At 46.8% G+C, this 51,384-nt stretch overlaps 3 protein-coding genes and 1 pseudogene across 3 annotated transcripts; all 4 read left to right on the top strand.

Annotated features, from left to right (window-relative positions):
- The first annotated feature begins 12,311 nt into the window (after positions 1-12,311).
- Positions 12,312-13,348, top strand: LOC144295471 (olfactory receptor 2AT4-like). Its single transcript, XM_077867869.1, has one exon. The coding sequence runs from the start codon at positions 12,470-12,472 to the stop codon at positions 13,118-13,120; it is 651 nt and encodes a 216-aa protein (XP_077723995.1). The 5' UTR covers positions 12,312-12,469; the 3' UTR covers positions 13,121-13,348.
- A 6,509-nt stretch (positions 13,349-19,857) lies between these two features.
- Positions 19,858-22,124, top strand: LOC144294906 (olfactory receptor 2AT4-like; annotated as a pseudogene).
- A 12,521-nt stretch (positions 22,125-34,645) lies between these two features.
- Positions 34,646-35,817, top strand: LOC144294904 (olfactory receptor 2AT4). The gene has a single exon (XM_077867050.1). The coding sequence runs from the start codon at positions 34,703-34,705 to the stop codon at positions 35,651-35,653; it is 951 nt and encodes a 316-aa protein (XP_077723176.1). The 5' UTR covers positions 34,646-34,702; the 3' UTR covers positions 35,654-35,817.
- Positions 35,818-39,821: 4,004 nt separating this feature from the next.
- Positions 39,822-40,824, top strand: LOC144294905 (olfactory receptor 2AT4-like). The gene has a single exon (XM_077867051.1). It carries the CDS (start codon positions 39,872-39,874, stop codon positions 40,808-40,810), a length of 939 nt encoding a protein of 312 aa, XP_077723177.1. The 5' UTR covers positions 39,822-39,871; the 3' UTR covers positions 40,811-40,824.
- The last annotated feature ends 10,560 nt before the right edge of the window (positions 40,825-51,384 follow it).

The following is a 51,384-nucleotide window of genomic DNA, read 5'->3' as shown; positions in this document are numbered from 1 at the left end:
CTTTAATCCGCCCAGGGTGAGGCTGTGTCCTCACCCACGAGGACCCCGACACTCAGAGAATCCATGTGACTTGCCCAAGCTACAAGTCAAATATACAGCAGGGACTGGGATCTGAGCCAAGGACAGCAAAGATGGACGCGTGGTACCTAGAAGGTCAGAGCAGGAAGAAACTGGAGCACATTTCATGCAATCCTTCCCTTTTTCCGACCAGGAGACCGAGGCCTGGAGAGACCACAGGGAAGCCACTGTCTCTCCTGTGGCTTCACTTTCTCTCTCTGGCAGATGAGAAACAGACCCCATCCTGCCAAGGGTTCAGGACCTTATCCCTCTTTGTTGGCACAGCTGTTAGGTCAAAACAGAAAATCTCCCAACCGTGTGCGGAGAAGCACAGGTCTACAGGCAGGTGGGTGCGCAGCCTGGCTACTCAGCCTGGCTCCCCTTGGTTTGTTCCAGCCCAGCCAGCTTTGCACAGCCTATGCCATGCTCTCTCTACAACTTACACTCCCCTGGAGGTTCCTCCCTGGGAAGCCCTTTTGCTCCTGGATCCCACTGCATCCATTTCCCACCAGGTTCTCCCTCCAGGCTGGAGAGAATATGTTCTATGCTAGAAAATCTGCATCCCTCCCTGAAAGTGGCAGCATGAGCATGGGCATCAATCAGACAGTTCAATCCTGACCCAGGAAGGAGATCTCTGAGACTCAGTTTTCTCATCTGTATAATCGAGATAACAGGACAGGAGCCCTCCAGGCAAAGCGGCCATAAACCCAACCGTCTTGCCCTATATTCAATTTGGTATGTGCATAGCTTCCCTCTCCCAGGAGATTGTAACCTCTCCCAAGGCTAAGCTGGGTGACCTGAGGCTAGTCACTTGCCCTCTCTGATCTTCAGTGCCCTTGTCTGTGAAATACCTTCCTAGGGCTGTCATAAGGCTCAGATGAGCTAATGGATGGCTTAGCGCTAAGTTCTAAGAGCTAAGCAGACACAAGCCATCATTAATATGGTGACGATGGTAATGGGGTGACTCTTGTAATTCTGGAAGCAGAGGATGAGGAGGAAGTAAATCATGGCAGGTATGTGCCAGGTAGTCTGATCTGACTGACAACCCCATGGGAATAAATCACTGAGAAGGCCCCCTGAGATGGGAGGGAGCTCCAGGGCAAACTTGGGGCTCTGCAGGCTGGCTAGGTGGCCCCTGCTAGCAGCTGCTGTTGTAGGGGCGCTGCAGGGCTTTGCCCTTTTACAGGGTCCAGACTGGGTACTGGCTGGCCCATGGCTCCCAGGCCTGGCTCTGCCACCAACACACTGGCTTTGGTTAGATCCCATTTCCTGCCTGGTCCTCAGTTTCCTTATTATAAAACGGTGGTTAGGGGATAAAAGGAAGGCTCTCATTCTGCTCCCCTCCCCAGTCTTTGGGGAAGAACTACATGACCTCATAATGGATGTACCAGTGCTTTTGTAAAGTGTCAAGCGTGGGACATGAAGGATTATGGTTATTAATAATTTGGTTCCTGGGAGAGAGGATGTGGGGAGGGGTGCAGCAAAGGCAGGGAGAGGAGAGGGAGGAAGAGTCACCATCACCCCCCCTCCCGCCCCCCCCTGCAGGGAGATTGAAGTCAGGGCCCCAACTCCCAGAAGACTTTGCAACACTGCCCCCTGGAGGCCAGAGAGGAGGTCTGTGCCTGGGCTTCTCCAGCCGCCACTCAGGGAAAGGGGGCGGAAGGCCCACTGTCAGAGGAGGCTGGAGTGGACAGGCCAGAAGGAGCCCGGTGAGAGCACGCATGGCCTGGGCCGTCTCTTCCTCCCCTCCACACCGGCTTGTTCGCTTTGCAAGTCTTTCTTCCCCCCTGCCGGCCCCATGCTGGCCCAGACCACCAGCGGCCCTGCCTGGGCCTCCCCCCACCTCCAGCCCATCTTCCTTCCAGCCTGAGTGAACTTTCCAACTCTTAAATTTGACCCTGCCCTCTCTACTTAAAACTCTCCCCAGCGCCCATCTTTCCCGGCCTGATAGCAAATGCCTCTGTCTGTCTTATGCCAGATTGGCATCTCCACTTGCAAATGAGACAAAATAGTGGATGGGCAAGGGCAAAGCTTTGGGGCAGGACTGCTGGGTGTGACTCCTGGCTTCTCCACTTGGTAACTGAGCTTTCCTTATTTGTAAGGTTTTCGTTTTTGCATTGACGTAAAAATACATAGCATAAAATGTACCCTTTTAACCATTATTAAATGTACAATCCAGAAGCATTAAGTACATTCACATTTTCACGCAGCCCTATTAGCCCCAATAACCCGCTATTTGTCTTCCCAAACTCAAACTCTGTATCCATGTGTTACTTAATTCTTTACTCCTCTGTCTTCTCATCTGTGGGGTGGGGCTAATAAGCGGATGTCTTAGCACAGTGCCTGGTAGATGGGTAATAGGGACTCAGTCAAATACTATTTATTTTATTCTGTTGAGGAAACTGCTCGGGAGCGTACGTGTGCAGCACGGCATGGGTTATCTACAGAAACCCGAGGGCCTGTTACTCCCTGGGCTTCACTGCTGTACCTGAGCAGAGTTTATGACAGCTGCTGGGGAAGCATGCCGCATGCTTCATCTAGGAAGATGAGTCACTTCCTCCCTGATGGGCTTGCGAGCCTGCAGATGGGGAAGGCAGGAAGCAGAGCACACAGGCAGCTGATCTCAGCCGGGCTGGCCCTCCGCAGATGCTCCAGTGAGAATTGCTGGGGCAAAGAGAATTCTGTCTGGCGTTAGGGCCTGGTCTGGCCCAGAGCAGGATGCACAACTGGCCTCTGTTCTAACTCTCTCAGGAGCAGCTGGAACGGGCTAACTGGTTCCATCAGTGCTGTCTATTTGGAGCATTGTCAGTTTGCATTTCGTTTGATTCTCTCCTTCTCACGCTCCATCCGAACACACCTACCTCCCCACCCCCCCGCCCCCTGCCCTGCACACACTCCTCCTAGCTTGGCCCGCTCCAACTGTTCTGGCACTCATGCCTATAGCACTCTCACTATCAAAGTGGCGCTGTCCTTATTTAAAGACCTGCCCTGGTTGTCCTCTGGGTGAAACCCAGATGCATCTTCCCAGGGAAGGGAGAGACCAGGCCTGAGATGTCCCAAATGGAGCAGACCAGGTTTCTGGCAAGGGCAGGGGTGGATCTTTCCAGCATATCCAAGCTGGGCCCAGAATCAGAGCCCAGACCCATAGAATCCCTCCCTAAGGGTCCTTAGGTTGCGGACTCCTGTTTCTTGAGCTGAAAACACTAACCATCTTCCAGAAATAGCCACAAGAGAAGGCAGTTCAGTGTAAGCAAACCAATCCAGTCTTTGGAGTCACTTAGGCTTGAACTCGGCCAACAACCAGCTATGTGGCATTGGGCAGCCGCTTCATTCTTCTTCTTCTTCTTCTTTTTTTTTTTTTTTTTAAGATTTATTTATTTATTTGAGAGAGAGCAGAGGGGCAGGGCAGAGGGAGAGGGAGAGAGAGTCCAAAGCAGACTCTATTCAAGCACAGAGCCTGATGCAGGGCTTGATCTCATGACCTTTGAGATCATGACCTAAGCTGAAATCAAAAGTCAGTGGCTTAACTGACCACCACGTAGGTGCTTCATTCACCTCATTCTTCTAAGCCTCAGTTTTGTCAACAATAAATATGACTAGCATTCATGAATCACATGCCACACACTGTTCTAAGTGCTTGTGCCGACTCAGTTAATATTCCCAACTACCCACTAGAACAACCAGTTTACAGATGCAGAAGCTGGGGCACAGAGATGTGAGGAGACCCACCTAAGGTTACACAGCTGCTAAGAGGCAGCATCAGGATTTAACCTAGACAGTCTGGCTCTAGAACTTGTGTCTGGAATTATGGCACTTAATTGCCCCCAAGGGTTAGTTTGAGGACTTGGTCATCTGTCCACCAGTCCCTAAACCATGGGCTTGAATAGAGTTGAGTACGGAGCTGAGCACTTGGACAGGGGTCCAGGCCTGTTCTACTGATGGCCCTCTGAATGACCTTGGGCATGTCACTTTCTTCCTCAAAATCCACAACAGAAAGGGCTTAAGCCCCAGCAGGTGATTTCTAGATTTCACTCTAGCCCAGGCTCCCTCCTGACACCCACCTGTTCCTCGGGGTCCCCCAGGCACCTCTGGCTCAGCAAGAGCTCATTGTTGGCCTAGACACCTGCCCCTCTTAGGCCCCTCCTAGACCCCCGCAGAGTCCCAGTCTCGCTGTGTCAGGTTCATCCCTGACTCCCTCCCCACAGCCCATGGCAACTCTCAGTTCTTCGAATTCCTGTGTCCTCCTCCCTGCCCCCCTTCTCTCAGAATCCGCCCCTCATTCCTCCAGGGTCTCACAGACCCCTTAGTCTCCTGTGACTCCAGTGTCCCTGTTCTAATTCATCTCTGTTCTCCCAGAATCGTCTTTCCAAACCCCGATGTCATGGCACCCAGTCCTGCTCCTAGAGCAAAGTTTATTTTTTCAGCCTAAAATTGATGTTGGTCATCACATACCTATGACCCCACCTTACCAGCCTCTCCACCTGCCCTGCTCCCCTGCTCAGAGCACACCACTCACACTCACGTCTTAATAGCTGTACACGCAAAATGTTCCCCAGTCAAATGTCCTTCCTTCCTTTGTCATAGGATTAGCACGCATCCTGCCCCCCTCTAAAGTGTTTCCTGGGGATCCCTGGGTGGCTCAGTGGTTTAGCGCCTGCCTTCAGCCCAGGGTGTGATCCTGGAGTCCCGGGATCAAGTCTTGCATCAAGTTCCCTGCATGGAGCCTGCTTCTCCCTCTGCCTACGTCTCTGCTTCTCTCTGTGTGTGTCTGTCATGAATAAATAAATAAAATCTTTTAAAAAATAATAAAGTGTTTCCTAACTCTTCTAGGAAGAAAATGGACTCTTCCAGGAAGAAAATGGACAAAGTCAGGATCATATCCTAGTTCTCTACATGACCTTGGTCAGGGGGCATTAACAGGCTGGCCATTCCCTCAGAGAATTTTCCATCAGCCAGTTCCTCTGCCTCCAGCCTTCCAGGGTGAAAAACCTCAGAGGAGAAGACCTCCAGGGGGTGGCCTCTCTGTGGCTATAGTGGTGGCAGCAATAGAAAACTTCTTCATAGCCCTTCACATTTTGCAAAGTACGCTGACCTAGAGTATCTCACTAAACCTTCACTCCAGCCACCGTCGCTGGTGCTATTACCTCCATTCACTCAGGGGAGACAGAGGCAGAGAGAAGTGAAGTTGTTTGCCCAAGTGGAGCTGGTAAATGGAGGAGTTAGGATTTGAACCCCTACTGCATTTGGCCCCCAAAGCTGAGGCATCACTGCCTCCTGGTGGTGGGAAGGATGGTGACAGTGATGAGAATGCTGGAGGCCCCAACCCTGGGCCCTGATTCTGGACTCTCCTTCTGGAGCTCCATGGCTCCATGGCCCACAGCTGGGGAGGCAGCCTAGGCTCTCCCTGAATGTATTTATAACTTCCTTTTCCTCCTTGGCACTTTCCTTTTCCAGCTTCTCGAGTCTGCCGGAGCATCGCGCCCATGAGGGTGAAGAGCAGTAGGGGCGAGACGGAGACAGAGCGTCACTGTCACCACTTTTCAGGGCAGAGGGGCGCGGGCTGCTGGCCTCTATGGGGCAGGAACTTCCGAGGGGCCCGGCTGTTTTCTCTTCTGAGCTCCAAAAAGCTCCTGAGATGCGTGGGCTCCTCCCGGAGACATATCTGGACCTCCCCACTTTCTTAGGAGGGAAAGGTCTGGACTGTGAGTGTTAAAGGCCTCCCCATGGCCCCAGGGGAGAGGGACAGGGCTTAGGCAATCTGGGTGGGAAATGACTATGACACCAGCTGGCACCCTTCACCTCCTCTCGACCCTCTCTGCACAGACACAGAGCTTGTGTCAAGAGACACATGCTCAATGAACAAAGCTCCATTATACAGAAGAGGGAATTCTGTCTCGGGAAGCTAAATGTCAGGCTTGAATCCAATCGGTCTGGCGCCCAGATCTGAGCCTGCAACGCTGTACAGACCCCAGGTCTCCCTGCACGGAGAACAAATTCCCCACAACCCCTGTGTCTTCCCAGAACTTGCCCACCACGCTTGTCAGAAACGAGACTTGCCCCCCACCCCACCACCTGCACCACGAAATCTGCAAACCTGCTTTTATGCTTTTATGTCCCTCCTTTGCCACGGCCGCGCCCCCTCCCCCCCCCCTCCCCCCCCCCCCCCCCCCCCCCCCCCCCCCCCCCCGCTCCTCCACCTGACTCACCACGAGTCTAGACTCTGGGCTCGGAAGCTCCTCTTCTCCCCTGTGGACCATTCTTTCCTCTCCCACTCCTTCCCCCTGTACCTCTCTACTGGCTCATTTCCACCAACAAATGCTGGGAAATCTAGAATATCTCCAGTTTAAAAATACAACAAAAGCCTCTCTGACCCCTCGTTGCCCTCCAACCACATACTTCACGGCCAAGCATCTTGAAAATGCTGTCTACCTCTCTCTCCACTTACTCAGCCCCCGACATCCCACACCCACTGTTCCTCTGGACCTGTTCCCCACAGCATCACTAGTGGGCTCTTCCTTGCTGGGCCCCTGGACACTCCCTGCTTCTCAAACTTTGGTATCTTCAGCTGCTTGCGGGCTGCTGGCCTCGGGTGCCCTTTGGGGTTCCTCTGTGATATCATTGTGGCTGCACTTCTCCGGGCATTTATTTTCTCAGCGCCTTTTGCAGACCATTCTTGTTCTGTCCCCGTCTTGTGCTGGTTTCCTCCAAGGTTCTATCCTACTCACTCTACACCCTCTCCCTAGCTCCATAAAACAGAGGCTTTCCCACCCCCACCCCCATCCCAAACCTTTGCAACTCTGTTCTCTCTCCTGGGCTCCAGACTTAAACCCTCAAATATCTACTAGCCATCCCTACTTGGAGATCCCACTGGTTCCTCGAATGCAACATGTCCAAAACTGAACTCATAGTCTTCCTCTGAAAATGCCTTTCCACCTGCACTGCCCACCACACACCATCACCATGGCGTCTTCATTTTGGTCAACATCACCGCCATCTGCCTTTGTCACCCAAGCCAGAATGCTTGACTCTTCCACATGCAGTCATCAAAATTTGGCCACTCTGCCCCTTGAAGATTTCTCTGATCCTGGGTGGTATAAAGGTGTGTGTGGGTCTTAGAGATGGAGAGAATTCTAACAGTGACTTCCTGTTGGCCCAGAGGAGGGACCAAGCCGGCTTAGTTACATAACCTTTCTGAGCTTCGTCATCTATAAAGCAAGGGTAATGAAAACCACTTCTCAGATGAACTGAGATGAAGCATGTGACCACCTGGGCACATCATGGGCTCAGGAAAGGCAGCAGCTTCTGTCATCTGGAATACTGTTATTTCTCCCTATACCTCTTCTTGTCCAGATGCCCAGCTGGCCTCCCTGCCTCTAGCCTCTCCCACTAGAATCTGCTTTTCACGTGGCAGTGGGGGTGATCTTTTTAGAACAGGCAGCTATTAATCCCCTGCCTGAAGGCTGGCCCAGGCTCTCCAATGTCTCGTGCCGAATTCTTATCCTTGAAGTCAAGCCCCTTCTCTCTCTGGTCCCTGCCAATCTCTGTAGCTTCCCCTTTTGAGACTCCCCGTCTCTCCCTCTATACTATATCCCCAACACTCCTCTATCTGCCCCTTGAACACATCTCCTGCTTTTTCAGCCCTTCCTTTGTCCCTGCCTTATTGGCCTGGAGGGTTCTCCTCATCTGCATATAATTCACAACCAACCCAAAAGGTGTTTCCATGTTGCAAGCCTGCTTTGTTCCCTCCTCTGAGCCCTTCAACTCTATAGTAATACACATCACCCTAGATATAATTGCTGGCCAGTGTTGTCATTGGCTATCCCCACTAGACCATGCAGATTCACTGTGATTAGGCAGCCGGCACACGGCCAGCTTCATTAAATATGGAATTAATAGTGACCCCCAGTTCTCCTAATTTTAAAAATAAGCAGCATAAGCAGCCAGGCCTGGTTAATCCAGAGGAGAGCAAGAGTCCTGGGGACTAGAGAAGATGAAATCACAGAGGGCTTCCTGGAGGAGGTTGGCCTGAGTTATAAGGTGTCTAATAAAGAGCAAGAGCAAGCAAGAGACGGCAGGTGAGTGTGAGAGGGTGAAGATCTAGGAGCCTGAGTGGCTCCCTGTTCTGTCACACTTGTTCTTCTAGCTTCAAAACACTCAAAGCCATGCCCCTAGCCCCTGGGCAATAGCACAGGACTGACTTCACATTTACAGAGAAAATTTTCACAAACTTTTCCTTCTGTGTGTGGTTGCCTGGCTCAGAGGCTAGCTTGAGAGTGCACAAATATGAGACCTCAGGTCTGCCCTTGCCCCTGGCTTGCTGTGTGATGGGCAATTCCTTCCATGTTTGAGCCCGTTTCCTCATCGGTCACATGGGGCTCCTGGTTGTTGCTCAATAGCTGGAAAAACATCCACAGACCACAGAGTCCTGGGCCCCAGTGAGGACTGTTACTCTTGTTCCATCTCAGCAAAGCCCAGTGGTAGTTGTTAATCAGCCACTTGGGAGTCCCCAGAAAAACATTAGGGCCCCCAGTAGAATGGGATCTTGACGTGGAGAGCCCCAGATGAGTAGTGATGGGCAGAGCCTGGAGGCTTAATGGGACCAGCTCAGCACCAGCCTGGTTCTCCCTATTGAGGCAGTGCTGGCCTGGGGAGAGGAGAGGAGGGTGCAGCTGAAGTGGTCTGGGTTGCAGGTGAACTGGGCCACCCTGCAGAGCACTTGGGGACGAAGGCAAGAGCCCAAGGAAGGGCAAGGTTCTGGGAGGGCACTGGGCAGATTCTCATACCACTATAGAAGGGCTCTAAGAGATGGGGAGATGGGCTAAAATCTTTTTGCCCCAATTTATAGCATGGCAGGCTGGTTCTGCTGCTGACTTGCTAACTGTGTGATTTTAGCCAGGTCATAACCCCTCTCTGGGCCTCTCCCTTGCTATTAGCAATAAGGGAGCAGGACCAGAAGGTCTCCATAAAGTCAGGAAATGTGCAGGGAGGCTGGAGAGGAAGCCCTGAGGTTGTGGGGACAGCCATGCTCCAGTGTCTGGCAAGAAGCAAGATGGGTCCCACTGAGGTGCTGGTTTTATAGAACAAGAGTCAGATCTCCAGTCCCAGGGAACCCAGAGGCCAATGAGGGAAACATGAATGGCAACTCCCAGAATGATCTGGGCCTCCAGACCAGGAAGCTTCAGTGGCTCTCCCAAGGTGGCCCCTTAAAGGACCTGGCCAAGGAGCCAGGGATGTGGCTGCTAGTGCAGCTCTGCCACCTACCCCTGTGTAACCTCCAGCACGTCACTCCCTTCTTTGGGCTTTTTGGAAGATGGGGAGAAATAGGGGTTGGACTAAACTGCTTGTGTTTCAGGAGACCTCTGGCTCTGACATTCCATGATTGCCCAGCAAACCTGGCAGGAGCAGCTCACGTGGGCCCCGTCTGGGGAGGGCACAGCCGCTCAGACTTGCAGTGACTTGCAGGAAATGCGGTTTGTATCAATTTCAGTGCTAGAATAAAATAGAAACCCCTGCTGATGAGTCCATTAAAGGGAAAAGTTGAGTTTAACTCAGGTTAACCCTTTCAGTCACGAATTATTAAAAAATATTAAAAAATATTTTGGGGGGCTTTATGATGACCAGGTATGGGACACATAACATTTCTGCTCAGGCTGTGGGGCCTGGCTGCCAAGACCTCATTGATGTACCCAGTCCAGCTCTTCCTTAAGGCATTTCTTGAGAGGAGCATTTTTTTCTGGCCATGTAGAGCCTCTGGTAACTAGCCCATTTGAAACTGTTGGAAAATGCCCTCAGCAGAAAATAGAAAATTATAGCTGTCTCTGATATCAGCCTAAGAAATGGAGAGAGGAAAATAAAATCTTTGGCCTGATTTTTTCGCTAGGTGGAAAGCAGAGCTTCCCAATTCTCCAGGTGTCCTGGCTTGGTGGAATGAATCCAAGGCCAGAGCCAGGAGGCCTGCTTTCCAGGACCATTTCTGGCAACCAGCTGCTGTTGACCTGGGGCTGCTCCCCATCGCCAGCCCCACCGCATTCTTCTTCGTTTATGAAAAAAGGATAGGGGATTAATCTGTCTGCAGGGGCCGTTTGCACTCTTACATATCGTGTGACACGATAAAGGTTTTGTTAAGGGAGAGAGAAGCCGGAGGTGGTCTTAGAAGAACCAAGTGGACCTGCTCAGGCAGTGGCTGGTACAGAGAGGCAGTGATCTGAATGTCAGCATAACCTGGTCCTGGATCACTTAGTCAAGGTAAAGGGCGAACCAACACTGCTCAGCTCCCGTTGAGGTTGGTTGCGTGAGGACCTTCTCCAGCGGTCTGGAGGGAAGTGGAGTCACTCCCTGCAGAGTGCCGGGAGTGGTTCTCCTGACACTCGTTCTGAGTCTTCTCAGTTCTCTGCAGTGCCCTCTGAACTGAGGCCAAGAAAGGAAGGCTCCCGGGTGCTGGGCATAAAGTGGCTAATGAGTAACACCTGCCAAGCTGCAGCAGCTAGGAAGGGGAAGACATATGGAAGTTCCCTGGAGGCCAGGTTTTTTGTTTTTTGGGGTTTTTTTCCCCAGTAGGGAGAACTCATCTTCAACTTGGATTCCATTCAGGAAAGGACTCCTTCTACCAAAGTCATATACAGTACCCTCTACCCTTATGGGGCAACCATCATTCGGGTTTGCTGGGGACAGAGGGATTTCCTGCGGAATGGGAATTTCAATGCAAAAACCAGGCAGTTCTGGGAAAATAATTCTGGTTGCTCTCTGGATATGACCAAGAACCAGGACATAAAGACAGGTCACGGGCACCCAGGTTAGAGAGATATGGACAGAGGGCCCCACTAGCGGCTCTACAGAAAGGGAAGCCATTCTTGGGCTAAGCAGACATCAGTCTGTAGTGTTCATTGGAGGAAGCCGCTCTTCATATCAATACCACAATAAGATAACACAGAAAGGGAAGCCTCAAGGGAATGGAAATATAGAGACAAGGGACATTGATTCAAAAGACACGACATGGGACGCCTGGGTGGCTCAGAGGTTGAGCATCTGCCTTTGGCTCAGAGCATGATCCCGGGTTCCCAGGATGGAGTCCCGCATAGCACTACCCACAGGGAGCCTGCTTCTCCCTCTGCCTATGTCTCTGCCTCTCTCTCTCTCTCTCTCATGAATAAATAAAAATCTTAAAAAGAAAATAGAGACATGACATCCCAGCCCAGATGGAGTAAGACAAGAATGAGTGGGGGAATCGAATTCAGAGCTGTACAGAAATGGTTCTCTCAGGGTCCCCAGAGAAGGGTTCCCACCAGTCCTATAGAGTTCATGAGCTGGAAGCCCGTATCAGAAGCCACTGACAACCTCAGGCTCGGAGGTACGGAGGTAGACTCAAGGAAACCGCACTGCAAAGTACGTAGAGTTTTCACCGCAGACTTCAGCTTCATCATCCTCAACCAGTGATCTTGTTATATTTACTGGGTCTCAGGTTAAAGAACTCTATCCAGGAACTGCTGTGTAAAGATTCCCAGACCAGATGTGCTTTTGCCAAATGACCTTACTCAAGATTCTAACAATGGAAAAAATCTAATGAGGGACTGACTTATCAACATTACCATACCCAGAATGTTTCTTTACCTGTGGTGGCAGGAAGTAGGCTACCATATGAGACATCCTTAAAGGAGCTACTGAACTAACAAAGAAGCTACTGGATTTTTAATTGACATTTGAACTGAAATGGATGCTTCTCAAGACTTTCCCTCTCAGATGGATAATTTTGCCCCCTAAACTCCACAATCTGATTATTGTGGGTTCATTTATGCTACTTTTTTTTTTTTTAGAACCAATGGATGTAGAGTTAGAAGACTGTATAAAGATTTTGTAATCTAGCACCTACTCTAATGTTAAAATTTCTCTGTAGTGTAGTCTTACTGCCAAAAAGACTGCAGTCTTGCATACCTCTGGTTATGTGGAATTTACTAATTTTCAAACCAATTTTGTGCCTTATGGGATAGTTCTAATGATAAGACTTAATCCATATATGGGGTTTTGGTAGCCCTTCATGTGTTTGTGTTCACCTCTTTTCCCCATCAGATAGGACCAGCTCTTTCAACCACTGTTCATTAGACACCTCATCATCTTGGGCATCTTGGTTGTGCAGTAAAATTCTAGACTTGAAGAAACTGCTAGGATTGAGATCCATGGTTGAAAAGAAAAATATGAATGTTCTAGCTAATGTTTCCCTGGCTGTTCTGGCTTTCAGATATGAGCTGATGTCTGTCTGTGGATATCCAGGCCTGACCCATGATGGAAGCCATCTGTAGTGGATCAGAGGCTCATCATCCATCTTCTACCTGGTGGGCATCCTGTCTCTGCATGAATCTTTCTTCCTGTCTTCCCTGCATGAATCCACTTCCTCAGCTTCCCTGCCTGCTTCCTGCAGATGTACCTCATCCACAGCTTCTCCTGCTCTGAAGCCTTCATCCTGGTGGTCATGGCTTATGACCGCCAAGTGAATATCTGCCACCTACTGCACTACCCTGTCCTCATGACCCCACAGACCAATGCTACACTGGCAGCCTGTGCCTGGCTCACTGCCCTCCTCCCACCCATCCCAGCAGTGGTGCAGACTTCCCACTTGGCTTTTGACAGCAGTGCTCACATCTATCACTGCTTCTGTGACTACTTGGCCGTGGTCCAGGCCTCCTGCTCTGACACCATGCCCCAGACCCTCATGGGCTTCTGCACTGCCATGGTGGTATCCTTCCTGCCCCGTCTCCTGGCGCTTCTCTCCTATGCCCACATCCTGGCCTCGGTGCTTCACATCAGCTCCCAGGAAGGACGTTCAAAAGCCTTCTCCACCTGTAGCTCCCACCTCCTGGTGGTTGGCACATACTGCTCATCCATTGCCATAGCCTATGTGGCCTACAGGGCTGACCTGCCCCTTGATTTCCACATCATGGGCAATGTGGTATATGCTATTCTCACATCTGTCCTCAGCCATCTCATTTACATGCTGAGGAACAAGGATGTCAAAGTAGCCATCACCAGAATGGCATGTCCCCAGGACCCAGGGCATTGTGGGGACCCTTGATTCTTAGATACAACAAATTCAGATCCCTGGACACTAATGACAGTGCCTAGCATAGAATAGAAACATGAGAGGGCAGCCCAGGTGGCTCAGCGGTTTAGCGCTGCCTTTGGCCCAGGGCGTGATCCTGGAGACCTGGGATTGAGTCCCACGTCGGGCTCCCTGCATGGAGCCTGCTTCTCTCTCTCTCTCTCTCTGTCTCTCATGAATAAGTAAATAAAATCTTTAAAAAAAAAAGAAACACGAGAGATATTTTTTAAATGAACGTCAGCAGTCTAAATTAGCTTCATTCAGTTGAGCAAACAACTAAAACCTAGTCCTCAAATACTGGACCAAGAATACTTTGGGGCACCTGGGTGGCTCAGTTGGTTAAGTGTCTGCCTTCGGCTCAGGTCATGATCCCAGGGTCCTGGAATCAAGCCCTAAATCGGCTCCCTGCTTGACAGAGAGCCTGCTTCTCCTTCTCCCTCTGCCTGCCACTCCCCCTGCTAGTGCTCTCTTTCTCACTCTTGCTCACTCTCTCAAATAAATTTAAAAGAAGAAGAAGAAGAAGAAGAAGAAGAAGAAGAAGAAGGCTTCTCTCTTGTGTTATAGAACAATTGTAGTTTTCACAATTTTCATCAGTCATTAATGTGATAAATACAATCATCCAACCATTCAGAAAAAAATTTACTAGATGCCAGAGAGAGAAATGAAGCAGACACAGTTGTTGTCCTCAAGATATCCATGGTTTGGTGGAGAGTCACATACAAAGAATAATAAAAGGTGATAGGATAGAGAGAAGCAAAGGGGGCTGTGGGGGCCAAGAAGTTTGCATTTAATTCAATGTTAAATGTTTTTCCTATTAAGTTCTTATATTTTTGGCATTGGTGTCACTTGTTTGTTAGCAAGTACTTGTGTGTCAGCAGTGGAGTTGAGGGCAGGTGGGAGGCTTGAAATAATTGCATAAGAAAACCACTAGCTGTTCCAATCAGGGAGTGTTAATGGGGTCCATGTTCCTGACCAAAGGGAAGGATCCATTTTCAGCTTGGATACCCATTAAAAAATGCTTCCTGCCAAGAACCAGTGGGTGGATGGTAGAGTGGCTCCACTCACTGTCACCCACAGTGACCCATTGTGGCAAATCTGTCTTTCCAGTCCTTACAATTTTGCTTCTGTGGATTAAATGGTACAGATTCCACAGGGGACACTGTATGTCTCACTAAATTTAAAGCTACAACAGGCTGCCTGGTCATTTTAAGCCCACTGTGCAAGTATATTAGCAATCAAAAAAGGAGTTACTATTCTTGCAAGGGTAAGTGACCCTAATCTTCAGGAGGGATAAGACTGCTCATAGGTAGTGGGGGCTGGGAAGTTGGTACTCAGGCATGGGAGCATTTCTTGTTTCTTCCATGACTGACTTTAACTGTAAATGGGCAATGAAAGCAATCCTAGCCTGATGAGGCACAGTAATCAGGGCTCAGAACTGTCAGGGATGAGGGTCTGCATCATGCCAGAAGGGAATCCATCTAGACCAACTGAGGTAAGTGAATGTGAAGGGAAAGGAGAAGGGGATCTAGAATGGGTGGTAGAGGGAAGCGATGATGAGAATCATTCGTAGCCATGGGACTGCCTGCAGTGGCAAGGGCAGTAGTCAATACTACTAATGCTTCTCTTAGAAATTTCCCCCCAAAATTGTGACTAATAAGAATCCTGGAAATACTAGGTCCAAATGGAATGAACTTCTTATGATAAGTGGATGAATCTGAGAGATTTTAGTGGTAGACTGTAGTAGACACACAGTTGGTGGCCTGCCCTCTAGCAGCTGAGCAGTGGCTGCTAACAGTTCACACATATATATCTTAAGATATAGGTATAATGCCCTGACCCTGATTGCTTCTCTTTTGGGAGGAAGGAAGCAAGAGAGTAGTTTTATAAGAAGAACAAACTGACCACTGGATACTACCATAGTTCCTGGTAAAACCAGTGGCATCCTGAGACCCTCAGAACGCATGAAAGTTGCATCTCCTTCCACAGGAAATGGACAGCTCCAGTCCCCTCAGAAATTAAATTTATGCAGGCAGCCTGTCCCCTGGATATTGCCAGGTAGTACACAGAGAACTTCTGGAATAATTTTTGGATAATCATGTGTTACTCCAAGCACCCAGTATCTCTTTATGTTATTAAATCCTCTCAAAAACTCTGTGAGATAGGTAATATTATGTTCTATTTTACAGATAGAAAAACAGATTCGGAGAGGTTAAGGAACTTGCCTAAAGTGACATAGCTAAAATATATTAGAACTGATACTCAAACCCAGGAGTTCTTCACTTTAGAGCCTCTACCCTTTTCCACAATGGATACTGCCGAGCACAGGGCTGGAAATGTGGCCCAAGGGTTTGGCCTGCAGCTCTAATACTAAACATCAGCATAAGCAGTGGTTAAGTCACTTCACTTCTCTGGACATTCATTTTCTCTTCCTGGGCTGCCTGTCTCCCTTGGCTCTTCTGAAGACCAGATAGAATAATGTCAACAAAAGCTTTCCCGGGGACACCTGGGTGGCTCAGTGATTGAGCATCTGCCTTTGGTTCAGGTCGTGATTCTGGGGTCCCAGAATTGAGTCCCACATTAGGCTCCCTGCAGGGACCCTGCTTCTCCCTCTGCCTATGTCTCTGCCTCTCTGTGTCTCTAGTGAATAAATAAATAAAATCTTAAAAAAAAAAAAAAAAAAGCTGTTGCATTGGTTGTAAGGCTCTGGAGCCCAGGAGGGCTGTTAACAATGCTGTTCTCATTATTGGCAAATCCCAGAGGCATGTCCCCTCCCAACACATGCTCTAGGAGGTGCCAAGAAGTTGATCCTGGGTGATTAGATGGCATAGTGTTCCTAAGAAGCCCCATCTTGAGGGAGAGAGTCCCAGCAGGCCTGGCTGAAGGAGGGGTTGGAGCGTCTAATGGGTTACAGCTCAGCATCTGCCTGGTGCTTCCCTGCTAGACTAGGTTAGAAGAAACAAATGAGACACCACAGAAGATACCAAGGTAGCAGAGCTTGACAGGTGAGGGGGCCAAGGTAGGGTGGAGGGGAAATGCCAAAGCTGAGCAAAGACCAAAGTGGAGAGACAGGGGCAAGGATATGGTGGGAGGGATGTAGAACTGGAGCTGGAAATAAGGAAGACAGATCAAGTGTACAAGATGTAGGCAACCAGGACACAGGTTGGCTGTGCATACCCTGGCTTGGGACCTTGGACCACATATCCTGGCAGATCTGGACAAGGTGCACCTCTGGGTGGGATTCAAATCATATCGGCCAAGGCTTCCCCCAGGAAAGCTAGACTGATGACAGCAATCACCAGTGGACACATTAGCAAGCTCTGAGCCCTGTGTGTTCCAGGCTGTTGGGTAAACATTGTCCAAGCATTTGCTCCATATGGATCACAACAACCCAGGAGGTCACAGACGAGGGAAATGAACTTCAGGAGGGGGAAGTGACTTGCCCAAGGCCACACTGCTGGAGGTAGGAGCTGGGATTGGAATCAGGTCCTTTCTGACTCACAAGTCCACACACTTGACCACTAAGGTCCACATGACAAGATGAAGGGAAAGGACCCGGCTGGCAACAAGTGCTCACTAGGTGGGATAGTCCTCACCCTCTCCCTTTAGGGCATGGACCACTGTGATATCCAATCTGCCAACCACAGAGGGGGACCCCCAGAAAAGAGCTCATTGAGTTGGAGACCCCCCAGAGGTCTTTTCCTCCCAAGCTCTCACTGCCCAGATGAGAAAACCAAGGTTCAGGGACCCAGAGTCATAGCAGGTGAGTGGCATAGCTGGTCCAGGAGCCAGAACTCTTGGTGGCCAGGTGGGGCTCAGGCCTTTGCAGCAGGCTGGCTCCAGAACACGCTCTCACCCTCACCAGCTGTAGCCTTGGAGGGACCCTCATTCTTGCTGGTTGAAGGGCATAACCATTCCCTGGCAGACTTAAATGATGAGGGCATAACCATTCCCTGGCAGGGTGATATATGTGAACTACAGCATCAGCTTGTACTTTCCAGTGACTGATTTTTCTGTCCACCTGTGTAACTGACTGGTGGACAATCCAGACAGGGAGGACCCCCGCCAGGTATGGTGGCAAGTTCTGTGTCCTGGGAGACAGCGCCCTTTGGGCCTGAAGCACAGGATGGCATTGTTCACATGTACTAGGTAATTTCAAGTAAAACAAGGACCTTAACCTGTATGTTAAGTGTAAGAAGTTCCAGCCAAACTTGCTATTTCGTAGGATGGGCCAGTTGAGCGATGCTTTGAGATAGCAAATGCGAAAATCTTTCAGAAATTATTTTGGTGCCCTGCTTCGCTGGTGAGCCAGCACATGTTTGGTGTGCCTGTCGGATAGCCCAGTGCCGCCTGGCAGTGAGAAGCCATGTACCACCTGTCTACCCAGGTTGTAGCATCTGTACTTCCATCTGCAATGTAGTGGAGCAGAGGAGGGAAGAGAAAACAGTTGGACTTGATGGCCCCTTAGGATCCCTCTGGCCCTGACCCTCTGTGTTTCTGCCTCTCAGATGCCCTACTGTGCGTCACCCAGGACTATCAGCCACAACATCACTTCAGGTGTTAGAAAAAAAATTTTTTGACTGGATTTGTCAAATGAGATTTTGATCAACTGAGGGTTAAGCCTTTAAAATGGAGACAATAAAATAAATAAATAAATAAATAAATAAATAAATAAATAAATAAATAAATAAAAAAAAAAAAATGGAGACAATGAGATTCACCCTTGCCTAGGTCTTGGGGGTGACCTGTGAGGTTTTCTTTCAAGGGGCACACACATGGGATAGTTGTCTCTCTTGTGCTCATTTTAGATAATGCATTTGTCAGTTACCATTTTTAAATGGAGAAGCCAGGCAGCATAATCCAAATTAATCACAGAGCCAACCAAGAAGAATATAAAAGGTGGTGGAGAAGAGTTGGGGAGGGCACTGGTATTGGAATTGAAGATTTAAAAGATTTTTTTTCCAGCCTGACATTCTATGATTCTAGGACTTGAGAGGTGCTTTCAATTTGCTTTGCATTTGTTTTAGAAAAACAAGCAGGTAGATGTAGTTCTGAGGGATTCAATTTTTCTTAGTTGCTGCCAGTTTTATTTTGTATTGATCATTTCAATTGCAGATATTCATTATGATTTGGCTGGAACACTTTTTAGCTAATCCATGGGAAAATTACAAACATTCTTCCTAAATGAGTCCAGACTCACTCTGTGGTCCATGATCAGTCTATTAGATTTAGAAGCCAATTCTTTTGTGTCCTTCTGAGCACTTTGAAAGATGTCTACCATTTCTGCAATCCACTGAAAAAGCCAAGAACAAACTTCATTACTGTGGGGTCAAAGTAGTAGAGTCATAACATCCTGAGCGGGCACTGTGCTAGTGGTTGCAAAGATCAAAAGACCAACTCCTTTTTCAAGAACATGGAATTGAGGAGGTACAAGCTCTTCATACACAAAAAGGTAAACAAAGCATGTGCCCTTTGTCTCGTGGAATCCCTGCGGTGGAACAGCAGTGATATAGACTTAAACATGAACCTGCCTGGACTGCTCAGCAGAGGTTCATCCTGAGAGAGGGATGAGTCAGTACTGCCTGAGCAATCCCAGGGTTGACCCCAGCCACACATTTAGTGAACAACCCCCGACACTGTTCTTTTGTCTCTGGCAGTCCAGGCATTCAGTTCTTCCAATCCTTTCTAGCAACAATGGCTCTGACGACAGTCCTTGTGGCTTCTTCTGGATTGGTATGAGAGGAGCCAATTGGCAAAGTCGGCACTGAAGAACCAAACAGAACATGCGCTGGGCTGCAGCAGTTGGGAGGAAGGAAGATAATAGACTCATGATGTGTCCTGAGTGGTGGGAAATCTGCCCTCTGCTTGGGCTCCGTCAGGAAGAGAGTCCCACAGAAGGCGCTTGCTCTTCCCAACACTGAGAGGGCAGCCAGAGAACTCAGGAGAGGCAGGCAGAGCTGCTGCACCAGAACATGAGAGAGCAGCCATTTCCTGGGTAATGAGTAGACTCAGCAGACAGCAGGTTGCCGAAAAGTTGCAGGAAAAAATCAGCCTTTCCTAGTGATGTGCTGATAGTGATATCACTTAGGAGAACTTGCAACAAAATTAAATGAAAATTCAGTGGCACAGGGATCTAAGATCTCATCTGAAATATGATGTCCAAAAGAGAGGGTCGGACATGGAGTAGGAAAGTGACAGAAACCCTTTCAATGCACTTATAGTTGTAACCAGATAATTAACTGTGTGATTATCTTTTAAATATACCATCCTGCTCCTAGAACTTAAATAAAGCCCTGTGAAGGTAGGATGCCTTGTTCACCTCATAGACTTGCAGATTGTAGGTAGGTACCTACTAAATGCTTGAGGGAAGATGGAGGGAGTGAACTGTGGGTAAAAATGGAAGGAGCAATATTGGATGGTGCCAGCAGCCCTCTAAACTTGGTAATAGATCATTTAGATTGCATTGATTGTACAGTGAACTATACAAAATTCTCATTCCAAACTCTTGGTTTCCAGATGCTCTGGCTGCCTGTCACCCAGGCTGAGGAAGTGGTCCCCAAGTAAGAGGAGGGACAGCATCTTGGGGACAGAGGTTGTGGTGAAAAGGATGTCCAGGGCTGAGAGATTAATCAGGAGGAAGTACAGACAGAGCTGTCTCACATGGACGCCACATCCTGTAATGGATCAAAAGACTTTCAACCATCTTCTACTTCCTCAGCTTCCCTGCCTGCTTCCTGCAGATGTACCTCTTCTACAGCTTCCCCTGCTCTGAAGCCTTCATCCTGGTGGTCATGGCCTATGACCGCTATGTGGCTATCTGCCACCCACTGCATACCCTGTCCTCATGACCCCACAGACCAATGCTACACTGGCAGCCTGTGCCTGGCTCACTGCCCTCCTCCTGCCCATTCCAGCAGTGGTGCAGACTTCCCACTTGGCTTTTGACAGCACTGCTCACATCTATCACTGCTTCTGTGACCACTTGGCCATGGTCCAGGCCTCCTGCTCCATGCCCGAGACCCTCATGGGCTTCTGCATTGCCATGGTGGTATCCTTCCTGCCCCTTCTCCTGGTGCTTCTCTCCTATGCCCACATCCTGGCCTCGGTGCTTCGCATCAGCTCCTGAGAAGGATGTTCAAAAGCCTTCTCCACCTGTAGCTCCCACTTCCTGGTGGTTGGCACATACTACTCATCCATTGCCATAGCCTATGTGGCCTACAGGGCTGACCTGCTCCTTGACCTCCACATCATGGGTGATGTGGTATTTGCCATTCTCACACCTGTCCTCAACCCTGTCGTCTACATGCTGAGGAACAAGGATGTCAGTACCCATCACCAGAATGGCATGTCCCCAGGACCCAGGGCATTCTGGGGACTCTTGACCTTAGATATAGTTAATTCTGCTTCCAGGATACCAGTGTGTTAAAAAGAGAGAATGCCATAAAAAATTTTTTTGAAGGGAAGAATGACTTAGAGTAGGGCCCAAAATATACCATTGAGACTTCCATTTCTGTTAATTATAGACTAGGTTATGAAATCAACATTTCTGTGGAAAGAAAAATGGTAGATAAAATAGAAAAAGTAGCTTCTTAAAAGTATCTAAATTATCACCTTCCTAGCTCAGTGGGCAGTGTGTCAGTCTTATAAAAGTATCAAATAGATTTTTTAATATAATAAGGCTAAAATAGTAATAAAGATGAGAACACAGAATGGTTAGTTATTAAGACATGAATAGACATATAGATCAATAGAACAGAAGAGAGATCCCAGAATCCGACCCTTAAATATACAAATAATTGATATATGAAGGAAATGACTGCAGAGCAGTTTGAAAGATGGACATATAATTAAATGGTATTAGTACTATCAGGTATCTATATGTCAGAGAATGAAATTTGTCTCTTAGATCAAGCAAACAAAAAAGCAACCTCATGAAATACCTAAATATGAAAGGTAAAACTATAAAACTATATAGGAGACTATAGTCCTCATCTTGAGATGGGGAGATATTTCTTAAGCAAGATTTTTTTAAAGCTTTAAACCTAGAAAAAAAGGGATAAATTTGACTGCTTTAAAATGTAGAATTTCTGTACATCAAGAGACTCCAGAAAGAAAATAGAACAAGTAACAGAACAGAAAGTACTTACAATACATATATAACCAACTAAAGGACCCAGGATTCATCCAGAATATACAGAGAATTACTTCTGGTCAATTTTCTAAAATAGTCAAGTCATTAGAAAAATTAGCAAAATATTTCCCAAGCAAATGTCCAATAAATCTATGAAAACATGCTTGACCTAGTAGTAACAGGAGAGGTGCAAGTTACAACAACAAATACTCACCACTAGAAACTGATCAGACTGGCTAAAATGTCAAAATCTGCCAATACCCAAATTGATGAGCATGTAGGTTGAGGGACCACACATACACTGATAGTGGGAATGTTTATTGACACAACCACTTTGGAAAACACTTTATCACTTTCTTATAATGCTGAAGATACACATACTCTAATTTCTGACACAGCTGCATTTCTCTAACTTGTAAAATGTTCATAAGATGTAACACCACATGCCAATAAAATATGAAGGAATTACATATATGCACAACATGAGTAATTTCACATGAATAGATGAAAGAATCTAGTGTTGAGTGAAAGAATCTAGCGTTGCACAAAAGAACCATGACTCAAAAGTATACATACACAATATGATTCCAATTATATAAAGTTTAAAGACAGGCTAAGCCAAATTACATTTTTTATCAATGCATACAAATGTCATAAGCTGTGAAGAGAAGAGAAGCCATATTTATTATAAAAGTGAACATCAGGGTTATTTCTGTAAGAGAGGGAGAGGGTTATGATCAGAGAGGGGCACCAAGTACCTTATGAGGAGTTGTCAGTTTCATTCTCCCCTGAATGGTGGGGACACAGTGTTTGTTTTACAATTAAGCTGTATATATTAACTTTATACATTTGTGCTCTGTATGAATACTGTATTTCATAATAAACTCTTTTTAAAAAGATTTTATTTACTTATTTGAGAGAAAGAGAAAAAACATGAGTGCAAGGGAGGGGCAGAGGGAGAGGGAGAAACAGACTCCCTGCTGAGCAGGGAGCTCCATGCCGGGTTTGATCCCAGGATCCTGGAATCATGATCTGAGCCAAAGGCAGACACTTAACCAACTGAGCCATCCAGGTACCCCCTGCATTTCATAATAAACTCTTATAAGGCGTCATTCCATTGGACAGAGGCTGCAATGTAGTACTCAATGTTTGGTCTGAGTCTTTCCATGGGTATGATGGTTTGTGGTGGTTTTCACCTTCATAGTAAGCACCACGCTGCTGAATATAATTTTTCCAATTTGTTCACTTAAGAAGACTTTAGAAAAAAAAAAGAAGACTTTAGTTAGCCTTTAGGAGGTGCTTGACCATGTGAAAGAAGCTAGAGACGTAGAGAGAGATCGGGATAGTCTCTGCCCTCAATTTGCTTACAATCTGGTGAGGAAGACAACAGATAGAAAAAGCATAATGTGGGAGGTGTCTTATCAGAGGGAAATGCAGAGGATGGTGGGAGCATGGAAGATGGTATTTAATCCAAGGCAAGAATTTCTCCCATAAATATTTTTAACCTATGGTACCTGCTACTGCTTGTTTGGGAGTCCTAATGGAGTTAAAGACAATGAAGATGTGGGCTGATTGAACAGAAGCCCGAGCTACTTCCAACAGCGAAGGAGAGGTTTCATCCTAGAGCTGACCAGAATGTGGTATGGCATCCAGGTCATTACTTGTCATGGGCTGCTGATTTTTAGCTTGGATCCCCCCCTCAGTTAAGAAATGGAGTTTAGACTGAAGCAAACCCAAAAGGCTTTGCCACTCAGTCTTCTTCAGGAATCACACAGGTCAAAAAAGGATCTGAGCTGGGCAGAACTACAGTGCCCCCTAAAAAAACAAGAAGAGAAACCATTCTCAGAAAAGTGAATGGCACAGGTGGTGACATTATTGTGGCATATGTTAAAGGGAAGAATATTTATCTTTCTTGGCAAATTGTGATAAAGGCACAGCATGTGATGGAACTTAAAGCAAGGGCATTAGCAGAGAGCAAGAATTTCAGCAAATAGCAATGAGGGTCTTTTAAAATCACAATGATAACTATTTTAAGTCAAAATTATGAAACAAGGCAATTGTAGTGAATTCTCCCCTCCATTTCTGCTCCCTCTCTCTGTTGCATACCCTTTACAAAAACTGTTTTATTCACTTTTTGCATTTCTTTCAATTTTTAATATAAGCAATTCCATATACTTACATATGTATAATATATAAATATGGCTATATTATCTCTTTCTTAGAGAAATAGTAGCATACTATAAGACTGTTCTATACTTTGGTTTTGAAAGATTTTTAAATTTTTTAAAAAGATTGTATTTATTCATGAGAGACACACAGAGAGAGGCAGAGACACAGGCAGAGGGAGAAGCAGGCTCCTTGCAGGGACCTTGACACAGGACTCGATCCCCGGACCCAGGGAGAAGGCAGATGCTCAACTGCCTTGAGCCATCCAGCCATCCCTTGATTTTGAAAATTTAATCAGCAGTTTATAGAAATCAAGTTTTTGTTTGAGATGAGCAAGAAAAACAAAAGGTGGTGGTGGGAGAGGGAGGAGGGCATTGCTGGAGTGCCCAGTTTTAGGTAGGAGGAGGAAGAGTTTGTCCATGTGAACAGGCAGGAGGCAGAGTGCAGGCACCAAGGTGGCTACCCAGCCAGGTGGCTGGGTGTGTGATGGGACTCTGTGAGCTTCTCTCCTGATTGGCTGGAGTGACAATGGGAAGAGGTCTTGGTGGACTGAGGAAAGAAAAAGTCATCTGGAAGAGGAGACCAGGGAACAAACCAGGGACATATGGGATGACTGTCTGCCAGAATTAAGGTCTGTGGAGCCCTCTTACATTAAGCTCATATAAAGTACACCTACATCAGGAAAATACTTTTTTTTTTTAATCCATCTCACTTCTTCCTAAGGGTGCAGGGCTCATTTTGAGACAGAGTATGTATGACTGGTGTCCCAGTGTTACTGATTCTTCCCAGTGGAGATTTCTGTGTTTTTTGTTGTTGTTGTTGTTGTTGTTCGAGATTTCTGTTTTTAACCACGCATTAGGATAATTACATAAGTCAACCAGTTTTACAGGCAGCAATGATCTGATTTTTTTTAATCTGATCATTTATCTGTCCTTACAAATGGCTACCTATGCTTCTTGTTAAGAAAATAAAAGCTGTCTGCTAAATGACATAAGGTCATTTATATATCAAGTACATATGTCATGAGCCTACTATGTGGTACATTTTATATCTCAATATTCTTGGGAGAGGAAGGAAGAAAAACACTAAAAAAATAAATTCTAAAATGTCAAAAGCTAGTTTAAAACACTTCTAAACTCAGTAACAACATTGAGCTCCAAAGCTGGCTCCATTTATCACTTACAGTAAAAATACTTACGTAGTCATGAAATTATGATTCCATTACAAGAACGATATTTATGGTAATACCATTTCCTCTGCATTAATTTCAGATATTCTTGATACTAAGTAAAATGCTCATAGTATGCTAAATTCTTTTTTTTAGTATGCTAAATTCTTATTTTGTGTTTTCTGTTTATATTTCAAATAGCATGGTTCACTTTAACTTCTTTTATCCTCCTCTTATGTGTTCTTCAAATATATTCCCAAGATCATATGTTGTCTAGTTTCACCTTAGAAGTCATCATTATTTCTAAAGACTAGATATTTTGGTTCCAAGCCATATGTTTTTTTTAAAGATTTTATTTATTTATTCATGAGAGACACAGAGAGAGAGAGAGAGGCAGAGACACAGGCAGAGGGAGAAGCAGGCTCCATGCAGAGAACCCAATGTGGGACTCGATCCCAGGTCTCCAGGATCATGCCCTGGACTGAAGGCGGCACTAAACCGCTGAGCCACTGGGGCTGCCTGCTATATGTGTTTTAAGTAGCCTGCCCATTTTCTCTATGTTATCTTTAAAATAATAAAAGCTCTGCTCCCACAAATACATGGAAATTAAAAAGCCAGTGGATCAAAAAAGAAATCACAGGGGAAATCAGAAAGTATCTTGAGGTGAAAATGAAAACACAACATACCAAAAGTCACTGGATGCAGCTGAAACAAGTGCTCCAAGGGAAGTGTAGAAAAAAGAAAAATCTCAAATTAATAATCTAATTTTATTAGATTAGCTATTAATAGTATAATTTTACTTTAAGAAGTTATAAAAGAAAAGCAAACTAAGCTCAAAGCAAGCAGTAGGCATGAAATTAACAATAGCAATTAAAATGGAAATAAAAAGCAAATGGGAAAAATTGACAAAACCAAAACTGGTTCTTTGAATATATCAACAAGACTGACAAACATTTAGGTAGACTGAGAAAAAAAGAGAAAAGATCCCAATTTACTCAAATAAAAAATGAGAGAAGGACCATTACTGCTCAACTGCAGAGACATAAATACAAAATGTTAAAGGAAGAGATCATCACACCATATCTGAAACAAAAGGCTGAACTTACTACCAGCTTAACCCTGGGAATGCTCCAGTTCATGGCACAGTCTGGTTCTGAGCCACACAGGTAGCTGGTCTTACACAAGGCTGCAGACAATATGGAGGTGAAGGGTTGGTGGACCTTCAGGGGTGCTGGTATTGAGAGGATGGTTTGCCTTTAGTGGTGGAAGTGAGGTTACTGGGATGAAGCTGTTGCTGCTGGGTGGCTGACTTTTAGACTGGCTGGCTTTCAGGAGCGTGTGTATTTGTGTGAAGCTGTCTTTGAACAATCAAACAGGTTTAAAACGAGTTCCGAGGACTATTTGTTACCATGGCTATAGAATAGCCACTCATTTCCTAGAAGCCTGAGAGCATTTTTATTCTCAGAGGTAATGAAGTAAATCATATTTTATCCCATAATGTCATACTAGGAAGTCTTAAAATGTTGGCTTTTTACAAAGAAATCTCAGCCAACAGTTTAGCTCTCCTATTTTTGGTTCACCTTTGTAAGTAAAACAAAATAAAATTAGAAATCTGAAAGGAATCTAAGTCTTGGTTTCTCTTTGTTTTCTCCTACCTACTGCAGTTCCACCAACTGCTGCGCTCTATGTGAGCTCTTCCGGCCAATAACCGAGTCTTCGTTAGTTTCATTTGTAACATCCCAGAAAGACTTTAGTCATTTTCATGCTGCCAAAAGCTGGCTTTGGAGGCTTTTTTATTTTTTAAAGATGTATTTTTTTTGGGGGGGGGGAGGGCAGAGGGAGAGGGAGAGACCACCCCAGGCAGATCCCTACTCTGCACAGAACCCAATGTGGGGTTTAATCTCACAACCCTGAGATCACAATCCCATCTGAAACCAAGAGTCTGACACTTAACCAACTGAGCCATCCAGGCACTCCTGTTTCTAAGTACCAACCAGTAAAAAAAAAATTTTTTTAATTGAAATATAATTGACATACAACATTACAACATAGTGATTTGGCCAACTCTATACGTGATGCTATGCTCATCACAAGTGTGGCTACCATCTGTCACCATGCAACACTATCATGACTCTGGGTGTCTATTAAGGAGCTCTGAGTCTGAGAAACAGAAAACAGAACAAAAGAATCCTCCTAATAGTCCAGTGATTCTGCGGGATTCTTTGCCTTACTTGAGAGTGGTTAGATCTCCTCGCCTAGAAAAACCTCTGACTTTTATTTTAGTGGTAGTGAAGCAAAGATCCACATATACAAATTTACTCCAAACTAAGATTCCTCATTCAGTTGGAAGGAGTAGATCTGGGCAGGAGGAGACAGCACAAAAAGTTCTGGTTTGTCATTCAGAGAAATTTCCAAAACCATCTTCAGTTCCACCATGCAGTTCCTTCGATCAGAAGGGGTTACAGCCTCTGCTGTACCATTCTTTTGGTTTCTGTGGAGCTGCCAAACACTTATCATCTTGCATCCTGCGGCTGTAAATCTATAGTCAGCAGACATCTATTATGGAAGTCCCTTCTGTGGGCTGCAATGAATCCCTTGTGCATGCTTTCCCCCTGGTTCTAGGCAGCAGCATCAGGCACAGATGCAGCAAGGTCATCTCAGTGTTGCTGGGATGACTTTGTGCTCTCAAAGTCTCTAGGTGCAAACCTGGGATAGTCCCTGCACATGCATACCCTATTCCATTTTAAAATGTGCTTACCATTTGGGCCAGAAGGTCTCCTTTAAGGATCTGTCAGAGAGAAATATCTGGGTATCTGTCCCCCAAATGAATGTTAAAATGACATGAATTATAATATTGTTCATAATAGCAACAATTATGTACCACCTAGATGTTCACTGGCAGGGAAATTATGAAATAATCTGTGTTATATCCATACTAGGAAATACCAAATATCAGAGAGAAAGAATGAAGTATGTCAGACAGGTTCCAAGACTTAATAAGTTGGAATGTAAGTGATGCAATAAGAACAAAATGACTTGGGTGCCTGGGTGGCTCAGTGGTTGAGCATCTGCCTTTGGCTCAGGCCATGATCCCAGGGTCCTGGAATCAAGTCCTGCATGAGGCTCCCCGCAGGGAGCCTACTTCTCCCTCTGCCTATGTCTCTGCTTCTCTCTGTGTCTCTCATAAATAAATAAATAAATCTTTAAAAAAAGATATTTTACAATAGGTTCTATTTATTACTTGTGAAATTTTAAAAATGGTTTAAATTTCATACTGATCAGTGAACGAGGGGCTGAGTCAGAAGTTGAGAACTATGGAGCCAAAGGAAGGAATCTGAAACATTGAGGTATGAATGGTCTGTGACCTGGCCTGGGCCCTGCCTCACGTTCTTTCCACAGAACCTTTGTATAAGTCCCTCATGGTACAGCTGCAGCGGCGTTTCTCAGTCCTGCAACTGGGTTTTACTATTTTGGTTTGTCAAGATAACAGCTCCCACCTACTGAGTGTTTACCATGTGGTAGACATGAGCTCGGCACCTACACCTTCCCGGGAGCCTGTGGGATACGCAAGGTTGCTATACCCTTTTCACAGGCAAGGAAATAAAGGCCCAGAGAGGCTAAGGCTAAGGGCACTGGAAAGAAATGAGGTCTTAGCCATTAGTTGACGTACTGCTGAATCGCTGGACTGGAACTGGAACCTTGGGTCCAAATCCCAGCTCTGCCAGCAGCCACTTGTGTGACCCTGGGCAAGTCACTTCCCTTCTCCAGATCTGTTTCTCAAATGTTGAATACTGAGGACAATCCTGGCTCTGCCTGTCCTCTCTGGCTGTTGTGAGGCCAATTAGGAAAACAAGAATCAAAGTCTTCTGTTGGTGATAAAATTCTGGGACCCATGAGGGTTGTTAATGGCACTGTTTCCATTACCTGCAAAGCCCAGTGCCAAGTCCCTCACTCCACCCTAGGAAGTTGTTCCCAGCTGGCGGGTGTGGGGGTCCCTTAGAGGAACCAATTTGAGGGAGGGGGCCCCAGCAGGCCCTGACTCCAGGGTTTAATGGGCGGTGGCCCAGCTCCTACTTGGCTCTTCCCCTAGGGCCAAGTGTGGTGACTCTACAGAAGACACCAAGGTGGATTGGGCTTGAAGGTAAGCTAAGCCAGAGATGGCATTTTCCAGAAGTAGGCAAAGGCTGGAGTGAGCAGATAGGCTCAGAGAGGCTGGGAATGCATGCAGCCACAGTGAGGAGCCTGGGTATGAACATCGGGGCCCCAGTGTGCACACCTGGTCTATGTGGCCCTGGGTCAGACTCCCTGGCAGGATGGGCAGGGATGTGCAGTCACAAGCAAGAGGCTAATGATGCCGTGAGAGAGTTTCTCACAGAGAGGCAAGGTCGATGACAATGAAAGAAATGGAAATATTTAGTAAGGCATCTGTAACAGTATGAGTCACTGATGAGGGAATTGCAGTTCAGAGGGAAAGCGAAAAGTGGTGAAGTCAGAGTGGAAACCCAGGTTGTTCTAACTCCAGTTAATGAGCCCAAACTCTAACATGCACACATATCCTGCTCCTCAGCTATGGGAATGCAGAGGATAGTGGAAATATTGTTGGTGAGTGGCATGGATCTGGGCACCTGGATGGCTTGATCCCATAAGGATTAAGCACACTGCAGGGCCCTGGCTCACTCCTTCCTTAGAGACTGGGGCCATGAGACGGCTATTCTGACTCCTCACTAGGCCAAACAGAGAAGGCATGCTCAAAAAACACTAGCTGAGGGGATCCCTGGGTGGCTCAGCGGTTTGCCGCCTGCCTTTGGCCAAGGGCGCGATCCTGGAGTCCCGGGATCTAGTCCTGCGTCTGGCTCCCGGCATGGAGCCTGCTTCTCCCTCTGCCTGTGTTTCTGCCTCTCTCTCTCTCTGTCTATCATAAATAAATAAATCTTTTAAAAAATCCTATTAAAAAAAAAAAAAACTAGCTCACCTGGAGATGACCATCTCTTCTAAAGCCCTCTTTTGCAGGTGGGGAAAGTGAGGCTCAGAGGCCCAAAGTCACAGCAGGTGAGTGGCAGGCTGGTCTAGGAGCCAGCACTCTTGGTTGCTAGGTGGGCCTCAGGCCTTTGCAGCAGACTGGTTCCAGAACACCCTCTGTTCTCGCCCCTTACCAGCTGTGATCTTGGATGGACCCTCAGTTTCTCCATTGTTCAAGGGGCATAATCACTCCCTGGCAGGCCTGGATGGTGAGAGGAGAGGATGTATGTAAAGTGCAGCATCAGGTTGAACATGTCAGTGATTGGCTTTTTTGTCCTCTGTCCCCTACCAGCACTGTAACTCATGATTTATAGATAATCCCAATCAAGGAAGTGTCCCCTAACAGTACCTTTGGTGTCTCCGCACTGAAAATACATATTCAAACACATATTCAAAATAAACTCCCTTCATTTAAACCACAAAATAAATGTAAGGAAGTCCAGAAAGTTTCTGATTATTAGCATGATGCTACATCAGTGCTTTTTAAAAATATCAAATACTAAATTCTTTCAAAAACATTTGTCAGTGCTTCTATCTAGCTGGTGCCTAAGTATATGCTTTATCTGTTGCATAGATGCATTCTGCCAAAACAGAAGTTTAGGGAAAGGAAGTGCTTTAGTGTCTTTGGGGTGAGCAAATAAATCTTACTGATTGGTGTGTCCTGGGGCCCCAGTAGGGAGGGCAGCCAGGGCTTTTGCAGGTGAGCTGAGCCAGGGAAGAGTTATCTCTGGCTCCAGATGATAATCCAGACCCTCTGATAGTCTAGTTCTGGTTCTGTCACCCACTTACTGTGTGACCTTGGGCAAATCACAGCCCATTTCTTTTTCTTTTTTCTTTTTTTTTTTTTTTTTTTTAGATTTTATTTATTTATTCATGACACACAGAGAGAAAGAGAGAGAGGCAGAGACACAGGCAGAGGGAGAAGCAGGCTCCACGCAGGAAGCCCAACCTGGGACTCGATCCCGGGTCTCCAGGATCAGGCCCTGGGCTGAAGGTGGCACTAAACCACGGAGCCACCCGGGCTGCCCCTCACAGCCCATTTCTGAGCACCCTTCCCCCCGCCCCATTTGTATGCCCTATAAAAAAAGGGTTGAACTAAAACTATTTAATTGCTCATGACTCCTTCATTCTGACTGTTAAGATTCAGCAACAACTTGAGGTCTATTGGGAAAGCTGAATTCTGGCTCCTGTCTCTGGTGCACTGAGCTCCTGATATGGGTGCTGGCTCACTTTTAAATAAAAATAATTTGGTTCCATCACAGCCCTGCAAGTGCTCCGATCTGGTGGAGTCACAGACACATAAATAGACAGAGACAACCCAGGATGATAGTAGTGATGACAAAGGAAAGCACAGGAAATGTGAGAGCCAGAAAAGAGGGCCCTGAGCCAGCCAAGACCTGCAAAGCCTCTTGGGAGAGGGAATATTTGAGTTGAGTTAGGCAGAAAAACAAGCCAAGAGCAAGGAGTTGCTGTTTGACTAGAGTAAGAAGAAATGAGGCTGCAAGAAGATTGACCTTAGATGGCAGGCTAGGGAGTCATCTTCTTTCATGAAAAATCCTCATGAACACCAGATGGGAGCCAGAATACTGGATTCAAGACCCACCTTTGCTATGAACTTGATGGTTGACCTTGAGAAAACACTGTTTCTAGACTTCAGACTCAGCATTTGTTCTCCCTTCCCACCACCGCTGTTGAATAGAAGTGAGACAGAGGAGGGAGGACAGGGGGTACAAATGGACTTGCTGGCTCTGACTTTTTTGCACCTCAAACCCCAACTCAGCTTACCTCAGGGACCACCAATCCAAAGTCAAATCTCTGAGCTATAACAACATGTAGGAACATGCAGTTGGCATCAGTTTGGGTATGAGGAAAACCTAGTGACTGGCTTAGGCAGGTTGGGACTAATAGTCTGGTTAGCTGAGGATTCATTCTTTTCTGTTGGGGAGCAGCAGCTTTGCTTTACTGCCCAAGCACTGGGGCTGACTTTCAGAACTCATTTTTTTTTTTTACTTTCAAGAAAGCATTCACAATGGAGTGGTCTCTTCCATGTGTCTTTTAAAGATTTTATTTATTTGAGAGAGAAAGAGAGAACATGAGAGAGAGACTACAAGCCAGGGTGAGGGATAGAGGGAGAAGCCAACTCACCACTGAGCAGAGAACCCAATGCAGGGGCTGGATCCCAGGATCCTAAGATCATGACCTGAGCTGATGGCAGGTGCTTAACTGACTGAGCCACCCAGGCGTCCCTCATGTGTCTTTTAGAAAGACATTTTACCAGCCTTCACTCCCGAGCCACCCACCACACAAAAAAGACTAAAGAATGTTTTGAAATTTCTTTTTTTTTTAAAGATTTTATTTGTTTATTCATGAGAGAGAGAGAGAGAAAGAGAGAGAGAGAGGCAGAGACACAGGCAGAGGGAGAAGCAGGCTCCATGCAGGGAGCCCGATGTGGGACTCAATCCCGGAACTTCAGGATCATGCCCTGGGCCAAAGGCAGGCACTAAACCGCTGAGCCACCCAGGTGTCCCTGTTTTGAAATTTCTGATTGTTGCTGACAATATCAGCTTAGAATATTTCTTCCCACACAAAAACTTCCAGATTATCCAGGGAACATGATCTAGAGAAAGAGCCCTGGTCTGGGAGTTCAGAGGCCTGGGTTCTGGTCCTTCTCTGTGGCTGGCTGACCCCATGTGATCTTGGGCAAGCCCTTGGCCTTTTGGTCTAGAAAAAAGCTGGCTGGACTTTTCAGGTTTGGTGTTTTTACAATTAAATGACATGAGAGTGGTTTTTATCAAAAGTAAGAGAAATAAGACAGTTCTGGAAAAAGCAAGGAGGGAGTAGTTTTAGAAATCATCGAGGTTGAAGAGGAGGTGACCATGGACTTGTTCCTGTGTCATTTATTCAGAAGGACATCTTGGTGTAAGAGAGGAATCGTTATGCCCACTCCGTTGAAGACTTCCAGTTCTGTGGGTGATCGGAAGCAAACATCTCCCCTTTCTTGACAAGGGGAGCCTCTGGGGTAGGGACTAGTGCCTTTGGCACTATCATAAGAATACTGTGTCTGTCTCTGCAGCAGTGACCCTCCAAGATCTCGAAATTTCTAGTTTACTATAGTATATTCTTAGCTGGGTCTAGAGAAGTCTACAGGTTAGTGGATATGAAGTGGTTCATCAGGGAGGAAACAAATCACACTACACAGGAATGCCTTCCAATCTCTGTTTCTGCCATTGGGTAGAATATGCCTTTAACTCTGACTCCTATCAGCAAATGACTTCTCCAACAAAAGGCATCCTTGCCATTCCTTTCATTGTAGTAGGACAAAAAGCTAGAGGCAAGGTTTAAAATAGTCTGTTGTCTTGCTTGCCTGCTTGCTTGTTTAATTAAGGTATATGTCAAGTGAAATGAAGCCTACAACATTAGGTACAGATATAGATCTAGCTATAAATATAGCTATAGCTTATAGGTACAGACATCATGGATACAGACAGAGATACTGACAGAGATACAAATATAGATATGTAGATTTAAAGAGACCAGCTAAAGATTAGCACATTTCCAGCAACCCAGAAGTCTCCCTTGTGCCCATCCCAGTCAAATCCCCCACAAAATTTAGCTAACTGAGGCTTGAGTTAGACTCACTTTCAGTTTTCATAAGATTTAGTCTAACTTTGGCTTGCTCTTGTTCCTAATGTGTGGCCTCCTGGACTGTGGGTTGATAGTGTGGCTGACCACTGTCTCCTCAGCCCTGAAATATTGTAGATTTGCTTCTACCCTTTGGAGGTTTTGAACTTAAGTCTTTAGCAACCTTGCCACACACCCCCTCAACCCTCGACACACGCACACACACACACAGCTTCAGAAATTTTTTAAGTGTTTTAAGGGTAAGACCATTGTGTATTTGAGGCAGGCTCTTTCCCTTTCATCTCTGAAGCATTATGAGATCTGTCTTCTAGAAATCTTTCTATTCTGTTTTCTAGAAGCCTTCAGTCCAGCTTCCCAACTTCTTTTGCATAGCCCCCAAATTCAGAAGCTGTCCAAGGGGGAAAACTTGTTATGCATTTAGAGTGCCTTAAATTTCCAATATGTTTTGCGAACTCTTTTTTGACTGCCGAAAAGCATTGTTGACTTTTCTTTCCCTCATCTGTGTCCCTCTGTCTGAGCCAAGTCCAAGCCACACAATGGTGCCCAAATCAAATATTCTCAGGGAAGACAAGAGCTGGTGATTGGCAGTTCACCTTGGAGGGTTCCTCCTCTCTGTAGTTCCAATTCATTTAATCTTCATTGCAGCCATGTTTCTCCAATTTGTTAAAACATGTGATATGTGTAATTTATCCAGGTTTTCCTAGTTGTTGCAGTGCAAGTGTTGGGCTACCATGACCTATTACATCCTACACAGGAGTAGAAGTCCAGACATGTAGTGAAAAAGGTATATGGAAGGACCACTACTCAAGGCATACAAGCAAGAAATAGGTTTAATAAGGACGTGAACAGCAGCATGTTGCAGAGAGCCTTGGAAAAGGCAGCCCTTACAAGATAGTAGCAAGATAGTAGAACTTTGAGTGTGAAAGTAGAAACACAAGCTTAAGGACTTGAACAGATCTGGAGAGAACTGACATCCCAAACCAGACAACATGGAACCCAAGATGAAGATCAGAAGAAATCTTTCCAAAAACTTTTCACAATTATAATTCAATAATCAACTGTGTAGATCTGACTTTTCCAGTAAGACGTAAACTCTAAGATAGGAATTTTGCCTGCCTTCTTTACTTTTGTCACCGTATCACTGGAACAGGGCATACTGACTTCCATTTGGTAGGTTATTAGTTAAACTAGTAATTAATATTTGACCAAAGAAGAAAAGTAGGAATTTTGGGTTCACGTGGTAGAAATCAATAAATACTGTAGCCTACAATCAATCTTCTAGAATTGGCTATAAATAATTGTGCTTATATTAACTATAGAGTAAACATTATAAAATCTCATTGCAGAATCATTTGTTTCTATGATTTTCAGATAACTCCAGTATCCAGATGTTCCAGCTGACTATATCCCAGAAATCCACCTCTGCCTCACTATGGAGGCCACAACCTGTAATGGATCATTGGATGGATCACCTGTCTTCTACCTGGTGGGAATCCCCTCTCTGCCAGAGACCTTCTTCCTCCCTGTGTTTTTTATTTTCCTCCTCTTCTATCTTCTTATCCTTATGGGAAATGTCCTGATCCTGGTGGCTGTGGTGGGAGAGCCCAGCCTCCACAAGCCCATGTACTTCTTTCTGATCAACCTCTCTACTCTGGACATTCTCTTCACCACAACCACCGTCCCCAAGATGCTGTCCCTGTTCCTGCTTGGGGACCACTTCCTCAGCTTCCCTGCCTGCTTATTGCAAATGTACCTCTTCCAAAGCTTCACATGTTCAGAAGCCTTCATCCTGGTGGTCATGGCCTATGACCGCTATGTGGCTATCTGCCGCCCACTGCACTACCCTGTCCACATGACCCCACAGACCAATGCTGTGCTGGCAGCCTGTGCCTGGCTCATTGCCCTCCTCTTGCCCATCCCAGCAGCGGTCAAGACCTCCCAGATGGCATATAACAACATTGCTCGCATCTACCATTGTTTCTGTGATCACTTGGCTCTGGTCCAGGCCTCCTGCTCTGACACCATGCCCCAGACCCTCATGGGCTTCTGCATTGCCATGGTGGTATCCTTCCTGCCCCTTCTCCTGGTGCTTCTCTCCTATGCCCACATCCTGGCCTCGGTGCTTCGCATCAGCTCCCGAGAAGGACGTTCAAAAGCCTTCTCCACCTGTAGCTCCCACCTCCTGGTGGTTGGCACATACTACTCATCTATTGCCGTAGCCTATGTGGCCTACAGGGCTGACCTGCCCCTTGACTTCCACATCATGGGCAATGTAGCATATGCTATTCTCACACCAATTCTCAACCCTCTCATTTACACTCTGAGAAACAAGGATGTCAAAGCAGCCATTACCAAAATCACATGTCTCAAGACCCAATCTTGATAAGTGCCTTTGAGTTTTAGATGCAGCTAATTCTGCATTCAAGACACCAAATAACAGTGCCCAGGACAGATTAGGAGTTCAGTAAATATTGTTGAATAAATTAATGAACAGAAAATGGCAAAAGAGAATTCAACTGAGCAGACAGTTCCAACAGGCAAAATCAGGTAGACAAGATTATCCATCCATGGATTTCAGCCAGACTTCTAATTAAAATAAAGTCTACACCATTGGCATAAAGTGCTGAGCCCTTGAGGGCTGTTAATGATGCTCTTCTCATTATCAGCAATGTCTAGGGACAAATCCTCCCCTCCTCCAAATATGTTCTAAGGGATGCCATGTAGTTGATCTCTGAGGGATGGTGGGTGCAATTCCCACGGGAGTACCATCTTGAAGGAAAGTTCCTCAGGAGACCTGCTTGAAAGGAGAGGGCTAAGGGTTTAATGGGTCATGGCTCAGCACCAAAAGGCCTTGCCTAGAGATACCACAGGAGACACCACTGTGAACCAGGTTTTAACAGGTGAGTAGGGCTAGGGATAAAGTGCTCCAAGACAGGCAGAGAAGCTGGGATTGGGAAACAGGGCAGGGAGGCCAGGATCTATAAACCAGAAACAGGGATCAGGAATACAGATTGAGTACACAAGATGTAGGCAACCAAGACCCAGGTTGGCTGTGCATAACCTGGCTTGGGACCTTGGACCACATATCCTGGCAGATCTGGACAAGGTGCACCTCTGGGTAGGATTCAAATCATATCGGCCAAGGCTTCCCCCAGGAAAGCTAGACTGATGACAGCAATTACCAGTGGACACATTAGCAAGCTCTGAGCCCTGTGTGTTCCAGGCTGTTGGGTAAACATTGTCCAAGCATTTGCTCCATATGGATCACAACAACCCAGGAGGTCACAGACGAGGGAAATGAACTTCAGGAGGGGGAAGTGACTTGCCCAAGGCCACACTGCTGGAGGTAGGAGCTGGGATTGGAATCAGGTCCTTTCTGACTCACAAGTCCACACACTTGACCACTAAGGTCCACATGACAAGATGAAGGGAAAGGACCCGACTGGCAACAAGTGCTCACTAGGTGGGATAGTCCTCACCCTCTCCCTTTAGGGCATGGACCACTGTGATATCCAATCTGCCAACCACAGAGGGGGACCCCCAGAAAAGAGCTCATTGAGTTGGAGACCCCCCAGAGGTTTTTTCCTCCCAAGCTCTCACTGCCCAGATGAGAAAACCAAGGTTCAGGGACCCAGAGTCATAGCAGGTGAGTGGCATAGCTGGTCCAGGAGCCAGCACTCTTGGTGGCCAGGTGGGGCTCAGGCCTTTGCAGCAGGCTGGCTCCAGAACACGCTCTCACCCTCACCAGCTGTAGCCTTGGAGGGACCCTCATTCTTGCTGGTTGAAGGACATAACCATTCCCTGGCAGGCTTAAATGATGAGAGGGGGTGATATATGTGAACTACAGCATCAGCTTGTACTTTCCAGTGACTGATTTTTCTGTCCACCTGTGTAACTGACTGGTGGACAATCCAGACAGGGAGGACCCCTGCCAGGTATGGAGGCAAGTTCTGTGTCTTGGGAGACAGCGCCCTTTGGGCCTGAAGCACAGGATGGCATTGTTCACATGTACTAGGTAATTTCAAGTAAAACAAGGACCTTAACCTGTATGTTAAGTGTAAGAAGTTCCAGCCAAACTTGCTATTTCCTAGGATGGGCCAGTTGAGCGATGCTTTGAGATAGAAAATGCGAAAATCTTTCAGAAATTATTTTGGTGCCCTGCTTCGCTGGTGAGCCAGCACATGTTTGGTGTGCCTGTTGGATAGCCCAGTGCCGCCTGGCAGAGAGAAGCCATGTGCCACCTGTCTACCCAGGTTGTAGCATCTGTACTTCCATCTGCAATGTAGTGGAGCAGAGGAGGGAAGAGAAAACAGTTGGACTTGATGGCCCCTTAGAACTCCTCTGGCCTTGACCCTCTGTGTTTCTGCCTCTCAGATGCCCTACTGTGCATCATCCAGAACTGTCAGCCACAACTGCCTCTCTGATGGCAAAAATTCCCATGGCAGTGCAGCTTGCATTCTTTCAGGTATGAGAAGATCCCAATGACCCAACATCTTAGGATGGGATTTGGATATTAAAGGATAACCCTTTCAGTTTGGGACAAAGAACTTTCACTCTTTTGCTAGATCCTTGGGTCTGACTTCTGGAACATTTCAAAGGAACTTTTGGATTGGCGGATACCACATCTTGTTTCAGCACTCTCCATATAGAGACTCAGATAAAAATATGAAATATAGATTTGTCTCATATTGTCAATAGGGAAAAAAGCAGAAATGGACATAGAAAACCTAGGTCTTAGTATTGTCTCTTCAAATTTCTACCCTGGAAACTTGAACTTCTGGACCTTTCAGGAAATATGGCATAGAAGAAATAGGGACACCTGGGTGGCTTAGTGGTTGAGCGTCTTCCTTCAGCTCAGGGCGTGATCCCGGTCTGGGATCGAGTCCACATCGGGCTCCCTGGGAGGAGCCTGCCTCTCCCTCTGCCTATGTCTCTGTTTCTCTCTGTGTCTCTCATGAATAAATAAATAAAACCTTTAAAATAAGTAAATAAACTTATAAAAAAGAAGAAGAAGAAGAAATAACTCTGTTTTGGGGAACAAAGACCTAAGCTCTGGCCGGGGATCTGCAACTTGCCTGTGGCACCTGGGAAAGCCTTTGCCCATCTGTCCTTCCTTCCTTCCTTCCTTCCTTCCTTCCTTCCTTCCTTCCTTCCTTCCTTCCTCTTCTTGAGATTTATTTATTTATTTGAGAGAGAGTGTGGGGAGGGGAAAAGGGAGAGAATCTCAAGCAGACTCCTTGCTGAGCACAGAACCCAACCTGGAGCTCAGTCCCATGACCCTGAGATCACCACCTGAGCCGAAACCATGAGACAGACACTTAACTGACTGAACCATTCAGGTGCCCCAAGCCCCTGCCCTTCCTCTGCTCACTCTCTGGTCTTTGGGGAGAAAGTTGTTGGACATGAAAATAAAAATGCTTTTTTCCAGTTTTTACATTGTTGGTATTAAACATAAGAATGTTGTGAGAAGAGAGAGAAATTAGAAGTGACTCCAGGAAAATCATGGGGACATGATTCATGGAGTCACCAGGATCAATGAGACAGGAATACCAATATCAACATGGATTTCTCAAGGTCCAAAATGGAGGGTGAATCAGTATTTCCCTCAGCTCAAACGCCACAGATCTGAACATTGAAAATCCAGAATCCGTTCTGATTCCTCTGGGAGGGGCTCTTTCACCTTTGAGCAGCTACTGCAAGCCAGTTTCTCTCTGTGGACAATGCCTCCCAGGTCACAAGACAATTTCTACCCAGGTGCCAGGGTGGCCTGCTGGGTGGGGGGCATGCAATGGCTAAACAGGAGCACCTGCTGAGCTTTGGCAGCCAGTAGGAAGGTAAGTCCAATGGAGTCACATAGATACTGTCTTGGATTGTTTGTTGCTGCCAATTGTGGGAGAATCTACTGTCAGTTCTGACTCCAATCAGGAATGATTCTTCCCATCAAGCACTCCCCTCACTGTAACCTAACAAAGAGCCCCACCCTCAGAGATGGGATATGGAGTACTCAGCTTAGATGGAGACAGGCAGAACCACTGCACCAAGTAGACAAGGGAGAAAGGAGCCATTCCCTGGTTAATAATTATGGTTGGAAGATAGCATGTTACCATACACCTTGGAGGAAATCAGCCCCCCCCTAGCAACTTGGTGACAAAGATGTCACTTTTTAAAAACTTAAAGCAAATGCTAAAAGATATAAGAGCTTAGGTGCATAGGTTAAGAGATCTGATATCCCCAGAAAGGATTATATGGAACACAGGAAAGAGGACCAACGGAAGTTCTTCCATAACACTTAACACAACTAATTAAATAATTATGTGATTTATTGCTTAACATCTCTTTCTACCATTGGAATCAGCTCCAAGAAGTTAGAGACCATCTCTGTCTTGTTCAACTATCTACTATATACCCAGCATATAAGACATGGTTGTATATTATAGATATTTTTCCATACTTCATTATAAAAGAAAAGAGAGCTACCTTAATCATACAGTGACCATCACATAATTATCATTCTAGAATCACTGATTGTTCTCATTTCCAGATGTACTTGGTTCCCAGATGTTTCTACTACCTACTTCCTGGGCATCCAGATTAACCCTCCATGGAAACTATAGCCTGTAATGGATCAGAGGATTCCTCACCCATCTTCTACCTGGTGGGCATTCCTTCTCTGCCCAAATCCCTCTTTCTTCCTATCTTCTTTGTCTTTCTCTTCCTTTACCTGCTCATCCTGCTGGGAAATGTCCTGATCCTACTGGCTGTGGTGGCAGAGCCCAGCCTCCACAAGCCCATGTACTTCTTCCTGATTAATCTCTCAGCCTTGGACATCCTTTTCACCACAACCACCGTCCCCAAGATGCTGTCCCTCCTCTTACTTGGGGACCGCTTCCTCAGCTTCCCTGCCTGCTTCCTGCAGATGTACCTCTTCCACAGCTTCTCCTGCTCTGAAGCCTTCATCCTGGTGGTCATGGCCTATGACCGCTATGTGGCTATCTGCCGCCCACTGCACTACCCTGTCCTCATGACCCCACAGACCAATGCTACACTGGCAGCCTGTGCCTGGCTCACTGCCCTCCTCCTGCCCATCCCAGCAGTGGTGCAGACTTCCCACTTGGCTTTTGACAGCACTGCTCACATCTATCACTGCTTCTGTGACCACTTGGCCGTGGTCCAGGCCTCCTGCTCTGACACCATGCCCCAGACCCTCATGGGCTTCTGCATTGCCATGGTGGTATCCTTCCTGCCCCTTCTCCTGGTGCTTCTCTCCTATGCCCACATCCTGGCCTCGGTGCTTCGCATTAGCTCCCGAGAAGGACGTTCAAAAGCCTTCTCCACCTGTAGCTCCCACCTCCTGGTGGTTGGCACATACTACTCATCTATTGCCGTAGCCTATGTGGCCTATAGGGCTGACCTGCCCCTTGATTTCCACATCATGGGCAATGTGGTATATGCTATTCTCACACCTGTCCTCAACCCTCTCATCTACACGCTGAGGAACAAGGATGTCAAAGCAGCCATCACCAGAATGGCATGTCTCTGAAACCCAAGGAACGCTGGGGAACCCTGATGCATAGGTGTAACTTGATCTACACACAAATGCTGATAACATTGGAGGGGAAAGTAGACCATTCAGATAGCCGAATAGAACAATAATTCTCAAAATACAGTCCTAGGTGTTCCTCCTCCATTGTAATAAAATAATGATTTTTCTTTCCTTAATTCACAAATGAAATGTGTAGGGTTTTTCTATTCAATTTTTAAGTTGTGAAACCCAAATCTCACAAGACTGTGTAGATAATTGTGGTCACATTTCCATTAGTTCAAACAAGTTTGAATCTCAGAGACCTGCAAGAACTTCAGTCTTTCCCTTTGTTTTTCTTCTTCCATATTTTCAGATGTTCCCAGGATTGACAACAGATAATGTGAATCATCCTTGCCCTTTTCTGCTGTGGTAGCAACTCAGAAATCCCCTTCAATGAAAGAATCTGAAACTGCTACCCTTTCAATCCTGGTTGCCTGCAAATTCACTGCCAGTGCAAATATTTTAACACTAGTCATAGGAAATTTACCTCTGGTATCTAGACGCTCCTGTCATAAAAGTAGAGCATGCCCTTCCTCTAGCTTCTGCTTAGGCAAGGGGTGTTCCTTCCCAAATCTGCATGGGCATTGCAAAGCATTATGGATCCTTTATCTCTCAGCCATTCCATAACAATGGGGAACTAACTAGAGTAGTTTCCCGTATGGTTAGAATGCTGTGTCCATGACTTCTACTCTTTCTCAAAATATAGTCCCACATATTCCTCTTTCTGGCCTTAGCACCCAGGCCAGGCTCCTTATTCCCTTCCCCCATGCCAAATTATCTCTCGAAGACCTGTCCGGCTTGTCCAGCCAGGGACATACAGACAATACAGTGAAAGTGTCTGGGGGACCCAGGTGATAGATATCCTCATCTCTCATCACAGGTATTCTCATTCCAATTTCCAGGCTTCAAATGTTTGCCACTCGTGGTACTAACTTTAACCATTATCCTATTGCATAAAACTCAGTATAGTGGGAAATCCAACTGGTCATGCAATTTGACAAAGAATATGATTTGATCCTGGACTCCATGTCCAGCCATCTCATGATCCTGTTATGGTCAGAAAGGGTTTCCTGAAGGAGAATGATATCAAGGCTCTCAGTCTCCTTGTTTATTGGCCTTGAGCCAGAAACAGGACTCATGTTCTTCTACCTAAATCATATTCTTTTTTTTTAAAGGTTTTTAAATTTTGTTTATTCATGAGAAACACACAGAGAGAGGCAGAGACATAGGCAGAGGGAGAAGCAGGCTCCCCACAGGGAGCCTGATGTGGGACTCGATCCCAGGAACCCAGGATCATGACCTGAGCCAAAGGCAGATGCTCAAACACTGAGCCACCCAGGCATCCCTACCTAAATTGTATTCAATCTGCAGCACTTCCCTTAGTCCTTGAAATTGGTGTCTAGACCTCTATGGGACTACATTCCTCAAGGTCTAAAAAAGACAGCTTAATAAGTTGCTTTGTCTCTGAGTTCCATAAGCTATTAGAACTTAACCTAAGGACCTGGAAGGGAAATTTTTCTTATTTATGTATTTATTTTTTGCTCTTTACTACCACCCAATAAACAACTCCACAAATATTGCCACGTTACTACTAAAGTTCTGTCTGATGCAACTTCTCTTCTGGCCCCAGTTTCAGTTTTAGTTCAGGGCTGTGGTTTCCTGTGTGCCAGGAGGAGCATTATGGCATCTCTTCATCTTTAGTTCCCCTTCTAGATGGAAAAATGACTGAATCATATGGAGAGTGGATTATGGTGCTGCGGAATCCCAGGCTAGTTCCACCCCACTCATGGTGTCCCTGTGGCTCCCTCTAAACATTTTTTAGGAGTAGACATGAAATAATAGCAGCAACAACAATAACAATAATAATGTTTCCCACCTGCAGCCTTAACTGACATGAGGCACAGTATCTTGTATATCTCCCAGTTAAAACAATAGTTTCAACTTTGTGCATCAAAAGACACTATCAAGAAAGGGAAAAGGCAATCCCAAGAATGGGAGAAAATATTTGCAAAGCATATACCTGACAAGGGATTAATATTCAGAATATATAAAGAACTCCTACAACTTAACAACAAAAAAATTAACACAATTCAAAGATGGGCAAGTGAGTTAAATAGACATTTATCCAAGAAGATATAGAAATAGCAAATAGGGGGATAGAAAGACACCCAACATCACCAGTTATTAGGGAAATGCAAATCAAAATCAAAATGAGAACCCACTTCACACAAATTAGGATGAGAGTTGTTAGGAAACACATACACATGGAAAAAAGCAAGTGTTGGTGGGGATGTGAAAAAATTGGAACACTTGTGCTTTGCTGGCGGCTCATGAATACAAAAGCCTAGCCTAGTATCTGGCCCCCAGTGAGTGCTCAGTGTAGAACAATGCTATCCAGGGGACCGTGATTTCTGTGATGATGATATGCACTTCGTACAGTGTAACACTAAAGTCCTGTTCTTAGAACATGAAAACTGTTCTGTGATTATCTTTGCACTTTTACTTTTCCTGTAAGTGGACCGGGTGCCCCTAAGACCTGCTACCCCCAAGAGGGACCCAGCACAGGATGGATGGGCCTGCTCGAGCACATACACACAGATTCACCTTTCCTCTCCCAAGCTTCCAGATGCCCTAATTGGCCTCCAGAGGGGAAACAGATCTCATTGAAGGGCCCTAATTAATCCCTAGGAATTCAGTTCCCCACATTCTCCTCTCGTTCCACATCAACTCCCCAGTTACTTGTTCCAGACAGGAAAGGAACTTTGCAGACTCCCCGAGGAAAGAGAGGCCTTGGGAGAGGATGACATGTGTGGTTGGTGCTGACTATCGTAATGAGGCCCCAGGAAACTCTGCCTTGTCAAAGCAGACCCCAAACTTGGAAAGTGAATGCTAATAACCTTTCCCTGCTCCTCTTCTGGCTGCATGCCCAAACTCACTTTGCCCCATGTCATAGCCATTTACATTCTTACCTGACTCCCCATGGGCATCTCTGTTCACCAAGTTCTTTCCATCCCATGGTTCTGGAGGCAGGGTCTGTCTCTGCCCTGGCAGGTTGTCACTGCTGGAGGTCCTGCCCTCATGAAATCTATTTCCATCAAACTCTCCTGCCCATCCTTCAACGCCCAGAGCTAATGCTCCTCTGTGAACTCTTAGTCCAATGCCAGACAGGCCACCTCACCCTCCCTGAGGCCTATGGTCTGTGGCTCATGGCAGAGCTTCTAGTGCTGAGGGCTTGGAACAGAGCTGGTTGTGTGCATACCACTCTTCTGGCCACAACCCCAGATCCAGAAGTGAGTAGAAGCTGCATCTGAGGCAGAAGAGGCCTCAGTCTTAGTTCTGTAATATTGGCATCTTTACTCCAAAGTGGATGATGCCTTGCATTATGCTTGTAGCAATAACTTAATAGTGGCTTCTACAGTCAAAGAAAATTCGGAAACAGGACCCAAAGATTTCCTTACCTGCACGACTCCTCAGAGCCTTTACTAGGCTCGTATCCATTGGGAATCTCTGAGAGGGTTATAATGATGCAGCAGTTCTGAGACTTTCTCACTACAGATCTTTTTGACTCCTGAGCATCTTATGTGACCAGTATTCTGTTGAACCACTCTTGAAAATTCTAACATAGATCACAATTCACATATACTCAGCCCAGTTGGAGGAAAGTCATTTTAGAGCTTCATCTTACACCATATTCCCAAATAAACCCTAGGTGAGTTAAAGAATGAATGTAAGAATGAAAGTATAAAAAAGAAAGGAAATGTAGGTGGGAACTGTGGATTCCCAGAGCCTGGCTCAGAGCCTGGCCCACAGTGCTCTGTGATGATCTGTGGGATGAACACGGGGTCTGTAGTGTCACTGACAGATATGCTATGGAGGTAACATGTGATTTAGGGTCTTAAAAAGGCTGCTTCAGCTGCTAGATTGATGAGTATCCATTTTGACCATATTCCTCCTATGAAATTACATCTAGGAAACTAATAACCTCATACTTGGAAAAGCTCCCTTACGGCACCACTTAATGGGACCATCACATCAAGCCCACCTACATAAAATTAGACTTTCATCCAAAGCAGTGACTTCAGCCCTGAGACAATGGTTCCCTGAAATACAGAGAGGGACCTGGGGAGACTCTCCTGGCCTTTCTCTGGTTGGGGCCAGCTTTCTGATCAGGACTCATTTCTTTGAAGGGCCCTATGAGTCCAAGCCCCAGAAACAATCTAACAGTATGGACATCCTAAGCTCAGGTCTGGCTACCATCACCCCTGGGCAGTTGGAGATACAGAGTGTCCACATGCTCACCACCCAATGCCAGAGTGGGAATGTGGTATGCTGGGTGGGCTCCTGGGGCCTTAGATTCTGGTGTCTAGTCCAAACATTCTGGGGCAACTAGGCAAATCCTCCCCTACCCTGTGCCTCAGTCAGCTAAAGCATTGAGACCTGTAACCCCTGATGTGACAAAACCAGCAGGGGGCCAAGTGAGGATGGGAATTCAGTAGAAGCCTCCCCTCATCCCTGAGCTTCTCCTGCTGAGCTCACTCTGACCACTAGAGGAGAGGTCCTTTTTGCCCAACCTCCTCTCTGTCTCTTCTGCAGTTCTGCTCCAGCCTTGTGTCCCCACTCCAGATGGCAGGCACCGGAAGAGCCCCAGCACTGGCTCTACACTGACTTGCTAGGTAGCCTCCATTTCTCCAACTGTACAATGGGGGATTATAGGAGGTTACCTCTGGGCCCCCTGTGGCTCAGACATTCTCTGGTCATCAGCAGGAGGAGGGAGAAGAGGCAGCATCATTCATACCTCAGGCTGTAGGGACTCCATGGAACAGGTCCCCTGTGGGGCTTAGAACTCCAGAAGCTTCTGGAGAGGCTGGAGCAGGGGCCAGTCTGGGAAGGTCCAGTTTTCAGAGCTGAAGAGAGGGCAGGGGGAAGGTGGGGGAGAACAGTCTGAGCAAAGGAATTAAAGAGGCAAGTGAGGAGGCCAGCCTGAGGGAGCAGATAGGTGGGGGACAGGAAGACAAGACAGGGCCAGGTCATGCAGGATCTTAAATGTCCAGGAAGCTGAAGAAGGGTTTGACACAGGGTCAGATATGTGCTTTGGGAGGGTCATGTGACCTGAACATGGAGAAGGGTGGGCAGAGGCTGGAACACCAACTAAGAGGCTTCTGCATCGGTTCAGGAGAAAAAGGTAAGTACTGAGGTGAGGTAGTAGCCATAATAGGAGGGGGGAGGGGTGGAAACTGAGGGAGAGATGGCAGGACTTAGTCACTGACTGTCTCTGGGCTCGGAGACCTGAATTATCTCATAGATCACATACAGAAATCTTACAGACACGGAAAATGAGATCTGAAGCTGGTCAAAGCTCTGCTGAAAGTCATAACAAAAAAATAGTGGTGAGACTGGATCCAGGTATCCTGGCCCCTAGGCCCAAACCCTTTGCCCACAGTGGCACAAAAAACAGAGGTAAAGTCTTCAATGCCAAGCCTCAGAATTTGGAACATTCCCATGAACCATTGGGAGCCAAAGCAGATTCTTACTATTTGGCCACATTTCCTGTTTCATTGCTTCCCCAACATGGAGCCTTCCAGTGCTGTTGCTAACATGCACGAGTTGGCTGTTTGTAGGTCACCCCAAGCCCCTGGGTCTTTACATGGAAGACAAAGGCAATCTCTCATCTTTACTAGGAGAAAGCACAAAGCCCAGGAGATAAAGAGAATCACCTAAAGCCATGCCAAAAGTTAGTAGCCTGGATTTCCCCCCAAATCCCAGGACAGCTCTCCTATCCCCTGGTAATGAAATGCAAAAGCCTGAAATCATGGGCCTAGAGAAGGAAGAGTCTGACCCAAGGTCATCACAAGTAGGTGGCAGAAGCAGAACCTTGAGCCCAGATGAGATCCCCAGGGCAGTGTGGCAGCCAGCTTAGCTGCCTCCCCCTTTCTGCCCTCCCCTCCACAGCTGCAGTCCTGTGAGGATGTCTGCATCCCAACTCCCTCCCTCAGCCGTCACTGTGCCCCCATCTGTCTTGCCGGGGGCCAGTGCTGGGACATCTCCAGGCTGCCTTCAATTATGAGCCAATAAATATGAGATGTGCTGTGCGAGGAGCTGCCGCTTGGGCCGCCAGCCCCACCCCCAGTATCCCTGCCAGCCTCTGCGCCAAGGAAGATTGGATTTTGTGCCGGTTCATTTTTTATCTCTAGTCCATGTCGGATGGGGAGATATGGGACGTGGGCAGTAGATAATTTTATCCTTCCCCCACTTATTGAGTGCAGCACTGAGATGGGGTATGTGATGTCCTCAAGTCGACTGCTACCATCACATGGGGAGGTCTCCCACCCAAGCCACCAGCTCTGGGTTCCTGCTCTCTGCTGGGGCAAAATGACTGGTATAGCACAAAGAGTCTCGGGCAGGAAGACAATGGACTCAGGTTCAAGCCTGAGCAAGCCTCGGGCAAGTGTCTGGAGACATTCTGTGAGGCCATTCTTTATGCCAAGCCCTGTGCAGGCAAGCAGGGGCCACAGAGCAGAATCAGACCTGAACCCTGCCCTCCAGGAGCTGGCAGTCAACTCCCTGCAAACAGACATCCCTGTGGAGGGGTGGTAGCTGGTGGCTCCAGACGTAAAGGGTGAGGATGTGTCAGGCAGGGAATGAGGGAAGAGAAGGGAAGGAGACTTTCGGGCAAAGAGAATGAGTGACCAATGTATGCTCAGAGACCTGTGAATGTGGCTAGGACACATTTAGACAGAATAGGGGAGAGAAAAGTTTTAAGCAGGTAACTGTCATGATCAGATCTACATTTTAGAAAAATCTCTCCACCTACCTTTGGAAAAGCAGATTTAGGAGGGGATTGTGATGGAGAATGAAGGCAGGGAGTTCTGTGAGGAGGCTGATGCCATCGGTGGTCCAGGAGAGAGAAGATGAGGCCCTAGATTAGAGCAATAACATGAATCTGGAAATAATAATCACTGCCATCATTATGAGGACAACTACCAGTAAGTGTTATGACGAGATGGACACAGGGTAAGTATTTACACCAGTGTTTCTAATCCTCAAAACAAGTCTTTAAAATAGGTTATTATCCTACTTAGGAAATTTTCCTAATTAGGAAATTAAGCCTTGGGTAAATTAAGAGAGTTGCCCAATGTCACATAGCCAGTAAGTAGCAGAGGCAGCATTTCAACCCAGATCTGTGCAACCCGAAAGTCCATACACTTACAGCTAAAATCTACAGTTTTCAGGGAGTCCATGGGGCCTAGGGTCCATCTAATTTCTGCTGTCATTTAGATGTGGAAAGCAAAGGACAGAAGACTCACGGAGTCTGTACATACTTCTGTCCAGGGAAGCCAGGTGGGGAGAGGGAGCACAGGAGGAGGGGCAAGTTTGGGAGCAGCATGGTCTTGGCCATGGGATTTGAGAGCAGTTCAATATGTGGGTGTGAAGCCCAGAGCTAGCCTGGAGACAGAGATTTGGGAATGGCTGACCACAAGGTAGCCACAGTTGTGAGAGTGGATTAGCTCATTAGAGGGAGTGTTTACAGCTAATAGAAAATCAAGGCTGAATTTAAGAGAATTACAGTCCTTAGAGGATGAGCAGCAGGAAGATACATGCAAACATATTTTCCAATACTTGTAGTTGCCGAGAAAGAAGCCACAGCCCACCATGGCCAAATGCTAAATGAGCGAAGAAGCCTTAAAAATGGTGTGCCCGCAGTGAAATGGGACAGCGCGAGGATGGGTCTGTCACCTCCATACTCGGATGTCGTGTTGGCTGGCTAAGATGCTAGAGCAGATGGGAGCCAAGAGGCGGAACTCTGGCAAACGGAAGAGACTCAGCTCAAGCCTCATCACCAGTTGGGTTTTACCAAAGGACCCAGTGTTTACCTTTGCTCCTCTTTTTAATCTTGATTATATTTGTTGCAGAACTACTAGATCTGTAACAGGTTTTACAATTTACATAGCTGGTTTCATGTTTGGTTGATGGGTTTTTTCAGCTTTGATGGGCATGCAGGTTTTCCTCTGGAAATGTGAGGGCACCATCTCCATCTGCTTAGGGCAGAGTGGGAGGAGTGGAAGTCAGTTTGAAGAAGGGTGAAGAAGTCTAGACGGCAAGAGGAGAAAGTTTTTCCAGAAAATGGGCTGTGGTGGGAGGAAAGGAAGAGAAATAGCTGCAGAGTAACATGGGATGGAGGATGTTGTTGGCATGGAAAAGTCACAAATGTGTTGGGTGTTGAGGAGCCAGTGGAGATATAACTTAAAGGTGCATGTGTGTAGGGGGTGGGGAGGGTGATTGATGGAACCCTCCTGGAGGAAGTGGGCAGAGAATGGGCTCTGGGGCCTCACATTGGGCCCATTGGATTAGGGGCAGCTGTGGGGCCACTATGCTGTAGCATGGTGATCAAGAGCTTGAGGTCTACAGTGAGATGGCTTGGCTGTGAAACTTGGTTCGATCAGGATGATGTGACTGTGGCCAACTTACTTCACCTGAGGCAGAGGTATCAGTTCCTTGCTTCCAAAATGGGAGTACTGAAAGAGCCTGTCCTATAGTGTTGTGATGAAGACCCAATGAATTGGTACATGTAAAGTGCTTACAACAGTGCCTGGCACATATAAAGTGCTTGATAATACTTAGCTATTAGCTAACTCATCTTATAAAGCTAGAGGGAAGGCAGGAAATACCAGGGTGGTGTGTGGAAGCACCACTTGAATGGAATTAATGATGCTAGAGCTCACGCCAACAGCTTGCCTCGTGAGCCAAGGATATGTAGTTAGAGCTGGCTTCACCTCCACTCACCAGGCCAAACGTCAGTGTTTTCATCTGGACAAAGCCTCTTCTCAAGGGTGACTGTAAAGTGTTCATAACATAGTGGGTAAAGCATTGAACACCAGGCCAGGTGCTTAGAGGTGCTCAGTGAATACTTAGTTGTCACCTACTCCCTTCCCAGTGACAGAGACCTTGGCAGGAGGTCTGTGAAAGACAGCAGAGCTGGGGTCTGGAATTTTAAGTGGGAGAAGTTTTGCTGTGGTAGGGAGTGGAAGGTGGGGGCTGGAGGGCACTGCAAGGGGTCTGGATGGGACAGTTGCCCCACCCTGGGTCTAGGCTGGCCAGGAGAGGAAGAGAGGCCAAGAAAAGCTGCAGAGGTGAGGAAATCCAAGGTTGGAGGCCTCCATGAGGGTGAAGCCAAAAGGAAAGGGCCAGGAGAAAGGTCTGTGGTGTGAGAGGAGGATTTCTGAATTTCATTCAAAGTCTTCCAAGTACTTACCATGTGCCAGGTGCCCTGTGGGCCCTTTATGCATGAGCCCATCCAACCTCAGTCTTCGTCTGCTAAGAGGCATGGCAGTCCAAGGGCCTGTCCCTCCCACGGATCTGTGAGGGCCTTGGGACCCCCTGATCATGGCCAGATTCCCTCTGCCATGCATATGAATTGGGACAGGTGGGAGCATCTCATAGTAAGAAATGAAGACTCCAACGTGGCCCTGAGGGAGGAACCACGGAGTTGGTTATAGCCATGAAAGGTCACGTGTAAGCAAAAGTTAAACGCAGCTAGCTGGCTGAGTGGCCGGGCTGGAATTAGAATCCAAGAGCTTTCTTCCTCCAGAGCCCACTCCTCCTGCCCCAAAGGAACCAGAGCTGCTTTTCTTCATCCCCAGCTCTTACCCTCAGGCCCTGTTGCCTCGGAGAGAGCAGGCACTTTCTGCCTGCAGTGGCTGGGCATCAAGTTTTAGGGCCCTGGGGAGGGTAAGAAAAGACATGCAGGCCCCAGGGCAGGGAGGAGGCAAGGGCCAGATCTGAGCAGTGGAGGTGAGGATAAAAGCTTCCCCAGACTGGGTCCCAGGTCTACAGAAGGTCTGATAATCTTCTTGGACTCCCACAATTTCCTAGTAAAGTCAGCACCGTCATCCCCATTTTACAGCTGGAGAAACTGAGGCTCAAATATGACCACCTTTCCAAGGCTACAAAGCCAATAAGCAACAAAGCTGGGATTTCCCTTCTGGTCTCCTGACTCCAAGCCCAGGCTCCTCCTGCCACTGTAGCTACTTCCCAGGAATTGGCTTCTTCCTGAGGAGCTCCCCTCCCCCATCCCCCACCCCACCCCCACCCCTGCCCCATCCCAGGTCTGCCATGAAACATGGAATGGCTGTGGCTTTGGCCCAGTAGCCTCCCTCTCTGGATATCAGCTGAATGGGGAGGGGTCTGCCGGATTGCTAAGGTCTGGCTGCCTGCTCTTGCAGGGGGTCACAGATGCCACCCACAGACCCCACTGCCAGGCATCACGCCGGCCACTCCCCCTCCTCCCTAATAATTAATCTCCAGCCAACAGTCCCAGCTGCAGTGCTTTCATCATCCAATTACCGGGGCTGCTGGCACAATCAATCTTAGTCACACAAATGCAGGCAAATCTGCTGCTATTTGCGTGGCCATTACTGTGCATAGGACGTTGGGACTCAGGTCATTTGCCTTTCTGATGTGGAGTCCTGCCCCCACTGCCTATCTTCTCTGCCGCCATCATTTCTCTTTGGTAGCTGTCCCCATCCCCTTCCACC

Source organism: Canis aureus, chromosome 23, assembly GCF_053574225.1.
Source record: "Canis aureus isolate CA01 chromosome 23, VMU_Caureus_v.1.0, whole genome shotgun sequence".
NCBI lineage: Eukaryota > Metazoa > Chordata > Mammalia > Carnivora > Canidae > Canis > Canis aureus.
This window is presented reverse-complemented; position numbering and strand designations above follow the sequence as displayed.

Coding starts and splice junctions, on each gene's coding strand:
- LOC144294905 (XM_077867051.1), top strand. CDS start 39,872: ATGGAAACTATAGCCTGTAATGGATCAGAGGATTCCTCACCCATCTTC.
- LOC144295471 (XM_077867869.1), top strand. CDS start 12,470: ATGTACCTCATCCACAGCTTCTCCTGCTCTGAAGCCTTCATCCTGGTG.
- LOC144294904 (XM_077867050.1), top strand. CDS start 34,703: ATGGAGGCCACAACCTGTAATGGATCATTGGATGGATCACCTGTCTTC.